Here is a 66376-nt window from a genome sequence, read left to right on the forward strand (position 1 = left end):
CGATGAAGCTAGGAGCCACCTTCATGCTTTAGTTTTAGAGCATGGCTGACAAGGTGATTTATCTTTTATATATTTTACTAGTGTGCTTGTTCAGCCAATTTCTTTTTTTATTGGAAGTTATAGTTGAGCTTGTGTGTCTTTAAAAAAATGTTTTAAATTCCTCATAGCAGGCAAGATATCTTTCAGTCTGTTTTTTAACCCTTTTAAAAATGCTTCACTAGTAAATATCAGTAATTTAAGATTTATGGGTTTTGTTCTTTCCTATATAAATGTTTCTCTAGGATTAAGCTTGAAATAAATTACTTCATGTTGTTGCCCGTTACTTGCATTCATGGGCAAATTAAAGTGTCTGGTTCCCTGTCACTGATTTTTGAAATGTCAGTAATTAAAATTGCAGAAGTGTTTGTAATGCCGAAGATTAAACAGATGTTGGTGGGCACATTAACTTTAGACAGATTTGGCAGGTAAAATTTAACATAAGAATGACTGTTTCTATATTCTTCGTTGGTAATTGTAGCTTTACTGGCCTTTCAGGTGTGCTTAAAAGCAAGATGGATTATGGAAATGTTTGCCACAATTTGTTGGCATGTATCCCTAAAACGGGAACGTGTGAGATGAGGAACTCTTCCTTTGGAGAGATGTGCTAAGCTGTTCACCTATCCTCAATGCTTCTAACCTGAGAGCTGTAACCAAGTTCATTATAGCAGCTGAAATGACTCTTTTCCTGCTATAATCCAACTACTTTGAGGTTTTTGTCTGTACTAACTCTGAAGCTCGTTCCTTATGCTGATGAATGTCTTCATATGATCCCGAAACTCCCTGCCACCCTGCATGTCTCCCCGTTTCTCTTATATTGCTACCTTGTTGAGTGATTTCTCATAATTACAGCACATTTTTGTGAAGACATATCGCATCTTCTGTCCTGCCAGACACAGTCCTCAGAGTCTCAGTAGCTGGAGGGCAGCCAGACAATATTTTACAGCTGCTTTATGAAAATCCCAGTGGCTGAGACCTCAGTGATGTTAGGACTCTCAGACATATCCGAATGTCGAGAACCCTTACAGGGCCCATCCTGAGCTTTGAAATGCTCACAAATTCCTGTGAGTAGTAGGTACGCCCTGTCTAAAGAACATGCCTGCACTGTAATGATTTAATATCTATGCTATCTCCAGTCCAGACTCCCTAGCACATAGAAGCTTAGGAGGAAAAAAATTGCTGTAAGCTATTTAAAATTCAACTAAATACAGGCCAAGTCTCATCCTGGTATAAAGGAGCTGATTAAAGGCTGCTCTCATGTATTTCTAGCTCTTTGAGATATTGTTCACGTACTGAAGTTGGCCCTTGCCACACCCTCCTGTACCAGTAGCTAGATGAAGACTAGCAAATTGTTGATCTAATACCATGACATGTCTGTCATATGATGGTCTCTCCACCCTTGGGGAATTCTTCTGGAAGAGCTGCAGCTTGTCTGAAAACTGTTTTGCACTGTTGGAACAGTTTAAGGAAGCTGCCTCCCATCAAGTTGAGCCTGTGGTGTCTAACAGAGGTTTGCACTCCTGCCTCAGAACAGCCTGAATTCACATCTGAGCTTTAACCTCACAAAGAACATTGGAGCGGGGTCCTTTTGGTTCATGTCATTTGCTTTCCCACCCAATTTAGTCTGCCAGCTTATGTGCCGATGCTCTGTGCAGGGATGTCCTCCAGTCAGCACCCAAGTCTCTGAGGGATCTCTCAGACAAAGGATATATACATGTCTCTCCCCAGAAGTTTTCTAATCTGACTGTTATTGACATGATCCATATTATTCATAATGTGTTTGATCTAGTGGAAGTGGCAGAATCCTCAGCTGGAAGTTAGGACTTCTTAGGCTTTATCTTTAGAAGGGGAGAGGTGCAACCTGCTGTATTACTCTGTGGAAGTTATTCTGCTTGGTGTACCCCTTTGCGATCCTATTGTTTGCCTGTTTGTCAACATTCTTAGTCTATAGGGCATTTGAAACAGGGTGATTTATTTTCTGTTTAGAGTAACCTGAGAGGTGAACCTGTTCTCCATCAAAGCCTGTGGAGTTTTCTGCGTTACAATGAAAACAATTGAAAAGGGCATTGTAAGATGCACTATGCTGTAAAAACTATTTGCTTGCGTGTTCTCTCAAATTTGTACATCTCATTGGTGATTTAGATGTATGTCTCTATTTTGATATCAAAGTTAACCCTGAAAAATGCCGATCTCCTCCCCCTGTGTTTCCCTTCTTCTTTGTCAATGTTCATTACGGTGTCCTAAAAATACTCACATCCTTCTGCTTTTCATATGGCTGTATGTATTTCCCTTCCTTTTCAGAAAGTTACCTGCGGGCCAAGTGGCTAGAGGAGCTTTGGTGGAACTTTTGCACCTATTGCTGAAGCTCAGTCTTGGCTGTCAGGAACTGGGGCAATGGTTCCAGCTGAATGCCTGGGGAAGTGGGGAGGCTGGTGCCCAGGAGTAATTAGCTGTGTTTGGGTATGGGGCCCCACCTCAAACTTCCTCAGCAACAGGAGGATTTTATTCTCTGGGCTCTCTGATGTGGTCCTTTTAGTGCTTTCTTACTGAATACACATTTAATTTCTCTTTGAACTGTCTAGTAAATTTAGCAATCAGAAACAGCTTTATTTCATTCCAATAACTCCAACCAAAGACAGCATCCATCTTGTCTTCCAAGTCTTTATTATCTTTACAGTAAATTCATATACCTTTTGAAAGGGAGCGTAATGCTTGTGGCTTTACTTTTGCCTGTTCATACAATTGTCTAGATTAAAAAAATAAAATAATAATAATCTCATGTTTGTGAGAACATCTGCTTTCTTAAAACATTTGAAGTTATTTTTATCAGGCCATTTATCCAGCAGGTTTGTGATCTCATCTTTTATTAAACTCTTTCTGACCTCACTTGTCAACAAAGGTCAGACATATTAGTTCCCTAGTTTCTCTTTTACCAAGTGGAACCCACTTTGGTGCTTCTCTTCTGTTCAGAGAGATACTTTTCTTTTCAACTGCGAAAGTGCTTTTTAAGGAAGGCAGGTGAAAATTGATCCATGTCTAGAGTTCACCTTTTCTTACTGTCAGCATGGTTTGATATGGATGGTCCACTGTTGCCTTTAGTTTTCTCCTTTGCCCTTCCCTTAAGTGTGTATGCAATTATATGAGTTGAAGTTCCCGCAGCATTTCAGCTTCTCTTCCTCCTGGAATATACAGTCCTATTTTAGAAACCAGTAATCTGTCCATCTCTGTTGATATTGGGATGTAGTATTCATTTAACATTTAACTATAAAGTCTGTTTTGTCACTAACACACACGTGCAGCTGCTCCTTGAGCCTCACCCGGTAGCTGAGTCCACCCATCCTGGAAATGTGTGTTAGTGTGTTACTGCTGCCGAATGGCACTTTCCTTCTTTACAGTCTGTGCCTCCCCCTATTTATCATTCATATTCTGTCTGGTTAACTCTGTACCCTTACCATCACCTTTTCTGCATTTTTCTATGTCTTATTTGCTAGTTATGCCCTGTTCTGGCTAACTTTATCGCTTTTGCTGCTGCTGCTGTAGTATTTATTGATGAATGGTTCATTTCACCCCAGGCCATGTAATCAGTACTTCTCTTCTTCCCTTGCTGAGAACTTGAGAAATGTACTTGCAGAAATATTTGAGGATAGGAAGTTTTGAGGATAGGAAGTCTCAGGCCAAATTAGAGACACAAATCCCATCATCTTTAATAAGGTGCACATCTAATGTTTATACAGCTCTTTGAAAATTTGTGTCCCTGCCTCTCATTTAGGTCACAAATTATCCCTGATCATATTATAGTTACTGTTGCATCAGTGCTGTGGTTTTTATTTCATACCACCTTTCTTTTTAACAGCTTTGATCCCACCTCTTGCAGGTAACCCGATTAAAGGTTCTATTACATGTAATTCAGTGGAACAATCCTCATAGTTCTCACTGAGGCCCTTTTTCCCCATTTAGGGATGGAGGGCCATGTGTGTTGTATGACACAACAGGTGGGGTATGGGCATGTTTGCAGTTTCTGGAAATACTGCCAAGGCAATTGTCACATGCTGATACTAAATATTGCATTTCTGTGGGTTCAGAAAATCAAAACCACCACCTTCCTCCAGCCTCTCAATATGAGTTGGATATAGAAGTCACATCAATGCTTCCTTTTTAAGGCATAGTGTAAAAATACAATGAGAGTAAAAGTAGTTCAAGTCTGCAAAGACTTCCACAATGCATTTATCTCCTCCTCTGCCTTTTTCTTGTACAAAAAGTGTAAAATTGTAATTGTTACTTGTAGAATTATTACATTTTTTTATCCTTTACCATATCTGTGTGTTCTTACAAATTTTAACCTCTTAAACGGCTTCCCAGTTTCTATGTATTTCACTATTCAACTTCATAATCAAGCAAACAAATCTCTGTGGTAGCTTGTTAAGGTATGCTTTACATTTGTAATATGATAAGAATTGTTCTGTGAATACTACAGTGAGTAAATGCTTTGTTCTTTTTATTAAAAATTTAAGTGAAAAATTCTGTTCTAACTTATAGTAGGTGGTGATTAATATGTTGAACGAGGTTACTGCTATTTTATGATATTGTTGAATGAGTGAAGGATGTGGCCAAAGTTTTAAAATATGACAGTCTGCTGTTGGGTTTTGTGCTCGTTTTGGTAGCATATTTGGGTCACATAATATAGCTAACACAAAAAACATAATTTTGTGTCTTGAATATAATGATTTGTTCAGTAACATTCAAATCTTACTTGCCTTCAAGTGTCAGTTTGGAGCTGCTATTAACTGATAACTGCTTGATAAAGGGAAGGAGGTGAGGTCTACTGGATTTACAAAACTTTTCTTCCTGCTCCTTTGCTACAGGTTTGTGTCTTAGTTTCTCAAGATGCGGTGAACAAAGTAACCCTCTTAAACGAGAGGACAGACTTTGTTTCTAAGATCAGTGCTGTTGAGCCCAAATGCCTTTCCCTGTTATTTTCCCTTCCCCTTCCAACTGCTTTTGCTGCCTCATCTGACAAGCTGCACAAACCCATACCCTGCTGCCTTTCCTATTGTGTATACTCGTGGGACGTGGAGATGGCTTTTATTCTGGGATAATCACAGCTCCTGATGGGTGAGTAAACAGGAAAGAGGAGACTAATTGTGGGAACATTGGTTTAGCTGAAGTCCAAGGATGCTGGAAGATAGGGGAGATACAGGAAGCAAGAAGAGGGAAGATAGTGGGAATGAGTGGCCCTGTGACCTCAAACTTGAGGTACTTGCCAGCAGCTTGAAGGGTCTGGTTGTTTATGGAAACCTTAAAAGTATCTGGCCAAAAAGTTCTACCCCTATATGATTCCTCAGCTTTGTGTGGCCTTCCATCCTTCTAAACTTGAGAGAGGAGGTTTCAAGTACCTCCTTGAGTTTTTCATAGTTGTGGCCTAAAGGAGAAGATGAAACTATTACTGTTGTCACTCAAAACTGTCTGGAAAAGATTTTTGTGGCATTGTTGTGCTGTTTCAATGACCATGAAACGGTGTGAGAACTTTCCTCCATTATGTATTTCCGTGCCCTGCCTTGGCTGTTGTCCATTACTTATGCTGTTCTTTTTCAATATTAGTTTAAAAATTTGACGTGCTGCCAAGGTTACTGTTTGCCCTTGCTAACTCTGAAGGCCAAGAAGGTAAAACAATTCTCATTAATTGCTTTCCCGATTTGTTTTAGCTATCTTTTATTGTATTTGCTTTTCAATAAGATTATGGTATTTACTCTTGAGAACAAAGTAAGAAATAAAACTGTTCAATAACAGATGTAACAGGGATGGAAACTACTTCAGGAAAAGAAAAATTATCCTCCATTTCACAGTAAATATCTTACCACTTTGCATGATTTCACTGTGTAATGAAGAGCTCCCTGTTCCGTGAGGAACACATTGTAGTGACCAGGTTGCCATGATCTTTTATTCTCAGATTTTTTTTCCTATTGCTTTCATCCACAAATGAGAACTCATGGAATTTGTATGAATCTAACATGCCTAGATCACTAGCTCTCATCATTGAGGCCTGTGTTTGCACTGTAACAGTAGTGTTTGCCATGCTAGCATCTCAAAGACAAAAATATAGGATTGGTTGTAATTCTTCAATGTATCAATCTGATCCCTGTTAGATTACCAACTGCAGTACAGGCCACGTGTAATATACAAGGATATAAAAACCCCTAACTCGTATGGTTATATTACTTTTAGATAGTCTAGTCTATCTTCATTTTTTTGTTGATTTCACTACAGCTTTATAATTAAACCCGTCTCGGACATCCAGGGGGTGGGGGGGGGAAGAAGTTGGATACTGTCATGTGTTAGATGTTGCTGCATTGATAGCTGTGTTACGCATTGTTTCTGCCTGTCATTATAATGTACAGTGTCTAGGGATCCTTAATGCATAGACTATTTGACCCACTTGAATGGATTTCCCTACTCAGTTGATAGCATGTATTATGCCATGGCCTATTGGTGAACTTTAATTTAAGGATTATTGGTCTGATTGACTTCAACAGTTCTTGCTGTCAAGTCAATGAAAGCTTTTGAGACTTTGCTGCTTTACTTGTATGTCGCGACCTAATTCTCCATAATACGTTAAAAAAAATGAACTGCGTGTAGATAGTACAATAGTAGTACAGTGTGTGTAAATGTGTACTGTAGACTTACAAAGTTAAATGCTCAAAAATGTGTAATGGTGCTCAAAGACTAATGCATGTAAAGTCAAGCACTCATGGTTAGGAAGCATCAGGATTAAAATTCCTACATGCAGGCAGGCATCTTCTAGAACTTTCAGAAGTGCCTAACCAGCTAAAGTGTTTAGCTTCTGTTGAAATTTATCAAAACTAGGGCTTAACTCATTATGTACTTTTGAAAATCCAGCGAGGTACTGATCTGTACTTTTGGATTTCTGGATACTTTCAAAAGTAATTATGGTAGGTGGGAAGCTTGTATTTAACTGGAAGTAAATAGGGTTTAGCCATTAGTGATTTTGTACTAGTATTAAGCGCTATATGTATATATATAAAAAATTATTCTGAAGTACTAGGATACTTGTCAGAAAAGTGGGTTTTATTTAGATATTGAAAGGATTTTCTCTAGAACCCAAATCTGAAATAAGTAATTTGGAGTGACTCAAAATATATGAAGTTTGAAGTTCTTCATAGAAGTGAGGCAGATTAAGTTCTTAAGAATGTAAAACCCAGGTGTTTTTTGCTTTTGAATGATTAATCTAAATACAGATTATTTTTTTCCAGGCTAAGCATGAATTTCTCTCCTCGTTCAGTCCCAAGCCAAGTCTCTACTCTTTGAAGATGTCATTAAAACCACCTCAGAACACCTCTGCCTCCCACAATGTTATTTTCAGAAGTTGCTTAAAAGTAAACAGTTATATAACTTGTTGTTATAAGGTGAGTAATTAAGAAATGGGAAGAGAGACTAACTAATGTGCTGTCCATGAAATTATCATTCTGATAATTATTTGGTTTGTAATTATGTCTAGTTTAATCTGGCAGTAATACTGAGAAGGTATGGCTTTTTAAACCATCATTTGTTTGGGAGAGCTCTAATTTGTTTGACATGATTAATTTCTATCTATGCTTTTCTAGGGTTTTTTTGCTGAACTTCGAATGAGCCACTGACTTGTGACACTAGATACATTAACATGGACAATAATGTACTCCATTCCGAAAGGAAGAATGAAGGACCAACTTCCAAAGTTGATGGTTGCACAATGTATCGAACTGCATTATTATTTTAGTCTCAGCAACATTTGAGCTGTTCAGAATTCTTTGGAATGTAGGTCAGTTCTGAGGTATGAAAGGGGGTAGTAACTGCTTTCCACATTTTACCATTGATAGACCTTTCAAATGAAATGTATGTGCTGACTGGTGCCTCCATGCTTCAAAGATGTCGTGGTTTAACCCCGGCTGGCAACTAAGCACCACACCGCTGCTCGCTCCCTCCCTCCCCCCAGCTGCTGAGTTGGGGAGAGAATCAGAAGAGTAAAACTGAGAAAATTCATGGGTTGAGATAAAGGCGCTTTAATAGGTAAAGCACAAGCTGCACACAGAAGCAAAGCAAAACACGGAGTTTATTCACTGCCTCCCATGGGCCGGCAGTTGTTCAGCCATCCTCAGGAAAGCCCGGCTCCATCATGTGTAATGGTTACTTGGGAAGACAAAATGCCATCACTCCAAATGTGTGTGTCCCCTGTCCCATCCCCCCCACCTTCCTCCTCCTTCCCCCAGCTCTATATGCTGTGCATTACATCATACAATGTGGAACATCCCTTGGGTCAGTTGGGGTCCGCTGTCCTGGCTTTTTCCCCTCCCATCTTCTTGTGCTCCCCTGCCTCCTTGCTGGGGGGGTGGGGTGAGGAGCAGAAGAGGCTTTGACTCTGCGCAAGCACTGCTCAGCAGGAACTGAAACAGCCCTGTGTTATCAACACTGTTGCCAGCACAAATCCAAACCATAGCCCACACTACTACTAGGGAGAAAATTAACTCTACCCCAGCCAAAACCAGCACAGAAGATTAAAGACCACAAATATGGAGAATTAGAGGCTGAGTTTGGGTCTCTTGTGCCAAAACTCCCTTTTTCTCTCACTAGTGTGCTTTGCTGCATGTATTAACTTGTGGACAATCCTATAATGAAAGATAATATTCCTTGTGTTACTATGACTTAGACTTGTGGCAGGTAATTTCTAGCCAAGGTGTTATGATGGTGACTCCTTTGTTCCAAGGAACAAACTTCTAACGAGTGGGAGGAAGAAAAACTTCAGTCTTAATGCTAAATTTTCCATCTATCAGAAGTATTTCTGCTTCTTAACTGCTGCTGGGATTAAAATTCTGACCAACTTTCACTTCAATTCATGGTATTTAGGAAAAAATACTTTCAGCAATTTAGCAAGTACAAATGTTTTCCTAGACTGCTGTACAGTCATAGGAATGCCAGGAATTTGTTGAGTTTAAATGCAATCATGTATTAAACTTGTGTCTGGTAATTTTAGGAGACTGCTTTAAAAGTTTTGCTCTCCTTGTTCTTTTATTTTTACACAAGTGATGACAACAGTGGATGCTGAGGTACTACAGCAGCAGGGGTCTAGAGGAACACACAGGAATAATCTCATTTAGATTTCAAATACTGTTCAAGTTTTTAACCTTTGTCATGTTTTCCCTTCAATTACAGGTCTAGATGCTGTCATCTATATCTTTGTAATTGTATTGTGGAGGTGATCCTAAAATGCTGTCCTTTATAGCAAAATAATGTTATAAATCACAAATTACTGAGCTTGGTATGTGCCAAAATGTGTGTATCTCTAACATTAGGGAAGCTCAGCGAGGAATTCTGTTCATGTCCTGCAGGTTTCCAAACATCAGAAATTAATTTGCTCCAGACTTCAGTAGGATAAAAGTGTTGGGAAAATGGTTCAGGTGAAAGATGGAGGGATGGTTTTTTTGGTTAGCTTAGTGCCCTGTTGAGCAGGACTTTCACCTGGCTTTGGGATCTCTTCCATTTACAGACTAGGGACTTGGACTGCCACTGTACAGGTAAGTGGCCTAAGCATCCTACCTGCTGGCTGATGGGGTCTGAGCTTGTCTTTCTGCAGTTCTGCTAGGACGTTCCACTCTGTAAATATCAACTCAGTCAGTAGTTTAGCCTTGGCTTCCCATGTCCAAGCTGACTGCACTAGCTCCCTGGTTTCTGTTGTCAGACCTGGTTTTCCATTAATGAATATTGGTTATTTGTGCAAAGGGGAACGTTCCAGTAGAAAACATGGCACAACGTCTCAACCAAAAGAATCTGAATCCAGCAAAGAAGGGACCTGAAGCTCTTGTTCCTGTTTATAACATACCTTTACTGGACTTTGTGCTGAAATTAATGTTGTCATGAAAACATCTGGGCTGGATCTGGGAATTTCCTTTCAGATTTGATAGACTACACAAAAATTCTTGATTGACTTTACTTAGAACAAAACATACTGTGAAATGACAAGTAGAAGAAAAAATGTTTCATCTTGCTTGCATTTAATGCTTTCTTTATGAGATATTGCCAACAGAACAATTCAACATGTTTGAAAACTGATAACCTGAAAAGGTTGATGGATTTGCCTGTGAAGGGGCCCTGCAATCTTCACAAGTTGCTAGTCCTGGAAACAAAGATTTTAATCCTTGTATTGCTGGATAATTTTCCCCATTTGTAAACCGGGGGAAATTATAATATTCAGATCAAATTCACAATTTAAAACTGCAAGTTATAGTGTTTCTACTTAAACACTGAACAATTTACCATAGAGAAATTTATTGTACTTAAATTAGTATAGTGATATCCATTCAACATTAAAGTAATAATATTGCTCGGTTATAGAAAGCAGATGAATACAATCAATCCACTCAGTGGGAAATGCAAATGAAAAAGGCTCTGCTAGTTTAAGTGACTTTTGGGTGTTTTCACTAGTCCTTTGAAGTGTCATCTCTCCCTCTGTATGTATGTATAAAATGGGATTTTTTTCCTGTATGCATTGGTTTTTGTAAAAGCCGTTTTCCCACTAATCTCACATTGAGTCATCTGTTTTCTAGAATTATCTGAAAGTGGATTTTTAGATAGTTGCTTTTAGCAATCATATGGCAAAAACTCTACAAATGATTGACAGAAAGTGGAAAACATTCCACTGGATTTTGTTGTATTGTTCAAAAAGCCTTACTGCAGTTTTGGCCCCTTGTGTACTGGATGTGTAGCATAGCAAGAGAAGAAAATGCTTACTAATATCTTTCTTAAATCTTTTTCACAGAATCTTGTAGACATGATGCAGGAATTAGTGATGAATGCTGTGGATAACGCAGCCATCGTTGTTTGACAATGAAGGTTTTTATATTGTACAGTTTTTAGTTCTGTTGATCCAGCTCATTGCAGCTTTCTTGCCTCACCAAACTAATATCTGGGTTCAAATGTTCACTCTGATGTCAAGGTCTGATATTTTTGCCTCTCCCTTTCTCTTAATTTTATTGATTTTTCTAAGCCAAGCATTCCATAAATTAGTTATAGTAAGAAGGCTTATTATGGAATGCGATATAATTGGCAACTGATTGTTGCTGTAGGAGATTTATGTTGGCCTTATAGTCATAGTTTCTTATAATTGGAAACATATGTGATTTTTAGTGTCTAGACTTGGGAACTTTCCCAGGAAAGAGTTCCAGGTGCTTATCTAAGCATAATAGGCCAAATGGCTACCACTTAAAGGCTGCAGACATGGGAAATATGTAAATGTTGCTGGCAAATGTAATTATTTCATAAATTTAAGTTTATAAATTGCAACATATCCATTTACATCTAATGGTTTGAACAGCTGATTTGTTTTATAGATTCATGTTTAAATTTGAAATTTGCTTTCTCTTGACTGCTCCCTAAACTGAAATAACGTAAAACACAGATATGAGAAGTTCTTGGTATGCCTGGATGTCAAAAAGCTTTTAACTATATCATGTGCCTAATTTAGCTGCATTGATGTATGAGTGCTTAACTTCAAACAGCAAATTAGTTACATTGTCATATTTAATGAATTAATTCTGTGAGATTTGGTTTGGTATAGTTAAGTTACGTGGCACCTTGAGTTTTGTCTTCATTTTCTAGTAGGCTAATTTCTGGAAAGGCCCTCAGAAAGGAAACATGTCTGGAAGTTGTACAGCCTACTAAAGCATGTGGGGATTTGATATTGTCCGATCTCAGTTTGCCTTGAACATGCTCTGCACGTCAAAACATCCCTGGAGAAGTAAAGCACAGTTGGCTATCTCAGCATGAATGCTCTGCAAATATTGTTCTGGGACCTGTACAGCCTGTGACTCACAATGAATATTTTCAGCTCTGGTTCTGACTGTACAATAGGAAATACAAAAGAAAATAAGGAATTTGCTGGGGCCTAATACAGTATGACTTGATCGTGATGGCACTCACAGAGAACACAGAAGAGCTGCACTAGGAGATGTGAAAAGTCCTCTCAATTCAGTTTTCGTGTGCCAGATGGTTGTTTCTTGTTCCTGTTGTATTTTTTTTAATCCTACCTGTTAAGATAGCAAAGAATGACATACGTTATCTGGCTCTGCAGCCAAGTGTGTGGTCCAAATTATTTTCACAGAATGCCTGACAAAGTCTGCTTGCTTGCCTGCCTGCCTCAATCATTTTTCTCAACTAATTAGAAAAGTCTGCCAAGCATTGTTGGGCTAAGGCACTAATTATTTTCAAACAAATGTTTCAATTCTGTACAAGTTAGGAAGTGTCTCTGTTTTAAATGACTACACACTAAGATGCCAGAGTAGTCAGACCAGTTTTGTTTATCAATATGTCTGGAAGTCCCAGAGGACCAAAGAGATAAAACCATTTAAAAGCAAGCGACAGTCTACAGTCTTAAGTGTTCTTTTAGGAAATAACACCGTAATACCTTTTTTGTATATGTTAGTTTTTAATGAGAAGTAGCAAGATGTCTGGAAATGTTTCTTGTGATAGTCTTTGACTGCATTGGTCCTCAGATTCTCTTGGGTTTGGCACTGAATTAAAGGAAGTTTTGTTATTAGTCATGCAAGACTGGCCTATCTAATCCTTTCTCAGGTTTTATAGCCTGCTCATCACCACCTTATTTGAGCATTAAAGAAGTTGGTCTCTGACAGCAATAACATTGGAAAGTCTTTCCTTGTAAAACTTCCAGTAGAATTTTGCAATTGGAAGAAACTTGAATTCTTTAAAGGAATTTTACAGCTTGTTTTCCAAGCAATGGCTCTGTACCTGGACCTGAACTCCACGTTTCCCTATTCAGAAGTAGTTGTAAGATTTGAGAATGGTGTCATCCTGCCTCTGATCCTGAAATGTTTAGGTCATGTTGATTTACTTCTGACAAGATTGACAGTCTGATAGTTTGGTGTGTCACTAATGAGATATGTTACTCTGATCAGCTACACTGCTGATAAGTTTTACTTCTGCCATCTTTCTTTCCCACTGTTTGCCCTCATCCCCAAAGTTCCGCTGTAAGAAGCAGATAGATCGCCGTGTTTAGGAGGGTCTTTGGCTTCTGTTGGATCTGCCCATGTATAACCAACAAAAATCAGAGTTTCCAAAGAACTGCCTTCCTCTCTTTCAGGAAAGTAGGGAGCTGCATGTTTTCAGAGAAAAATCTTTTTATTATATTTCAAAGATGGCCAGAGAAATTCAACAACTTATTTCACAGGGATAACTGGAGCAGTTTACTTAAGAACCAGCTCTAGAGTTTGCTTTGTAGGATGTGTGTTAGTTCAAAATAGTTGGATTATTATTATTGTTGTTATTATTATTATATATATTATATATTAAGGCCGAGGGAAAAATTAAAGAATTAAACCATGAGAATGGCAGCAGAACTTGGAATGCTTCATTACTTGATTAGTTTCCAGCAGCCACCTGTGCCAAGGAAGAAAATGCGCCTAAATATTATGGTATTTGTATCTCCTTGAACAGCTACTCATACTAGGATAAATGGGCAGGCACAATGTGTACTTGAGTAATGGTTTGTATGTGTTTTCTTTTCAGACTCTCCCCTTCCTTCTTTTAGGGGGAAATATGGAACCTGGTGCCCGGATACTTTGTATCATTAATTGCTTGTTGCCCTTATCTGCACCCACTGGCTTACTCCCAATCTGTCTACGCATATGTGGTGTATGCTTCCCCCCCCCCCCCCCCCCCCCCCCCCCGATTTTGACAAATTCTTTGTAAAGAGGAGGTGTACTACATGGGAAAATCTACTTAGTCTGAAAAGAGTTGGCTGTGGACAGTGCTGGCAGCTCCTGGGAAGAGCTGCATTGCAGGGGTATGGGCAGACAGACGATCTCAAGTGAAGACATTGCAAATAAAACATTCCTGGTTCTCAAGTATGATGTAAGGCAACAAAAGATGAATGAGCTGTGAATCCCAGGGTGTTCCTCGAAGTCCAGTCCGTAGTCATCTCCCACACAGCAAAGAAGGCTTTAAGATAATGGTGTTAAGTGTGTTGAAAGGCTTTTTCTATTTTGTCCCTCTTTCCCTTCTTGTGCATTCTTGCGTTATTTGCCAGATAATGATCCACACTGATTTCAAGCACTGACTGTCCTTGGTGAGGATGTGAATTTTACGTGTAATATCAATTAGCTAGTTTTAATCAGAAAATACACATTAAATGTACTAGACTTCTGGTAGACCGCCTTTGCTTTTTTTTGCATCTGAATGTCTCTGTAGGTTCAATCCTGCTCAGAGGGTTGGAGCAAGAGGGAGGACCTGGATTTGTTCTAGTTGGCGTCTGTGCTCCAGGACCAGTAAGGACCTGGTGGCAGTGAGAATACCAGGACACCTAGTCATGCAAGAATTGGCAACAAGTCATGTATCCTAGTGATGCAATAACTTTGTGCCATGAAAGGACCACTCTGTAGACGTATAAACTTCCCAGGTCCTCTTTCTTTCATCTTAAGGATGTTTTGCACACAAAAATGCTGCCAAGCCTTGTTAGTGTAGCAGGGGGTCCCATCCCATCAGTTTCATCATGTTCATTCTTCAAATAAGTTTTGTGCAACCTCTATTCATACTTAAGGAGTGATAAAGACACAAAAGGGGAGGCTAAATTTAACGTAGTACTTTTCTCATAATGGGTCATTTGTCATAAGTGGAATGCCCTGAAATCAGCCCTGAAATATGAGGTGAAGCCCCTTATATTCCTTCATAAGCAAAAGAGATTTTCTGGGACTGATTCAACTGTCATTGACACTTCAGCATGTTTAGGCTAATTCCGAATGTTAGTCCTTGCACTTATCAATAAAATGTCCTAAATTACCTCAATCTCTTTTGTGTGTGTGTGTGAACGTCTTGGATGGTCCTTGGAACATGGTAAATTCAGCTGCATTTTTTTGTGCTACATAAATCTGTTTACATTTACGCTCTTTAGTTTTATGGACAGCCACAGTTTCTTTAACTGAAAAGCTATACTTTCCATCCGAAGATGCTTCCTATTCTGTATATCTACACGTGTGAGTTTGCAGAAGTGCAATGGAAATCCAGTGGGAATAGCATTCCACTGTAGCTATATGAATGTAACATTGTTTCAAATCAAGCAAATTTTATGATATAAAACATATTGCTCTTCTTTTTCATGATTAATTGCTACAATTATACTTGATTCAGTACAGAATTAATTATACTTTATTTTTCATTTGTTTCTTTTTGAAAGAATTCCTTTAAAATTGTTTTCTGATTACTCCCCCGCCCCACCCTCAATGTTAAAATGTGTAAAGCTGAAATAATTTGGAGGTTTCCAAGTTGTCAATTTTTTCTGCAAACGAAGGTTCTTGAGTTGCTCTCTCAACAGCTTGGTAGTTTCCCCCATTTGTACTGATTATGTAACCATAAACAAAATTCAGCTATGAACCGATTTAATACAGCTCGTTGTTTATACCTGACCTTTTTTTTTTTTTGCTCTTAATGCAAACTAAAACATGTTCTGATGAAAAGTAAGGAGCTGGGGCCTTGGTTTGTTTTATTCTGAGCAGGAAAGGTATTACTGTCCACGAAACCAGTAAATTGTTCTTTCCATGATGTTTGGGAGGCTGATGAAGTATCCTCTCGAGGGTCTCACTCTTCAGTTGTTTCTCAGTGCATCGGTAAATTCTGTGTATTGCATAAGGTAATTTCCACACAAGAGAAGAGCGTTCTCTTATATAGGTTAGCTATAAACTCACCCTAAGGGGCATGAAGTGCAATGAACGGGAGATTTAGGTTGTCAGGTATATGATTGCACATAATACTAATATAATCGCACTCCTTGTGATGGAAAAAAGGGGAGAGAGAGAGGAGATTCAGCGTTCCAGAAAGAGACGCTAGCATTATACAAGCAGCAGGGATAATTCTTTCTATTCTCTGGTATATTGGTGTTGCTGCTGTTGTTTTAGGCAGAAAGCATTCACCCTAAAAGGTTGTAAAGTTTATAGCTCTTCACATTGTGTCACTGTGTTGTGCAACCCAGTAGGTCACAGCTATGAAAAGTGATTTCTTGAAAATCTTGTCAATATATTTTTGTCATTTGATGATTGATCAAACTGCAAACATAAGCTGTGTGTTTTAAGACAACACTTTTGTCTTATAAAATTGTAGTGAGGAAGCTGAATTTGCTGCTTGCTATAGGTGCTTCATTCTACTCCAGCAATGGTCCTCCCTCTTCCTTTAGTAGGAACGTCTCGGTGTCCCAACCTAAAAAGAAGAGTCAGTGTGATGCACAGGGTTTCAGCTGAAAATGGATTTGGTTTGCAATATACAGCTGAGCAGTGGAGTGAGAGAGCTTTTAAATTATGGAGTTGATTTAAAAAGTTGACACTGGCATTAAATGTTCTATATTTAGAGCTCCCGCTTCAGTGGCTAAAATGGACATTTATAGATAGAAATAGTGATCTGAATTCCCCTTGTGGGTTTGGCACATAGGTTTGAAAGTTGTTTCATTTTTGTGTGTAATTTTCTTTTGGCAAGAATGTGTGCCGCGGGCGGCGGAGAGGTCAATTTGTCTGTTTATAGGCGCTGACAAGTTTTCTGAGATTTATTTTTAATTCAGCTTGTTTAAAAGTTGCATGGCAGTGTTCTTTAAAATACACTGTTGCCAAAGATTTTCATGTAACTTTTATGTGTATGCCATCACTTCTGTGACAGAAGTTGGCTTTACTGATGCATAGTGTGTTAGTTAGACAATAGCTACTTAAAGCTGAGCTTTCAAAACTTTGATCACCACCGTATTTTATGAAGTTATGCATCCTGTGGTTTTTATGTCACAAGAACTAGCTTACACTTTTACTGATTAATTCAGATAGTAAGCACTTTTTTTGTATTTTTTTAATATTCTTGTGGTATTTAATGACAGTTTAAAAATGTTTTTCATGTATTTGAAAAAAAAAAAACCTTTTCAAGGTAGGCAAATGATTGTAAAGGTTCCTTTTTTTTTTTAATAAGATCAATTTTACCTGCTTTAAAAAGAGATTAGAAAAAATATTCATTTAAGCCCGAACTAAAGAGCCTAACCTGCTAAGGCTGTGATGTTTCCATGCTTTCAGGCCATGTGGACTATAACCGGTGGCTTTACTGCCCTGCAGGTCCTGGGGGAGGGGGAGGGAAGGAGCATATTCGGAGCCTCCCCTCACTCTGGCAGCTCATTTTGTTTGGGGGTATCAGGGCTTTCTGTTGCGTGTGGAGCGATAACTTTTTTTCAAGCATAATGTTGGTAAAGCAAATAGCTGCAGCAATATGTTACGAGGCAGATCTTTTCTTAGCTGTATTGCATTGATACTGAAATGAGAGAAAAATCTGTATCGGAGGGAGTTAATGCCTATACAGAGCAGCCCTGCTGCTTTCCCAAAGGCTGCTTGCCCTCACTTATGGCCGTTTCAAAAAAGACTGGGCTCCCAGCACTGCGACTTCATGCCAATGCCCTCCTATAATGAGATTCAGTTAGATGTTTTTCTGATGTAAAATGACTTGAGACGTGAAGCAATTAATGTTTCTGTAGATGTAATTATCCATATCAGCCTGCACTTACGTAGCTTTAGCCTCGAATGTTTACCTGTACCTTCCCTTTCTGAAGTAGCACCTCTTCATTCAGAAATAGAAGTGTCACTTGACCACGAACTGATCTAAACCAAAAACTTAGATTAAGAACAGTGCCAGTAGTAGTAAATGGTTACGCTGCAGGAATCATAGCCAGTTAAAAACTGGAATTTCTAAAAGGGGGGCTAGTCTTAATCTTAAACAGCTCTGGAAAAATTGCAGCCCTGATCTCCACAGGGAAGGAGGAGGGGGAAACACTGATTCAGAAAACATGTGCTGCACTCCACTGTATAAATCTGGATTTCAAAAATAAACTTTTCTAGCATGCTTGAAAGTTGTTGCTGACTACTGCCAACTAGAAAATTTAATAAAGAGTTTAACTTTGTGCAGCCCAAGCCAGCTCTGCAAACACATGCTTTCCCGCTGAGATCAGAATGAATATCCAGTGCAGTGTGCGAGAGCCAGACTGTATGAGCAGCCCTGTCTACATGCATCCCTCATCTGACTTCAGTTATTGTTATGATGGGCGCAGTTCCATGGCTGTAATCATTGCAAAGAGTGTGTGTCCAAAGCTCTGCTCCAAACTCTAGCACGCTGCTCACATTTTCAATTATTTTAGTAAGTCCTTTTCATCTGCAAGCTTAGTCTGCTTGGTAAATGGACACATTTACCTTCCCACTTATAAATCTTTTTATAGAAGATGTCTTGTGCTCTCCTTGAGTATCTTCTAGTGTAAGATTTTATGCTACTTGGAATTTAGCCCTAGACATTTTTGAAACAGCCTCTTAATAAAAAGAGAGCAAATTATGCAACTTTTTACACAATCTATTAATTTTCAACAGTTTTTTTGAGAAGCTTTTTCAAATCCATATTTATATAGTTAGTGCAGATGGGGAAGGGAGTTGAAAACATGTCTGTGTTTTCAGTCAAGAGTCCAGCTTTTATTTGGTGATGGGTGGTGATGGGAGAGGACTGAGTTTGCAAGAGCAGCACATCAAACTGCATGTTAGAGTTTTTCAGCCTAGACCTTTATTCATCTCCAGGAAGAGGCTCAGAGTAAAGAGGAATGACTTTGCTCGGCTTGTTTTGGGAGGAGTGAGACTTAAGTAATGCTGAGCAGCACTAACGCAGAGACTTGTCAAGCCATGTCCAAATCCATTTAGCCAGTTACACTGTGGGGGGAACTCCATAAATAAAGGAAGGAACCATTTATACCGCAGCCATGTGAGCAGCCATTTCGTAAAATCCCATCTCTGGCTCTATTCCTTCAAACAAACACCCCTTTCCAAAGTGGCAAACAGGAAGAATATGTTGTGTTTGTCAAAAGCTAAACTGGCTAAAATGTTGCTAACCTGTCAAGAGAAGTTGAAGAAAAAGAAAGTGTCTTCCCAAGGTTTTTGTATAATAGGATCAGGGAACTCAAGGAATAGAAGGAGGGGAGTTCTTTTGGCTTTGAAAAACGGAGTGGGAAAGAATCCCTTAAAATAGAGAGGCTATCAGTGATGGCATAGGACAGGAAGAAAGACTCATAAAATAGCGTGTTTTGCAACTTAGGATAGCTCTGCCAAGTCTTTGAATTGTCCAAACAAGAATGAAAGAGATTATGGTTTTGCCTCTATTATTATTATTATTTATTTACTTATCAAAGGGAAAATAGGCAAAAAGAAAAAATAAAGGACAAACCCTTCCTTGTTTCCTTTGTGGTCCCAGTGCCCTCTTGTTCAGTATGAAGGCAAGACTCCAAGAGGTGAGATCATAAACAGATAATACTTGGGAAGAATATGTGCTGACAATTATTGTGTGAAGGGGTTATTTTTCGACTGTTAAAAGAAGAGCCACTTCAGGCAATACTTTTTGTCTAGAGAAAATCTTGGCTTCTCTGCTATTGCTTGTGGGGATCATGCATCTCCTCAATGTCCAGAACAAGTTCTTCCCATTGCCTGCACCTCTGAGTACAGAGCATAGGGCTACCTGTCCAACAGATTGAGGCACTTCTGGCTTGATAGTAAAAATCACAGATTTGATTGCCTCATGAGCTCTACAACAAAGCACTGACTGTGTATTCAGAGGCGTCCTATAGCTGGCCTTTATTGTGAGTCGTAGTGTTATGTTTTTTTTCTCTGGCATTTGGTCTCTGTTTGCCATTCTGACTAAGGCAGAGAAAATCTGGAGTCACACTTTCATGTCTCTCTTCTGATCGCATTTGTTATTCTAAGATAAATGCCACCATGGCAGTGGTTTAGTTAGCAAAGCAAATAATGTCTTTTCAAATGAGTGAAAAACTTATCATCTTTTATGTCTGACAACATGGCAACATTAATAAATATATAATAGTTTTGGGTAGTGCTTTCCACCGATGTTGCTTTTCTTGCTCTTTAATATGCAATATGATGTGATGTGTTTGAACTAAATTCTAGTAAACACTTGCACCTGTCACAAGAACCATGATTTGTTGCCACAGCAATCAGGGCAGTCAAAGAAGCACTGAAGGAAGCGTGTTTGTAGAATCATTGTAGTGGGTAAGTTTGCATTGCCATTGCTCACTCTATGCATAAACTGAATAATTCAACCTCTTTTTTTATACACATTTCTAGTACAAATTTCCTTTGGCAAAAAGCAATAGTAGAATAAAAAATTAACTACATCCATTTGGGAAAGGAATATGTATAAACATCAGGGGTGTTTTTCTGAATTAAGTTTTGGGATGTATGGTAGCTCCTTGAGTAAATCAAGTGTAGTACATGATAATGGCAAGACCTACGATGTAAACAAGTAGCTAGGGAAAAGAATTAATTGTCCATTCTTCTCCAAAATACAGGGAAATTAAATATTCTCATGTAGCACTTGCCTGGAAGCATTTTGGATCATCAACAATATTTGAGTTTTGAATTACTATGATTTTAAGTTTTGTTGAACAGTTGTGCTCCAAAATAAGAGTATGGCAGTGCTGAGCTCTCTGACTCCTGCTTTGACCTGTTTAAGCTTTTTTTTTTTTTTTCCCCATCCTTTTCCTGTCATCCCCTGTTTACAGAGGAGCTATAAACAGTTTGTCTTAATTTTCCTGCGGAGTTTCACCCTTATACAAGAACTGAAACTGTAGATTCATAGATAAAATTCTGCAAGCAAATGCGTTCTCTGCTATCGTGGGATTATAGAGATGTGGGTGAAAGATTAGGCTCCCCTGAGAAGCTGAGTGCTTGTGCTTCTTGGAGACTTCAGCTGAAGTCTTACATGTACATTGCTGTTTGTGGTTTCACTCCCTTTGTTTGGTTTATTTTGGTTTACAGTCATGATGAAAAAATGAAATGAAAATAAAAATGAAAGAAGCACTAACCAGAGCCAATTGGTCTGTGCACCATTTTTGTGTGAGAGAGAGTCTTGAGGTTTGGTTTTATTGTGTCAATCTGAAGCATGAGGCTGGTTCAAGGAAATGGCTGGCAATAAATGTTCTGCTTAACAGCTAGGCAATTGCATTAAAGTAACACTAGAAGACTGAGAAACCAAGAAAAGAAATGAAATTCAAATGTAAGGACTGCACAACATTCAGAAAAAAAGGAGGAGAGGGTTTGCAGACGCTGTGGCTTTGCTGCTTATTCCTGGAGCTCCAAATGTGTGCTGCTGAAAAGAAATACTTGCCATGAAGAAGCATCTTAGACATGAACTAGACCATTCTGAAATGCCCATTTAAAAGTTTATAGGGAAAGCAGGAAACCTGATAGCTGAATTTTCAATGAATTGCCCTATTTGGCAATTATTCTTAAGAGAAACCAATACTCTGGGAATTTTGCTTGGCACAGTCCACTACAATTTTTGTATGTGCAGACTAGCTCTGCACAATCTACCTAGGAAAAAGTGGTTTTAAAACTTTAGCTATTGCTTGTAGGGTTTAAGTTATGGGGGTGGAGAGAGTCTGGTTTGGATTCTGAACTGCTGTTCTGTTTTCATATAACCCCAGGTTGTTTTGTCCTAGAAATGCAAAATCCCAGAGTCATCTCACTTAACTGAGATGTTAAATTTAGGATCATATGTGTCCTAGATTCTCAATATAATCAGTGAGATATAGGCATCTCTGAAGAGTTATTTGACCCCTGCATGAGCTGAACCTGCCCCGAAGGAAACTTTTTTTTGTCCATATAGTTGTGGAAAGTGATTAGGCTAGCAATTTGCATGCCTAATTTTCGTAGCTGTGTCTAGGGTTGTACCTGAGCGAGTATGTCTTACTTAGCTTTACTTCAGGCAAAATGCCTTGTGGTATTTTGAGATATAAAAACTTGTCTTACAATGTCTGAAAAGTATGCAGAGAACCTTCCTGAAGCTAAAATTCTGGCTTCAGCTGCTAAGCTAAGGCAGAGAGGCAGGATAAAGGAAAACAGCAACAGATACTATGCAGCATGTAAGTCTGGGAAGAAGTGCAAGAAGCTTGGATATGGGGAGAGACACCATAAATCCTCCAGTTATGCAGAGATATGGGTCAGGGAGCTTGCAGTCTAGTGTTTGAAGTCAGAAGAAATTGGGGAGAAAGAGAAAGATGTGGTGCTGGCAGATCATAGGTGAAGGGATGATAGGAAGCGTAGAGCTGTGCTGAGGACAAAACACAGAAAGAACAGACATACTGTGACAGTTGAATAGGGGGAATTGGGGCATGCTGTAAAATGCATTAAGCTATAAATGATGTTCTTGATGTTTTCCACATTTAGGCTAAAATAAATGGTGCAACCTAATTTTGAATACTTTGCACAATTCCAGCTGTCCCATCTCAAGAATATGATGGAAGGTGTAGAGGTACAAAAGAAAGCGACGTGATCAGAGAGAAATGATGGCTTCTGTGCAAGGGAGGATTTGGTCACCTGGGTCTCTCCAGTTTTGAGAGAAGGTGGCTAATTAAGAGGGAAGCGAGATATACTGGAGCTACATAGTGTTGGGAGTGATGTGAAGAAAGTGAAAAGGTAGCGATTATTTGTTATTTCTCACTTGACAAAAAAACAGTGGAATGATCAGGCAACACATAATTAAATTGTGGAAGCTATTGCTACAGGATGTTGGAGATGCCAAAATACAAATGGTTACTCAAAGTGATTAGATAAACTCATGGAAAAATAGCTCATAAGGAGCCATTAAAGATACTGATACAGGGCCAGCCTCCAGCTCAGGAAGTTTCTAAACTGCAGGTTTGCTGGGAATTGGCAAGGCATACCCTGTACTTGTCCTGTGTTCATACCCTTTCCTTACGCATCCACTTTGGCTGTTATCAGAGGCAAGACACCAGGCTAAATGCATCAGTGTAACCTGCCATGTGGCTTTTTTCTTGTTAAACCACACAATATAAAAATAAAAATGCACTAAATTTCTATGCTGTAGACCGGATGCAATTTAGCTCTGAGAATTCTGACTTCTGCATATGTTATTCTTTCACTTACGTGGTATTATTTAATCACGTGCATAAAAACCAATCTATTGGGCTAAATCTGGTGGTTACAATTATGACTGTTCCCAGTGTGTTGTCCTGCACTGTGTTCTGTATATCATGTTATATTGCTACTGGCCCTTATTATGTGTATTTTAATCTGGTCTATGCAAATCAACTTTCGGTATTTCACTGTAGCTGTTTAATAAGAATACTGACCTAGGTCAATTACCTTTAATTACCTAAAAGGCTTCTTTTTTGTATTAGTATAACCTTGGGAAATTATTAACTAATATGTAGACCCTTGTGTACAGGTCTCGTTGAAGGCTGTTCCACAAGCAACTAATAAGTGAAATATAATGGAACTGCCTGGCCTGCTATCTTGTTGGAGTTATTAGTCGCATCACTCAGAATAGTTTCTGCTCCAGTCCCCATTGCTCTGCCTTTTTTAGATTAGTGATACTTGTAGTCTCCTGGTGAAGTACTGCCGAGGGCACCAGAAGTAAGTGGCAAGCACAGTGGGATGCTGTATGCATTCTGTACATTTTTCTAGGGTTACCCCCAGAAGATTTTTAGACGTGACACTAACAGGCCAAAAAGATTTTGTTTAACATTAAGCATGCAAACTGTCTTTAGCTTGAAATTTGGGTGTTATTCCCTCTGAATGTTTTTGATTGGGGAATATCTGCCCGCCCTTATTTATGTTTAGTATATATAAGTTTGCAGTCCCACTGGTGCAAAGTAAATTAGCCCTGTCTGTAAACTTTCAAATTTTTATTTCTAACATGAATCCTTTTGGAGAATTGCTCATACAAACCTGGAGTCACACAACTTTATTTGCTGCATTAGCAGCATTTAATGGGCTGTTTTCAAGCAACTGAAATATACAGAAGTTTACATTCCTGTTGAGGGAAATGGGGATTCTAATGACTCAAAACCACAAGAAATAAAATAAAAATATTTTCTTCTCTTTCGGTGTAACAATTAGGTATCCTGAATTCTTGGACACTTTATGTCCCTGGAGTCTGGAAAGCATGAGAATCCTTGAGGAATCAAGGTAATAGTCCATCATTGTTTGTCAGGAGTAAATCCTATATACTTGAGCTGAAAATCCCATGGTAGCCTGGTGTTTGGCCCAAAAGCTATAGGATCTGTAAGTATAGTACTATTTGCAGAACAGGGTAATCCCAGAGTTTAAGGCCACAGAAACCCAAGGTTTTGCAGCACTTGGAAAGGCAGCCTGGCAGGAAATCACACTTGTCCATTGTGTCTGCTTGTTGTTCAGCAGAGATTTCTTGAAACAGATATTTCTATGACATACTCTTATTTCAACAAATTGGCACTTCCCAACAAAAACATGTCCTGTTAGAATTCCCTAACCAGATGTAATTCAGACATCAAAGAGGGTGAATATATTTCTTCATTCTTATTTCCATTTCATTCCTTTCTCCCTTTTCCTCCATTTCCTTTTCATTCTAACTTATTTCCTCTAAAAGTAGATGCTATGAAGTGATGCTACAGGAGGGGACTGGTTACGATGTCTTTTGTGTGCTGTTTCGATCTGTGTTGTTACAGAAGAAATTGCAGTGATAGAAAGTATTCAGTTTTAAAAGGTAACTCAGATGATTACAGAGACTAAAATTACTCATTATGTAGTTTCATGAGTGACTGCAGGAACTGCCTGTACTTGCATTTTCTCTCTTACTCTTTTCATTCTGGTAAGGTGGGGACAGCCACTCCAACAAGCCCACTTTGCAGGACCAAGATTCTGCTGTAAGTGTGGAGACCGGGATTTTCTGCAGTTTTTTGTTTCAGGGTGTGTCGTCCTCCCGCCATCATCTCTGGAAACATGGAAGGGGCTTGCCTGGATATAAATTAACAGCCAGATTTAGCATTTGCTTTTGCAAATCTTGGAAGGCTTCCAAGCCAAAGCAAACACTTCTTGTACAATCTTTTCTGAACATGTAGGGAAACCTCACAGAGTCTTTCAAGCTGCAAAGTGTCAGAAAAATCAGGGACATTCGTAATGATTGCATAATGCTACAAATATGGTGATATGTGGAAAGCTGAGATATGAAAAAAACCCTACGCTCCCCCCACCCCCCCCGCCCCACCCCTTTAATTTATCCTATTCAAGACATAGGTGCTGGGAAAAACATGGAAAGAGCAACTGCTGCCCAGAGAATGGAAGTGGTTTATGGCTCAGGGGTGACTATTTGCAATGCAAAATTAATTTGTTGCAACTTAGCTTGTGTAAATAGACAACATCTGAGACCTTCTAGTGTGTCATTAAAAGAGTAATATCAGTCATATCTTACAGACGGGAAAACTGAAGAACAGAAAGATTAAGTGACTTTCCTATGGTGTAAAACCAGGGCAATGACAGAGCTAAGAGAAGAAATAAAGCTTTTGGAATTCCATCTCTCTTTTTTTTTTTTTTCTTTTTTTTTTTTTTTCTTCTGTTGGACCATGTTGTCTCAATTACAGGGGTGATAACACTGAGAAAACTAAGCCTGGGGTGCTCTTTGACTCCAGCCTCATTGCATGCTATTCCTCTAAGAGGAATACTTCAAGGATTACAGCAAAAGAATTTGCCTCTAAAAGCCAATTTGATGAAATCCCAAAAGTAGCAGCAGCAAGCAACTCTTTCTCACTTTGCAGCTTGATAACAAGCCTCACCAGTTGACAGTTTATTTTCTTTCCAACAATCAAGCCTTGACTGAAAGAGCACTTGATTCTTGAGTAGGCAATAACAAGCGTAGGCATAGAGTTGTTGCCACTTGTGCTTTCATTTCAACAGAAAAGTATAAAACCAGATTTGCTGAAAATGAATTGAAACGTTTTCCTTAGCATTCTTCTCCATGTACATCTATTTTCTGTTTGGTTTTCTTAAATAGCATTCACAGAAGTTGACAAAGATTCCCACTTAGCTTTTATGTCTCTTCTGGCTTTTCACTTTAGGCTTATATAACAAAGTAAAAGACTTATCTTTCTTTCCAGCTTTTGTAATGAGGTACAAGTCTTGACTTTCTGTCTGGCTACAGAGGTGGTGAACAGAGGAGATGAATCTGAAACAAAAGTGTTAAATCTAACAGTGAAGTTCACATAACCTTACTACATGCAGTGAACTCAAATGAAGAGGGAGGTCAGTGAGCACCACATAAAACTTTGCCCTTAGAAAATCCAGTTAAATTGGGGAATGCATTGTCTTGCTTGTGTCTGTAGTATCTGGAGGGCAGAAGACACAGAAACTGTAGACTTCACTGAGGTATCTGCTTTGAAGGTAAAATAGGACTTCTGTGGAGCATTTGTCCATTCCTATTTCATGCAACCTTTACCTGTTCGCAGAGCTAAACTGGAAACAAGACCAATATATAGGTACACTTGCAAGTTTGGAGTTCTGGAAGCAGGAATTGTCACTGTTTTGTACCGAACCTAGGGCTCTGAAGTATTGGCCTTGATTTGAATCCTGAGGGGTTACTGTTTAGAAGTATTGTGCACATAAAGGAATAGGATTATGGAATTACTCCTCAATGTTCCCAGGGAGTGTCATGCCAAGAGAGATGGCTGGTGTATTTCCATTCATTAGAGTAAGATACAGTCGTTGGCAGCTACCTCACAAAGCCTCCATTCTTAAAACCACTTATGTTTCATAGGTTAGGGTTTTTTCAAAATATTTTGAGGAAATGTCATTCTGGATTAGTTTAAATCACCATGGTTCCATTAATTTCTTAATAAGCTCATCTGCATCAGATGTTGCTACGATCCTAGATCCCATACTGTTTGAATAGAGTACCTGTAAATCCCATCCTTGAATAGAATAAAGCTCAGGGTTGGGTTTTTTTTTTCCTTGCTTTTATTCTGTATAACAGGTGTTAATATAAGAAAGTGATCTGCCATCCCCACAAATTCTTTGAACTCTGCTTCTAAAACTCTTCTTTGAATCGTATTTTCTAGCATCTCTTGGGGGTTTGTGCAAAAAAAAAAAAATCATTCTCTTCAGCATTATGCAGACATTGACTGGGAAATCTCTTTATCAGTGGTTTGAATCAAAAGTATTTTTTTTTTCCTAGAATCCATTTTAGTCTCTCATACTGCTGGTTCTCAGTGTGAAAGAATCTATTTAACTGTCTGCTTCTTGGATGGCTTTTAATGTTGTTTTTAGATTTATACAAGGAGTATTTTGCCAATGAGCCTCTTCATCTTCACCACTAGAATGATTTTTAATGGACATCCACTAGTTTCATACTAAGTAGTTTCTTTCAGCTTTATTCTCCCTATGGGAGGAATGCACTGAATGGCTGGAAATGTCAGCAGCTGCATTAGCTGAAGAGTTTAGCTGCTGCCACCTCCTAGATAAATCTTGCCCTTTTTCATTTCTGTGTTTCTGACTGCTTCCCTCAAAGTGAGAGAGCCAAAGAAACTTCCCGTCTGGCATAATACAGTTTAGGAACTAAATTAGCAGCTATTATAGATAGGCATTTTTCTATTGATTTCAGGGTGAAATCCGTTAAAACTGGCAGAAAAGTTGGCTCCATTTCCACAAAGTCAACAAAATCAAACAGAAATATGAAGCTGAGAAAAGGAAGGAATGTGTGCAGCTGCATGGAGACCAGTCCAGCTCAGCCACTGGTAAGTCTAACGAGGACCTGAGCTGCCCACCAGGGAAGGCACGTATGGTGTGGGCACTGCCACTCCTTTTGGCTATTAATTGACACACTGATGAGATTTAACATGAAATTAAATTAGCCAGGATACTCATCCTTTCCTGCAGAGCATGTGGTCATGGGCCTAGTTGGAGATTGGGAACGAATTATGTGGACCTTTGGTATTATTCAGCCAGGCCGTTCCTGTCTTGCCCTCCTAAGTTGATAATGTTTGGCATTGTTGCTGCTGACTTAGTCATGTGTTTTGTCTGAAAATGCATAAAGCCAAGTCTTCTCCCAGGCACAGGCACTGCCGATAGTGATTCTTATACTTTGTTCATACGCATGTCTCCCATATGCATTGAGGTGATTAAAAATAACAGCTGGTTGGTTGGAGAAATTCTCTATGTAGTAAAACACACCTGCTGGTATATTTTGCTAGTTAGTTGACCTCATGGGAGAAGTCCATGACCTTAAAAATGCTTGCATTTTTCATGTTATGTGATCAATAAATTCAGAATTTTGGTTGTATCATTGGTCATGTTATACAGAAGTATCACAGGTTGTTCCTTACAATATAGGTCTGGATTGATCCTTTGTCCAAGTTCCTCAAAGAAAGGAAAGATTGTACATTAGAGTGATAGAATTACATTAAACGTATATAGCTGCTTGATTAGAATGGAGCTCTTGTGTTCAAAGTTGTTGATATTTAATACTGGAGTCAGCATATCCTACAGCTGTGCAGTTATTTTCAGTGCCAGAAAGCAGGTTTTTAGGAAAGAGATTGCATGTCTTGAGTCCTCAGCATGGATTAGCCCCCAGAAATGTTATTTAGCATAATGAGTTACCAAATTTTATTGTTACTTTCAGAATGGGTGTTTTTACAGCTTCCTGGTAAACCTGTAATTTGAAATTTTATTTTTTGAACTGCTAAAACACAGTGACCACCTAATTGCCAGGGTGCATATGTTGTTAATGAGAATACTGGAAGGCTTTCCAAAAAGACATTGTAACTGGTTCTGAGTTAGTCGAGGATTCAGTCTCACAAGTTCGTTCCAGTTAGAAGGAGAATTCAATGTTGGAGACAAATGTCTTTCATGTAATCCTGTTTATTTAAAAAGATGTGCCAAGTACCTTTTCCTTGAGCATAGGAGGATCAAACAACAGGAGATTGTTTTCAGCTGGTACTCAGACTCAAAAGCTCTGTCTAGGATTTTTTCAGTGCCGCATCCCACATTTGCCCAGCCTGCATCTGGATTTTCTTTCCAAAATTCTGCCTGTCTGTGGCGTTTCTGTTGTCCTTTTTCTCATGCCCACACAGCAGTCAAACAAAAAAGATTTTGCATAATTTAAATTCCTGACTGTTCTTTTATTCTCCTCTTTTGGCCTGTGACAAGCTGTATATTAGGATCAAGGCTCTTTTTTCCCCTTTTTTTTTTTAATATATATATATATATAAAAGAGTTTAACTAGTGTTCTAAGGGAAGGATATTGGTTACAATAGCATCTCCAGTAATCCCTTTTCTTTCACAGTGATAAAGCTGTTTGATAATATGTGGACAAGACCTAGGAAAACAGATCTTTTGTGCAGAAAAGTTCCAGAAGTGTGAGACACTCCTAATGCCTGTGGGTTTTGTGAGTGCAAGGAAGACTGCAATGGGAATACTTTGGTAAGTTTTGAGTGTAACATCTGTATTCATCATTGTCTGAGAGGGAGTGGGCGTTTCTTAGCTTCGAGAAAACATTCTCCACTATTCATCCCATCAAAGCGTGAAATCATAAACTGAAAGCAGGAGGCAATGACTTCAGGTGAAGGTTCAGAAATACCTATAGCCAAGGAAATGCCTCCGACAGAAGTGTTTCCCTCCTTCAGCCTTGCTCATGGGAGCAGTAATTGATCGCTGACCGGTACCAGCGAGTGTGTCTGGGCTGCGAGGAGAGATGGGGAGCTGAGGCTCACCCACCTCCTCCTGCATCAGGGAGCTGCCAGGAGGTGGGACATTACTCCCGGGAAGGGATGGCTTGGCCACAAATGGGGTGTAAATCCAGGTCATTTTTTAGTGTCGTTCTTCTCTTCAGATATAGCTTCTACATACTGTCTAGGCCTATTCACCTTTTGCTCGTAATATTAAATAGTATTCCTCCAGTCTGTACTACCTTTGAACACGTCTTGTCAATCCGCTGCTTGGAGGGTAGTGCAGCGTTGTTAATGAGAGCAAGGTGTGCGCAGCATAAATCCAACCTAAGGCCAGATTATCTGCCAAGTCACTGGAGAGGACTGGTTATGTATGATGATGAATATGATTAGGAATGCTCATTTCAGAGATTAATTTCTTAAACGTACTGTTTTTGGCGCTCAGATTACAAAATAAACGAGCCAGAATTTTTAAAAGGGACATGCTTATAATAATACTAGATGGTATTTAGAAATGATCTAGTTTTGCTTGTGTTTCATTATTTACAAATCCCAAGCATATTTTAACATAATGTGTCCAAGCAGCAGAGAGCTTTTTTATCATGCTCCTTTTCCAGCCCATCTTCCCTTTTTATCTAAACGTCCCCAGAGCCTTTCACCTCCCTCTGGGAAGCTGTCAGGCAGGTGGTTATGGAAATGCAGCAGCCAGGACAAGTTTTTCAGTGGCGCTCATGACTCTGAAGACAGGATCCCATCTTGCTTAGAGCAACCCTTGGGCAAACTAAAAGGCCACCCATTTGCAGCACCAGAACTGAAGTTTCAAATTGCTTTTCCTTGGCACTCTCAAGCAGAAACAGACAAATGTGGCATAGGGCTGAGTTTGCTGCTTCTGTACGTACTCTACGGATAACTTACTTTTGGGGTATCAGATTTGCAATAACCTAAAGCCATTAGGAATGGTTCATGAACATTCAGGCATGCATACATAATTCATGTTAACTGAATACATTTATGTGCATGCTCGTAAAACGGAAACAGGTTGCAACTTATTAGTGGAATAAATGGAATTGCTTCTTTATAGCATGTGTTTTATGCTCCTCTCTAATTTAAAGCTAGATCATTAAAATATAAAATTGGCTGATAACTACAATAAATATTCCTAGAATGCTTCTACGTTCCAGATTGTACATAATCTTCCTTTGTTTCTCTTTAAAAACATTTATTCCCTTTCAGGTTGCTCAAATCTGTGCGCTTGTGGGTAACTAACTTCTAAATGAAGGCTTGAGGCAAAACGTCAAGTTTTACCTGAGCTAAATTATTTTTAGAGGCGATTTGGTGAAAGAATTGAATCCACTTCAAAATGGTTGTTGCACTTCGCTAAATTCCTCCTATGTCATTAGACAGCTTTACCAATGTTATGTTACAGGAGTCTAGAGGGGGGAAAAAAAAAAACCCAACAAAAAAACCACACACATAATTTTCTGATGCTGTGTTGAGTAAGAAAAAAGAAGTGGAAACAGGTGTTTTTCTGCATAAAAATACCAATATGTTACATCTGAAATCCAGAAATAAAATAACTCCCAAATATACTTTTTGGTCTACATGAAGTGATGGACCAGATAATGTGCATCACGTCATTGGACTCATGCAGCTGCTCGGTTCTGGGAAACGCAATACAAGCCTCAGCACTATTAAGAAACATGCAAAGGCTTTCTTAATATTGTTTTCTTTTCCACAGAGTTTAAAAATAAAAAAATACTTACATTTTTGAGCTTCACTGCAGTCAAAACTAATTTTCGCTATACTCAAGAATTGATGTAGATCTCAGGGCTTGAATTTTTAGCAACTTAATAAGAGGGCAGGCAAATGTAAATCTTATTACAGTCAGTGCAGGAAAAAGGTGTGCTGTGAAACTGAACACAAAGGCCTTAGAATCTAAGAGTCTTGTATGTCCACAATTTAGAATTGATCAGGTTTTGATTTTTTTATTAATTAACAAAATAAGCCACAATAGCCATTTTAGATTTAATTTTGATTAGATGGATTCAATCATAATTATTTATATATTTATAATTTTTTAAATTACATACTCACTTATTTATTCTTTATATCAGTTTAGTACTGGGTTGTGGGGTTTTTTTTGTGATTAAAGACCTCAGAAAGGAACTTGGGTTTTGCACAGAGAGTTAATTAACGTTAGAGCAACTGGAATGACTTCTCTTGATGCTATGACGTATTCTTTTATTGCTTTGCCTCAAAGTGAAACAACTATAAATCTTAAATTTGTAAGCATTGATATGGGATGTACTACTTTCTGTTTATTCTGATGTTCAAGTAATCATATTTACAGCATTTGATGCATCATGTTTCTTATATGTCTGTCTTCCCTATTTTATGAGTTGAAATACCAATGGAAAACAAGCAGAAGAAAAAATTCTGTGGATTTTTTAAGACCTATGCAGATGAAGCTTTCCATTTTCCTTATGTCAAATTACGTCTTCAGTCTTTCCATCTTTCCTGTTTCTCCTTAGAATGAAAATTTCAACTAACAGTTTCGCCCTTACTCAGTCCAGGTTTATCAAAGCTGACATCCAGAGCTCCCTCCTGCATAGCCCTCCTGTTTAAAAATGCTCTAAGACATCCTGTCATGGTGATTTTTTTTGTGGGGGTTGAGGTTTTTTGGGTTTTTTGTCCAACAGAAATCTATATGTTTAGAAATGTTTTCTCATGTTGTATTGATGAAGGCAGCTAAGACAGCTGCCTGGGTGATACCTGGGTATGGTGGGCAGAAGACAGGAACACTTTCAGAATTGAGGTTTGAAGGCTGGCTCTGGCATACAGTATAGCTAGTAATCATTGTAATAATCACCCATTTTTTCTTTGTCAGATTGGTTAATAATAACCCAGGATTACACGGCCATGAGTCTAATGTCTGGGTCAGACTACCCAAAATGGTTAGAACTTGAATCCTTTTGATGTATGTCATGAAAGTATGGCCTGTAGCTGTCAAACTGCATATGTGCTGTGACTGTAGTCTGTTTAAGTTCAGAATTTAGCATCATGTATTCCAATTCAATTTATTTTTATACCTAATCTTTCACACGGAGGGTCTGAAAATACTCAACAGTAAGAGGCAGAATAGTGAGATAATGCTTTACAGAACTGTTTAAAGTGACTTGCATATAGATAGCAAGCAAGTCAGAGATTGGACTTTGGTGAGCAAAGACAGCTGTAAATTAAAAGCATTATCCAGAACAATTCTGATAGACGGGACTTGAAGGGTGTATAGAAAAGGTTTGTGTTAATGTTAACTTCCAGTAAGAGTCAACAGTAGAAGAATAAATCTCCCTATAAATATGGTGATGAAACTGTGCTAAATAATATTTTTCACTACAGGAATTTGTATTATTGGGATTGAACAGCATGCCTCTAAATTTGTTACTTATGGGAGAAATAATGTAAGGATGGAAGGGTGAAAGTCTTACAATAGTATCTGCTTGATGACTAACAGAGCTCCTACTGAGGGGCTTTGAAGGGATTGCATGATTAAACTGTGTGAAGGAAGCAAAAAATCAAGGCAGGCAGCTTTAAGGGTCATTTTAGATAAAATTAATTCTGGTCTGAGCAAGAGTCATAGTGACAATATGGAAATAGCAGTAAGCCTTCTGGCAGGGAAGCAGGCGGGGATAAAGTAAAGGAGTCTGGTACGGATGACTAGGTATCTTGGACTGGGTGTTTACTCGCAGATTGTTTCACATGTCTTTCATCCAGGATCTGGGACCTTTCCCACTTCTCCCAACCTGCAGCGTTCAGCACTGCTAAAGGAGAGTTCCCCATCATGGGATGTTATCCTGGTTTAGCTTTGTTAAAATGTGTTTTTTCCTGGTAAAGTCTGAGTCTTGTCATCTTTAGTGAAGTAGTAAAACTGAGGTCTTATTTGAAGAGAGTAGTGGCAGAATCAGGGAGAATATTCTACCTTTGAATTGCTCTATAGCAAAAGACAATACACTGTAGCTTCACTTCCCCCACAGTCCTGAGCTACCTGAGCTGCATGTACACAACTTATAATGTATGCCAAATGTGAACTGAGGACAGTAAATATATTTAAATTAATTGCATAAAATTGATGGGCCAGGATGAAAAAAGCATAGAAGTTCACCAAAAAATGTAGTTGAAAGCACAGAACCTCAAGCAGTGGAGAATAGACAAGATATAAAGCCTAAAAGTACAAAAAAGCTTCAAATAGTCTGCTCTTTGAGGAGAGCATCAAAGTCTGATTGTTGGAAAGGTTTGGGAAGGACAGACTAAATGATCAGCGCTGCCACGAATATGGCTTAGGAGAAGCCCAGTATCAAAGAATAATAATAATTTTTTTAAAAAAATTAGAAAAATTGAAGTGGCTCAAAGCTGCGGGGGAAAGATTTGGGAAGACATTATCACCTCCATTGAATGTTCAGAGAAATAGTCACTGAGAAGTGGGATGGTGATTATCTAGCCAAGAAGAGCATGTTGTGAGGAGAAAGAACAAGGAAATGGGGAAAGAAATTAGGGGAGAAATGGGATGAGCAGGATGGAGAGGAGATCTGCAATAGCAGATGGGATGGAAAAGAAATATGTTCAAAATTAATTTAATTGTATCTCCACTTCAAGTTTTTTGGGCACAGTTGTGCTCAGTCTGCAAGCAAAAACTAAAGTCTTCCCTCTGCAATCAATAGTGTTTTCAGAAGCAGACCGAAACTTCTGACAAAATACAATCCATTTATTGTGAGCAATTCTAACAGTTCAATACTTTAAAAACAGTGATAATAATGTGTTGTGTCTTCAAAAGGTGATGGTGAATTTTAGGATTCTGCCGCCTTTTTTCTTTTATTATTTGCAGTGCGCATCACCTTAAATTGGTTTGGATGAGAGAAGTGCAAATACAGCATAGCTACCTTAATGGACTCTGTATTTTTGCTATTATGGAAAAGTGGATTGTCTCATTTTTATTTTCTCTATCAACTGTAAATATGAAGATCCATGATAGCAATAATACTGTTTGATATGGATCTGATGCAAAGCTGCAAACCAAAATTTGACAAGGATCTCGCACTGATCTTGTCAAACTTGTGTGACATCAGGCATGCTCCTGGTGGTGCTCTGGTGGTGGCTCTTTTGGCTGCTGTCTTCTATTGGCTACATGTAGGTTGCAGTTTGAGGTGTTTCTGCTGCTTGTGCTCCATAAGACTGTGTCAATAACTGATTTTAGATAAAAATATGATGTCAAATGACCTATCATGTGGTTCATGGTCAGAAGTGTTTGGGGGGGAAAAAAAAACATGGCAAAAACATGAAGTTATCATGGTAGGAAAACACATTATAAGGAAGGTATCAAGAAAGAGTAAATGGATCTCGTTGTTGAGGAGAAGTCCTGCTCCAAAAATTGCCACCTGGTTGGTTAGTTGGTCTTTGCTGGGCTTCACTCAGCTTCTGAAAAACTTAGTTTTAGAAGGTAACTTCGCTCTGATTTGCTGAGACATAAATATCTGTGTAGCTTTCTGCAAATTTTTGATATACACCTTAACATGCAGTGTAGTATGCTATAAAATTGAATTACCACAGAAGTTGTTTTATTCCCAAAGTACCTTTTATATAAATTAGCTGGCTGGAAATCTTAGACAATAGTGGGGGGCTTTTTCCCAGTGTTGAATTTGTCATAGGACTACAATGTAACCAGTTATTACATATTGCTAATATATTATCTACTAATAAAAAAGTCAAACTGTTTAACATAATTATGCTAAGAAACCACAATGACCCTTAACATAAGTCCTGACACAAATTATTATTGTTTACACAGACCTCCCAGCAGTCTCCTAAATGCAGTTTGCCACTCAAAGTTTGAGCGCTGCGTTGCTTGAGACAGACTATTCTTTTACATACAGTACGTAAAGTACATTACATACTGTAATGCAGATTAGCAGCATAACTGCATAAATAAATCCTGCTTTCTGCTTCTTTTCATGATACCACATGGTATAAAAGCAGAAAATATGTTTGATATAGTATCCTCTCAGATCACCTGAGAAATCTTGCAACTTCCCTCTATCCTTTTTATCAATAACTTTCCCATAGCTGATGTAAAATTGTAGCATGCTGAGAGATGTTTTGGATCTAAAAGATCTCATCACCTCAAAATGACACTAAAGAGTTGAGCTTAGCTGAACACATACATTTTCTGCTCTATGGGGTACTTAATAAAATATGAACTTAGCACACAGTCTAATATTGATTTCTCTGGGAAAGACTGGGTTGATAATAGATAATGATGTTGCATGTGGACAGCGAATAACTTCAAAGACCTCCTCAGCTTTTCTATATTCACACTATACTTTCAGCAAGTTCTGCAAATATATCTGAACATTTCCCACCTAACCAAAATGACTGCACTTGATACTTGTCAGGCAGTTTGTCAGCTTTCTCATGGTGTGTCAGTGAAATGCTTTAGGTCAGTTTTTGCAATTTAGGGGCTTGGTTAGAGAAAGTGGTGATATACCCTCTGATATTCAGACAATGAAGCCCTCTAATATACCTTAAAATAACAAAGTCTCGGCTTTGTTATCCCAGAAAGAGTCAAAGAATGCTTGGGCCATCCTCTGGGGAAAGCAAAATGTTGACTTTCTGTTCCCTTGCTTTGCTAGCCCAGAATCGGAGCTATACCTCTACAAAAACATTAACATTGTCAGGAAAGTGTCAGGGAACCCCCAAACTTTGGTTAATGTTAGGGTTGGGAAAGAGAGGTCACAAGAGCTATGTTAACTACTAGAGTGTGGTGGGTCAGTCCTTCAGTGGCCCTTGATACTGAACTTATTTTAAGTTTTTTTGTGTATTAAACCACAGAACTGGTCAAAGGACCAACTATAAACAAGTTTGCTTTTCTTAATGCTATTTCACCCTGGTTAATATTATCTCTTTATTGAGTTTTTAAGTATGCTATATGGCATAAAGGTGTACCTAACTGAGAAAAGTCTAGTTTCTCTTATTTTTGGAGCCTCATAGTTTTGCAGTAAGCCTCAGCCAGTATTAGGGTGAAGTGGTCATAAAAAAGGAATGGTTTACCAGTGGGTAATGAAAGCCTAGCAGTAGTAACAGGGTGGAAACATAAGCAAGAGGCTGGAGATCTGCTCTGTGGCGTGTGGGATATAGAGGGCTGTAGTTAAGACTGGAATGAACATTGGTGTCAAGGGTAGCAATAGAATTTTGTAAATGCTGGGCTGAATATCTTCCCTCTATAAAACCTGAGCATCCTTATGAGGAAGCTACTACAGCTCAGTCTGGAGCTATGGGCCTGATTCAGAAATATTTGAAAGAGAGTATTTGTCTTGTGCTGTATAATAGTTAGACTAGATGATAGGAATTGTCCCTTCTGGCTTCAAAAACCATGACTATTAATTTCTCAAAGGATCTGCTTCATAAGCTGAAGAACTCTGGTAATTTTTTTTTTTCTTTGTCTTTTTAGATAGCCACGTTCAGAGTCTTCTGACATCAAATTCTTAAAAAACCTGAAAAATATTTGCAAAATGCTAAATCAAAACACCTAAAAATCAAACAAAACAAACTAGGCCTTTTTTTCTTGGTTGGGAAGCCACTGTGGAAAAAATAAGTAATAAAATAAAATAAAAGTAACACACCCCCTACATTTCCAGAAAACCATTCTACCGGAACCACAGTTTTTGTTGCTAATGTTCCTCATCTGACTTCTTTTTGTCAGTAGTAACCTCATCTGACGACTACTTTTTTTCACTGGAGTTATATTGACTGTATATTTATCGCAGATCTGCAATGCACAAAGTAATTTGGGTTTCCTTGCCCAAACACAGATGTAGTAGAGTCTCCGTATAATACTTCTGTAGCAGAGCTTTGCTGAACCTCACCTACAAGAAGCAGGAGGCATTTGCTTGCTTGTAAATTAGCTAGCATAAAGAGAACTTGATTATTTTCCCTCCAAATCAAATTAAGCATACATACTACAGCTCTATTTACTAACTTCTCCTTAAAGACTCAAGGCTTAAATGACTGGTACTTGTTTGTTGTTTTATACATGAAGACTGTGATTTTCTGGATATGATAATATAGATCATATTTAGATAATACTGTAATGAATATGCTAAAAAGCTGCCATATTGAAACTGGTTTAAATGTTGGCAGAAGCCTATAGCTGGTGACTTGGTCTGCAGTGTGTAACTTCTCAAATGTGTACAACCACCTTGTGTATCAGGATAAATAATCACACGCATGTGTAACTGCATGCTTCTACCTTACATGTGGTGACAGAAGCTTGAATGTTTTTGTATTTCTTTCTGAAAAGTGAGTTATTACGACACCTTTAAAATAATCTGGACTGTCTTTTCAGAGGTTGGAGTGGTGGGGGTTTTTTTAAACTATATCGATTTTATTTTCCTTTCATAATTAAAAACTCAATATGAGTCACGCCATAGGGGATAAGGTAAAGAATCCACTCAGGGATGTACTCACTCATAAGGAATAGTTGTGACAAAAGGTTTCTTTTCACTAAAGGTTTAATCTAGTAAATCTTCAAGCTTTGGAAGTGGTTAGGTACCCTAGGGGGCAGGTGTCTCCTGCTCAGGAAGCTCAGCCTTTTTGTTATTTGCAGCACTGGGCTGCACAAACCACACCACTCCTTGCCCTACTGAAGAATCAAGAGGAAACCGAACGGGCTGTGGCTACCAAAGGGAAGCTGGAACAGGATGCTATGATTGCCACTAATATTCTGGAAAAGATACCTTGGGGTCTTTGACCTTGTGTGATTAAAGGTCTCTCTTTAGTATATACTTCATCATATAACATCTCTGGTGCCTAATAACGTGCTCATGCTTTGGTTCAGTACCAACTCCAAGGGAAGAGTGCCACCTACTGAACTACCAATTTTGTTTCCTGCAACATCTGTATTTGCCAGATTTTCACCTAAAATAGTGACTAAATCCTGTCTCGCTTATTGTAAGAAATGTACGAGGATCAAGCCCTCTACATGACACGGACATATATAATGTTGCAAATCTGGGTGAGATTACTGCAGAGTGGCACTGGCTAACAGATTTTTAATTTTTTTTCCCATTGTGGCATTGTATTTTAACATGCTAATTATGAGAGACTGCAATAAAAGTGAAGTTAACAACAGCCCACATAGCATTACTATTATCTGACCCTGAATTGAACTCCTTGCTGCTATAACTGCTAAAATATACTGCTAATGGTTTCTTTGGATATACACTAATAATTGATGTTATATTTTAGTCTTAGTCTCATAAAAATTAGAAATGTCTTTAAATAGAATTAAACCAATAACACTTCATGTTTCCCACTAGATGCTCAAGTGCATTTCATCAAAGTCTCTCATGCAAAAAATTTCAATTATCCTTCCATAAATATGGATGAAATAAAGTATATATTTATCCCATAAACTCTTCTATTCATTCCAGCATGACTGAAATTGCAGATCTCTCTGTTTTTCCTTCTAAAATCTTTCTTTTGGCAAAGTGCAGGGGGAAAAAAGTCCATCTTTGGACATGTGCATGTTCATTTCCAAAGGAAAATGGGACAGCTTCAATTCTGTACAAAAACTGAATCTCACAGAATTAGTATATTGGATGCCTTTCAGATAGAACTTCAAACTTTTGTTCAAAGTTGGTAATTTGGCTTCTCATGGATGGTTTGGATTAGAGGATGACTGTAGTAACTTCATGGAACTAACCCAAGTATCTCCAGAATATAAGGCTTTATGTTTTATATGGCTCTGCTAGAAAAAAAAGATATGCTGAGATAAAGATTAAAATATGAGTAATTAGGGTCTTTCTGATCAGAAAAAAATATTTTGTGAATTCTTCAAAAGTATTTGCTTAGACTTGCATCACAGTCCTTCTGTAACCTTGTATAAGCAAACTTCTGCATCTGACAACTTGAGGTCTTTCCTTTAGGCAGCTGCTGGACTATTTGTAAAATTAAGTTTGTTCATAGTTCCTGTCACACTTCAGCAAAATCTTCTGCAGACACTCCCTCAAAACTGGCTGAAAATAAGATAACTGGCATGAAAGGGGATGGGGGAAGAACATGTAGAGAAAACAGCTGCAGAAGCAGCAAAGCTATGTTTTGCTATTTTATTTTATTTTTTACATTGGCAGAATTTAACTGTCACTGTGCGATGTAGGCAGTGCTGCTCTGTGCATCCAGCCCGACAGAAAATTATCTCCAAGCAAAATCAGCAAGATCTTGTGTCGCAGTTTGGCTACGTCTATGGTCTAGCAATACTGGGAACTCTTGCCCAGAAAATTTGCAGTGCTTCAGTAGTTATATGTTCCTTTTTATTGTGCAGTGACTTTTTTAAGAGCCATCACAGTTTGCAATTGGTGTACTTGAAGTAGAATTGAAAGTTATTTTGGATGGCAGGTGGTTCTAGATATTCCATACATTGGACAATGCAGGTCATGACCCAGCCATAACAGTATCTACCCATGTTTCTTCACCTTATTTTTGCAGTCATTTAAAGGGATTATCTCATGGATCCACTCTGTCTCTCCCAGGCACTCAGAGCTGCTGCTGTAGTTCTGTAGTTTGAGGAGAACGCACAGGAGATCCTGGTGAAATTAGGCAAAATGTCCACCCTGAGCGTGGGGGTCCTGGGTAAATAGGGACTTAGGTTCTAGTCTTGTCCTGGTTTCAGCTTAACTACATCAGTACTGCTTAAGGTGTCCTGAATGGGTTATTTTGCTTTGGGAAAATATCAGCTGACATAACCATTTTTATTTTGTGACAAAGCAGATTCGGTAGAAACAACCTGTTATAATGTGCTTTTTATGCCTTTTTCCTTGTCCGTCTACATAGCTTCCATTCTTGGGTTCCCTTCAAGTGAGTTCTTCCCCTCATGAAAGCTGAAAGGTTTCAAAGAATGCTCACATAGCTGGTTCTGATAAGGTGGTTACTTTTTCCAGCAGGCATTGGTGTGAAATGCACCAAATCTTATCTATCTTCCATAGTGATCAAGGGCTCAATTCTAGAAAACATCAAGGCATCCAAATACTTGAGACTGCAGTGAGATTACTCATGGGTTTAACTAGCTTAGTACCTGGCTGATTCATGCTTTAATAGGAGGCTTTTTGTACTGCAGAGGAAATTAATAAGGGGCTTGACTCTATCGCTTGTTAGGTGAAGTTCACTGCTAACACTCTTATCCCCAAACAGCCTGTATTTAGGGGATGATTCTATTTATAGAAGAAACTCGATGATGATGAGGGAAGCTTTTATGCACACTTTTTTTTATTTATTTCCTTTAATTGCTTATTTGGAGATTTATCTTTTCTGATTATCATAAATATGTAGGTTGCTATAAGTGCTTTTATATGTCATGCGTCTTACACTATGCAAGAACAAACTGATGCTTTATTCTTTTTGCAGCAAATTGTTGCTGAGTATAGATGGTGCAGAGCATAGTTTCATGTGTTTTCTTTGTTTCTTTGCAGAAAAATGAAGTGACAGGTGCTTAGCCTCATTTTTCATGCTAGCTTTGCCATGCCATTTTCACCAATAATGAAGGCAGCTGCCAGAGCTTGAGGAAATCAGGCGAAAAATTCAGCTGGCAGGTAGACCCAGTCACTTTAAGAAATGTAATCTTATGTTAGCAGATGGTAATTAAAAGGCAGAAGAAATAAAATTTTGTCTCAGTTTTCTGCACTGTTACATCAATTAAATCTGCAACAGAAATGCAAGCAGAAAATGTAATTTTTTTTCATGTGGCTACACAGTATGATTGTATGCAAATCTAATGATTTGTTTTGCAAAGACAATTTTGCAATTTTTTAAACCTAAGTAGAATAACTGATCGTTTCCAGAGAGGATGTGTATGCAGTAAATCTTCAGTCTTCAATATGCCTAATGCAATGAAAAGCATCTCCTCCTTGTTTTCTATTCATTCTTAAACCTCAAATTGGGTTCTGCTGTCTGTGCGCTTCCAGCTTTCAGTAACACCAATTTTAATCCTAACAGTTCAGTAAATCTTAGTGTGGAAAAACTAATCTAGCTTAGGCCTCAGCAGGGGTGCGTCTTGTTCGAAAAGAATATCCAGAAAGTGCAAAACTGAACCTGGTAAGAGTTGTTATGATCTTACAGGAAAATGATGTTTCAACTCTGACAAGATTCCTAAGGATTTTCTGTTGTTCCTCCTACTTGCAGAGGTCTAGCTTTGAGGACGGAGCCTTATCATTCCTCATATGTTACTACTTATGGCTGCTAGGATTGTGAACAACATGTGCAAATCAGCTGAAGTGTGAAATAATTACATAATTAAAGCTCTCATTATGGTAGTGGCAAAACTGAAATGCTGGTGTAGCGATGTCACTGTTTCTGCAGCTAGCTTTAGTTTTGCAGGGCTTTATCATTTGTGCATAAATATTCACCCAATTTTAGAAAAAAATCACCCAATTTTGAATGTTATAGTAGATTCAAATGGGAATGGTATTTTGCTAAACACAGTTAGCAATTTTTAAAAGATGTGGGGTTACATAGTTTAAAAATGATTGACTGACTAGATGTTTATTTTGTATTTCTGTAAATCCAGGCTTGTCTGTGATGCTGAAACCACATATCCCTTGTTACTTCTCTTGCACAAAGTCTCCATTAAAGACAATGAGAAATAACTAAGATATGTTCCTTAAAACTGCCGTTCCAAGTTCTTCTGTCCTGTTGACTGATTGCAGATGACTCTAAGCATAATGGAAATTTTATCACTGTAGTTCCCATTCTAGCAAGACTGGCATAGCAACCAACATTTTTAAAAAATAGTTTTTCTTAAGTGTTCAGTTGAGCTGGAATGCAAACACACTCTTTAAAGCTACAGTCATCAAAAGCATCACTTCAGATAGACTAGTTAACTCTAGTTGAGTCTGGTGACATTCCTGCTCATGCAAAAAAAAAGAAAATGATAGAAAAAGATGTGGGGTTTTTATTTAAATTCTTATGAGTAACAATGAATATTAGTTTTGAACCAGAATTCGTATTTATTTCGCATTTGCCCATAAAATATCTCCAAACTTCCGCATTTAAGAAAATATGTAGTATTTTCACTGAGGGACTTCACTTAGGTAACTCTACCTGAGAGAAGCACCTGGAGGAGCGTCTAATTTTTTGAGTGACAACCATACCTCTCTTGCCAGGCACAAATTTTCATGAGTGGGATCACTACTCATAAAAGTAAAGGTGCACCAGACCCGTCATTAATGTAGCGTAGTACAGAGAAACCTGCAGGAACAGGATGGTGGAGACAGCAAGTGTGGGGTCACAGTTTCTGATCTAGATTAGACTGGTGGTGACTGGAAACACTTTTATCTCCTCACGTGGTCTCTGAGGTTGGGTTTTGCTCTGTTTTTATTCCTGGTCACAGAATTTGCCTTATGGTCACTGGTGATGAGCACGGATGTCCACAGGTGTAGCCTGGAGGCAGTGGCAGAATCGGAGCAGAGACTGGAGTTCCCGGTTCTCCCCAGGGAACTGCACAGGCAGGGTGAGCAAGAAGTGAGCTGCAGCTGCTCTGGGGCCCAGCTGCAGGCTTTTATAGCCATGCCAGGTAGCAAATTGCTCGGCATGTCGCTGAAGGGGTTGCAGTTATGGGGAAGCAGAGCAGCCGAGTCTGACTACCAGCAAAGCCTTTGTTCGTGGTGTCTGGGCAGCAGCGGCTAGCTGAGCCTGTGGCTGGGGATGTCCTCTACAACTCTCAACATGTTCTCTTTGCTCTTGCCACCATCCTGACCCACGATGCTCTTGGTACTCTGTTCCCTGAGCTCTGGTTCCCCCAGGACTACTACCATTGCCTTGTGGCACAGGACTCTGAAACGTGCATTTGTACCCTTAGACACTACAGATACGTTTTCCCTAGAGACCTAAGCCAGGACTGATTCTTGGACTTGGCTGAAAAGTTAAAGGTGTTTAACCCCTCTTCCCAAATATCAGGTTTGAACTTCCCAGGTATTGCCATGTTTGCTTCACCACGTTATTGAGTCTTAAACATTTTTGAGTATCAGAGATTACGAGGGAACAAATAAATAAAGGAATTATCAAGGTAAAATAACAAGTGTGAGAAACTTTCTCTGCCTGCTGTTCATTAAATGGGGCTGCACTTGATGATGTTGCTCAGTATTTCTCCTTTTTTCAGCAGCCTTATATTTGTGCATTGACATAGCGTGAGATACTCCACCACTGTTAAGCCTTTTGCTTTCTCTAGAGACCGACATTTAACCTCAGAGTTGTTCAGCCACAGGTTTTAGATCTGGAAGCTGTGTTTGTACTTGGGTTTGCCACACACAGCAAGTCTGTAGCAGGTTGTGAATTCCTGGGGTAGCTGGGGATGTTCGTTATTGTCTGAGAAGGAAATGCTGCTGCTTTTGAAATTTTATCTGTGTCCTCTGAGAAAGGATCTTTTTATATACCCAAAGGGATAAAACCTTTCAGCTAAGGTCTTCCAAAAAATGAATGCTGTACTCCTCCTGCTGGGACCTTGTATTAAAGAAGGGAACAGATGTTTCGTTTGGTTTCTTTTATCACGCAGAAATCAATGAAGTAGTAATATAAAGTCAAGATTTTGAAAATGTGCAAAGCAAACTCATGCACTTACACTGGGCATTCTTTAAAATGCTTGAAGGCCGTTAGCGATTTTTTGGCCTTAGTCTTGATGTGCCCTATTTGGGGCACTTTGAGAGGGACTCAATAGTCTTAAAATGCTGAACAGCCTTTCTTGACAAACTGGGGGTTCTGGGTGTGTCACATCCTTCACAGAAATCACTGGTAATAATCAAGAAATAAATACTGGCTCCAGTATTTATGCCCTGTCCTTTATGAATTCTCTAAGCAGTTTCCTCCTCTGCTTTCAGAACTGACAGAACTGTTGGGAGTGGTTTGGAAAATGGCAGGGTTGTTTGGGCTAGGAAATGCTGCGGTCTGAAAATAAAATCAGGGGGCTTAAGTACGCTCTTAGAGGGAGGTGAAGTAGGAAAATAGGAAAATAAGAAAACAGTTTGGATTCAGTTTGACGTTTTCTTTTATAATACTTGCCCTCCATCAGCTCGTGCAGCAATAGTAATTTCTCAGCACAATGTCAGGTACATAAAGAAATGTGACAGCCTTGCCTCCTAACTCAGGCTGTCTGCTAGAAATTATCATTAATTTTCATTATTATTATTACAACTAACCAAGTCCAAGTCTGATCCCACTCCAGTGGCACTGAAATGGCAAAAATCCCAGTCACATCAACAATATAGGCTTAGGTCTGAAGTTCCATTATTTTAAGAAATCCAGTGGTGATTAGTGACTGTAGTTCTCTTATTGTACCTGAGATTTATGTTCTGGTTTTTAATGGAGTGTGTTAAATGAGGACCTGTAAAATAGTCGCTACTATGAGAAAAATAATTTAATGTGATTTTAGAGTTTTGATATGTTACCAGATGTAGCCACTCAATCAGTAAAACAGCTTTTCTTGGACAGCTTTCCGCTCCAGTGGATAAACTTCCATAATTATCCTGCCACCACAATTAAAAAAATATCTACACTTCCTCCTTCTAGTTTGTTCAAGCTGATGAAATACCGATAAGACGGAGTTTTAGCGCCTGTGACATGTTGTTATCACTTGGCAACGTTCAAATGCAGAATATTTCAAAATCAAATCTGTAAGTCTGCACATTACTTTGAGGAAATGTGTCAACAAAATGCTGTCAGCTCCTTGCCTCTTGACAAGCTGTACAGATTTCAGACTGCTCTGAACCAGAGCTTGTCCATCAAATCAGCAGATATCCTTTTTGGCACTATCGGTAATGCAGTTAGGTTGGTTTGTGGCTCTGAAAAAGGCAGGAAAGAGATTCTGATTGTAACTGAGGCCTAAGAGCTGGTCTTAATTGAGTAGACATGAGCAACCAAAGCTTCTTTCTGATGTATCTGGCAATGAGAAGCAGAAAGCCCTGAAGACTTTCACGCTTTGCTCATTTGATTTCAGACAGGGATGGGGTGCCCTGAATGATAAGAATGGCTAATTGGAAGTTGTTTCCCTCTGCCCTAGAAAAGGAAACAAATGTTTAGAGCGTTTGTTCCAGCTGTGAAGCATCACATGTCTTTATGATTCTTACTGCTGTCATTGTTGTGTGTAATTTTTCTACCGTTTCCAGAGGGACAGCAGTGAAATAGCACCCATTTCCCAGTCTGAGAAAATCCTCTGCTTGCAAGGTACTTCTGCTTGCCATTATCTCCACTTCTTCTGGGTTGGCTTGGCTGGAGAGGTTCAGCTGCTTCTAGTCGTCATTGAAAGAGACTATAAGGCACAGATTCAGCACATTTAATGTTTTACGTGCCAGCTTAATAGATTGTTAAGACTGAAGGATCATATCATGAGTTGAGAGACCGTAGAGTGCCTTTCTCAGTTAACTGCAGATTTACACGTGCCTTGTGTGCATCCTGGTGCTGCTCTTACCCAGTGCCTTTCTGGGCCCATGACCTGCTTTTATTCCCCAAGGTCACTGTGTGTATGCATCTCAAATAACACAAAACTAAAGGCTGATTGTAACCTACCAACTAAAGGTTTGTAGAAAAGTAAGTTGATCTTTTCCAGCATACGGAATCTTAAGATTTGCAAAATTTGAAGTGGTTGAAATGCCTTTGAACAATTACACTTTCAAGTATACTTACTTAAAATGTATGGGCTTTGACTCTTTTGTTGGTAAATTAAATCTTATTTCTTTACATTCTGTGATACCTTGCAGTTTTATTTTTTCTGGAATGAAAGCTCTTTTCATCTGTTCTTCAGTTAGTAAAAGGTAGAAGTCTCTCCCTGAGAGAGAGATTAGCTTTTCTCACTGGAATTTCATCCTGCAGGATGACAGCCTTCTCTGGCACACAGTAAGCTCACCACCATCCACAGTATACATGAAATCATAATCAAAGACAGATGCTTTTGCCTGTTATAAATAATCAGTGCTGCTTGCATAGACCAGGAAAAATCCTTGTTTAGACTGGTCTTACTTTCTTACTTGGACCTCTGTATTTCCCTTGGCCTTCCCTTTTTTTCATCTTTTCTCTGTCTCTAATTCTAGATATTTGCCTAAGGAAATAAAAGGAATGGGGAAAGTAGATCTTGGCACTCTCTGAATTCTCAGTGGATTACCCTATGGAGTGAAATTAAATACACATGACATATAAAAGGGAATAGCCTTTTAATTTATAGCAAAAAATCCCAGTTCACAAGAAATTTGTTCTTTCCTGTTTGTTCATGTGCATGATGAGAACATGTCATATGCTTCTGTGAGGCTGATATAAAAGCTCTTTGTTTAATAGCTTCTTGTAGAGGCATGGTCCTCCCAGCTACAAATTGTCCTCAAGTAGCAGTGAGATTTCTGAGATGTCAGGACTCAGAAAAGAGCCTTTTTGGGGACAGTATTTTCAGCTATCTTTGTGGAAATATTCTGCTCTAGAGGTAGACACCATTAGGGGCTTTTAGCTCTGAGCACTGCACAAAACTCTTCTTTGCTGAGTTTTAATAAGGTTTTCAGCTGCAGTCACCACCCTACCAAAATGCTGCTTATTTAAATTTTCTGCACTGTTCCTGACTAAACAGTATGTGTGAATGTTTTGCTGTGGTGTTTTGTATTCTAGTGTCCAAATTCTTGTCCTTTTTTCTTTTTTTTCAGGAATGTACAGTGCAACGAGGCATGGATTGCAAAAAGAGCATTGCATGACTAACAGGTTGCCGCTACACAGCCAACATCAAGTTCTAATCCTTTAAAAATTCAAACACTGCTGGGTTCGAGCTCTTGCCATGTCCTGTGTTCTTACAGGACTTGGGCAAAGGCATGCCATTAAGAAATGACAGCACTATTTTGCTTTGCAAGAAGGGTCAAACTATGCGCTTGAGGTATCAATTTTACTCCGTTAGATTATTTTGCCGCAGAAGTATGTTTGCAAAGCATGCTGTGGTTTGATCCCAATAAGACTGAATTTGGTAGCACAGCAAATCGTGATCATTCTTACACCATTTATCAGTGAGGCCTTCTAATGCGAAAAATAATTTTAAAAACATCTGTCTAAGAAGGGCTGTTGTGATGTAACAGCAGGATTTTGTTTTTAAAATCCCAGTGGTTTACCGTAGGAAAAAACCACCAACACCAATGGTTTGGTAAGATTCTGGGCTGGTTCCCTTCTAAGAGAAGCAACGTTTTCTCCCAAGAGGTCAGATTTGCTCATGATAAAGTGGGGGTTGAGAAGTGCTTTTTTTTTCTCTCCTCTTTTTTTTCTTTTTCTTTTTTTTTTTCTTTCTTTTAAAACATATGGGCTAATTCCAGTATTAACAGCAAAAACTCTTATTTTACCATGGTAAAAAAGAAATTGCTATGGTTGCTTGCTCATGAGTATTTATAGTTTTCTGCTTTACTGAATATTTTCCTCCTCTGCACAAGACCATAAATATGTTGTAGGGCAAAGGAAGGCATGATCAGCTTGCCTTTGACACATAGGCTCTCAAGCTTGTTGACATTAGTCACATTAATTAATCTTTTTATAGACTATAGGTTTTCTTAACAGAAGCATAAACCAATTCAAGCAATTAATCCACTCATCTGAAAAAAACACCCACTCCTGGCATTAAGATGACTTATTGATACCTGTTGCCAAAAAAAACATGTCAGATAGGTCAGATGTAGTTAAACTGGCTTTTAGATTTCTGTGCGTGGCAATCAGGCTTTCCTTATCATAATTTTGCCCAGTTTTCCAGTTCTCTGGGAATAATTAAAAAATACAATAATACAGATCTAATGAACTCAAATCCCTCAGCTTCAGCTGCTTTGCTAATATTTTTTCCCCCTTCTGCAGTAAGAAGGATCTGACTGCATTCAGCCACTTATATTTTCCTCTGATTTAATATACTATCTGTGAGGGGCATGTGCAAGGAAAAGCTGAAATCAGTCTATATTTGTAGACTGGCTCTATCTTTTGCAACATGTTCAACTTCGACACCGTTCTCTGATGATACAGTTCTGGGGAAAGAAAATCCTATGGAGCAAGCTACATGCTCGGACTGCCGCTGAAACTCCTGCTCTATCTGGAATGCCACAGAGTCTTTCTGAAACCTTTGTCTTAGAATGTGGCATGTTTCCTGATAGTTGATACTCTGTGTTTTGGATAAAGTCATGGCAGAAATATCACAGTGAAAAATTTCCCAGTGGATATTTACACCCATTTAATCATCCATTGGAGAAGTAAGGCACGTATCGCTGGTGATATGAATGCTGTGTGTTGACTTTCCAGCTCTACTGGCTGTAGCTTAATCATATGTCTAGGTTAATAGAACCAAAACATAAATTGTGCTCCATTGTCTGAAAGAGGCTTCCTTTTTCCCCCACTCCTTCCCTTTTTCTTCCTTTCCGCCCTGTTGTTTGATTTCTCTGTCTGATAAAATGAGAAACTAGAATGGAAGCGAGTTAAATCACTTTATTAGGGAACGCTGCATTGTACTGTCTTTGGATCACAGTTGCAAATAGAAACATCCTGTCCAGAGGCGTGAATTTCACTAAAATTTTGCATAAAATCCATTCAGTTAAACCAATGTAGCATGTTTAAATCTTTGTTCTTGTAGATGCAGTAAACCCAGCTGATAAATATTTTAGGGCAACTCATGCAGATACTAGATTAAGGTAAACTGCTGAAGGAAGTTTTATTACAGTTTATGCTTTTGTGATCGACCAGCACAAGCTACATCACTGTAAGCCGTCTGTAAACAGTCTGCATATCCAATCTTTTTTGAGGCTCTCTTCCATCAAAACCAGGCAATATAAGAGTGTCCTTTGCAGTGCACTCTGTGCCACTGAAGCAGTCCATTAGACTGATTTTGTGAGCACACAGAAGGTATAAGCACTTACTTTCTACTTAGTACTTGTGTATTTGACCTGATGCACTGTTTGCAATCCTTTCAATTAATGCCACTTGAAGTCTAATTCCTCCTTCCCCTCACCCAATGGAGGATAACTGTAAATCAAAACCCATGCAACTGTGTTTCATCTTAATACATATTACACCATTGAGAAGCCTGGCTTAATGTTGCTAATCGGTAGCCAGCTCGTCTGCACAGAAAAAGTGAGTACAAGAAAAAAATCCACTCTTTGTACACAGGAGTGCAACATTGAGGATTTCAGTAGGGATACTGTAAATAAAAAGCTCATTACAAAAATAACCATTCATGAGGTGTCTAAGGGTATTCCATTCTCAAGCATGAGTTAAGTTAGCCTCTAGTGCTTTGTTGAAGCTAGGATGTCTAGGACTATGTAAGCCCGCTTTGGTTTCTGTGATGTGCACAAGTCCACGCTACAAAGCCAATTTGAAGAGAGTGGTATGGAGGACATGCCAGAGTCAATAGATCAGAGCAAGGTGGGTGGCTGGCAGTGCAGATATCTTCAGCTGGTTTCTGAGATGTGTTCATGTGTATGCATGTGGATGTGTGTATCTAGGCTTCAGAGGCAGGTGTGGCTCAATGGCAATGGCCAAGAGCAGAGACAGAGACAATACTAGACCGATGAGGAACAAAGATAGAAGGCAGCATGGGATGGATCTGATGCAAATAGTCTCAGAGCTGGGTCTGGACCAGCCTTCTTTTGTTGTTTACTGAGGGAATGAGCTCTCTCCAGCACATTTTATATGAAGTCCCTTCTGAACACGAGGAAGAACTTTACCTTGAGGGTGACAGAGCACTGGAACAGGCTGCCCAAGGATGTTTTGCAGTCTCCTTCTCTGGAGACATTCAAAACCCACCTGGACACAACTCTGTGCAACCTGGTCTAGGTGAACCTGCTCTAGCAGGGGGTTGAACTAGACAATCTCCAGAGGTCCCTTCCAACCCTGACCATCCTGTGATTCCGTGATGATATCTCTGTCTTTTCAAAAAGTCAGCCTCTGTCATCTGCTTTAGGTATTAAAATGGCCTTTCTTAGTCGTTCCTCATCTTGGCAGTTTTCAGTAGGGCTGCCAGGAAAGCTAAACCCCTCTTCCTCAGCCTTCGAAAGCACAATCAGGGAGCTAAGAGATTGGGGATTAGTCTTGCTAATAAATGTGTACAAGAGAATGCCTTTGGGGATTTCTGTTTTTCTAACTATTTGCTTTAAAGGATTATGAGTTTCTACCCTCCCCTAGTGAGACAGTTGGAGTTTGCCTCATCCTCCAGTGCATTGTGGAGGGGAAGAGAAATTATCCAATCAGTCCGCTTTTGGGCTTTCTGAAGAGCTTTTTTCCCCACGCTATTTTGGCAGTCACAATCTTTTGCTTTCCAAGGGCACTACTGAGACACCCACCATCCCCTGAGGAACTGTAGTCAGTACCATCTGGTACCTCCAGGGGATACGGCAGGGACAGTAGCTCTGTCAAATTAATGTGGGTTAAGGTGTCACCATCCCTTGGGCTAGCTGGCTGGCTTGCCTTGCAGAAAAGGGTGAAGTTCTCTTCAGTAACCAAAAACCCCTGTGTGACAGCGAGCTTGCGTTTGCACGTATTCAGAGGCCATATTTCAAGTTGCTTTAGGCTCTGTGAGAACGTGCCTGAATGTATCTTTGTTGGATCTCAGCTAGTATACGCTAGAAAGGGAACGGACACTTGAGCAGGTCTGGAATTTCCAGCTGGGGAGGAAGAAGCTGCCCACCAGCCCATCACGCAGTACGTCAACCTCTGTCAAAACCAGGCGAATGGGTTGGGGCTGATCAATGGCTTCATGCTGGCTGCAGTCACTGATTACTCTGAGACTATCCATAAATTATGGTTTTAACAGTAACCTTTTTCAAGAACTTGAAACAATTAGGTGCATAGATTAAAATAACGCGCTGCCACGGTAGTTTTAGGTTGCATGTCTTGAGTATGTGATATTTAGTCTTTGCTGCTGGAAGCCTCCATCTGTGCAAACATTATAACTGATACTGTTCTGAAAGAAATTTGATGAGTGGCAGAAGAGAAATAAGTTAATAAATGATTTGGTTGCACATATGGACATGTAATCTGTAGCCAGATGCATTCAGACATGATTTGATTGTGGGGTTTTTTATATAAGCAGCATGGTAGGTCTTTAGATACCCAGTTACAGGCCTCGGCAATAAAGCTAATATTGCCAAGACCCCACTTTGAAAACCTGCTGTTGGTTTTAGGGTTTTTGTGTGTACAGCATCTCTTTCCTCCTCTTGTGTCTCCATTTTTTGGCTTGTCAGTCCAGCAGCAACCATTTCAGCAGAGGCCCTTTGGATTACTTTGATAAAAACATTCAAAGAGATCAAAGAGAAAGTAAGACTCAGCTGGTGGCCTTTCCTTTTACAGCAGCGGCTTTCAGGGCATGCCTCTGCTGCAGATGTGTGCTGGCAGGGCTGTGTCAAGCCCAGTTTGAGAACGAGTTTGATCCCAGTCCGGCAGATCTGCATATGGAGAAACCCTTGGAGCAGACGCAGTTTTTCTGGCTACGCTGCGTGCACTTGCTTGGTGGGAGTGAGCAATAAATGGGCCTGAGTATCCGTAGTGGTGCAAGCACAGTTTTGTCAGTTTAAAAGGCGTTTGCCCCTAGGAGACCTTGAGCCACCTGCCCGCAGCAGTGCTAGCACGACCCCAGCCCCTGCTCGGAGGTTCTCGCTGCTGTGGCTGTGCTGCGCGGGAGGCGCAGCAGCTGGGGCAAAGGCTGGCGTAGTTCTGTTGGCAAAGACCCTGAAAGAAACGTGGTAAAATAACCCTGGTGTTAAACGATCTTCAGGTTTGGCAACTGCTTTAGCCTGTACTGGCACAGAACCTCTTGCTGAGGCAGGCTTGTTTTTCAGCTGGAATGGGTTTATCCTCTATAGTTTAATTCTATCTCACTTGATGAAAAAACTTTATAGAAAAATATTTTTTTTCTATAATATTTTATATATTTTCTAATATATAAATATTTTATATATTTTATAATATATAAATATTTTATATATTTTATAATATATAAATATATAATAAATAAAATTTTTCTTTTATAGAAAATCAAGACCTTGGTTTCTCCCCTGTAGTTGGGTTTTCAGTCAGTAGAAAGCCTGCTGTGAAGATCAAGAGGAGATGGACCTCTAAATATCACTGGCCTCAGAGGCCTTCCCATTTTTGGTGGAAACGCAGTGCTTCAGTGTTTGCCAGAACAGTTCATAATTCCACTATCCTAAGGAACGTTTCTTCTTAGTAATGACTTGAGCACGTCATTTAGGCACTTAAGAAATGGAAGATTCATTTCTTTTTCAGGATGTTGTGTTTGTAGTGCCAAGGAGATGCATCTGGGGGAAAGCAGTCTCCAGCCTAGACCCTCCAACACTGGAAGGGGGAATAGGGCTGAGTTGGTACCCGGCAGCGGTGCTGACCCAGGTGCACATCTTCTGCTGGAGCCGACATCCAGAACTGCACCTTTGGAACAGAAAAAGAAATGGCTCTGATTTTGGCAGTGAGAGCTGCTATAGGCTTGCATATTTTAAATGAAATTTAGGGTGTGACATTGTTCTCCTCTGCCACAGTCTAGACTAAATTAGTTTTCTTTTAAATTAATTTCTTACTGTGCTACTTTTTTTCTTGTATGGGTACTAAGGATGGTCCAGAATGTTGATTAGATGCTGACTTTAATAGATATTGCTGAACTCCACTATTGTGAGGAGAAAAAAAAATAAAAAATGTAAATGCTCTTTAAGCACAGGGTTTGTTTATTTGGGATTTTTAACAAGAGAAGGTACTTCTACTGAAAAACAAGCATTTACAAATGCTATTATTTAATGCCTGCATCTATTTGAATGAATCTAGAATTTACCCCTTTCCTGGACATATTTTTGCTTTTATTTTACCTAAGGTTTTAAGGTTTACAATGTTGCTAGGTTTACTGGGCTTACAGGAAAGGATTTTTTTAAAGTACTGATTTGAAGTTGTGTTGGGTTTTTTTCCCTCATGTTATAGTTTTAGTTATTTTTAAAGAAGTATCATCTTCCAGCCTGCTTTTGCAACTACCTACTCACTTGGGAGACTGATCCAAAGCTCTCTGAAATCAATGGAAAACCTCCAGCAGGTTTCATGAGCTTTGGCTAAGGCCTTTTTTGAGAGCATGAGAATGAAGGCTTTTTTGGTTTTCACTGTTGATTTCTTAAATCTGAATAAGTAGAAAATTGAGTTTATTACTCAGAAGTGGATCTACAATAACAAAGGACCTGCAGTTCTCCACTGCAAAGGATATAGTTTGGCAAGATGTACAGCAGGTAACTCTTACAATGTGAAAAATGTAGACAACCGGAATTAACTGCGACCAAATGTACCCTGGAACGAAGGCTGCAATTTATAATACAGTCAAGAATGCATTGCAGACTCCTCAATCGATAAGCTAATGAGAAAAAGGTCTGCAATTAATTACAAATCAACTGGGTCAATATCCTGTAAATGAAAGATGTGAAATTGCTAACATTTGGATGAAACTTCTTTGCCAAGTATATTTATAAACCTCATATAAAATATGATATTTATAAAAAGAATAGAAGCTCCTTCACTCTTCAAAGGCAGCACTGTGAATGCTTGATTTCCTTTTGCTCTAAAAGTTCAGCTGAAGTGACTTTATTTCAATAAGCTTTCTTCTGTGTATAAAAGAACAGAAGTAATCTTTTACCTTTAATTTGAGACCTGACAATAAAGTATAAAAGCTATAAACAAGATCCCAGGGTGATGCTACCCATGACTTTATGATGAAAACATCTAAAACGATGAAACTTTGTGGCCAAATGATTCTCCTAGTGGATGGCAGGACCCGAAACGTTCTCATCTGTGATCTTGGTAAGCTAATATGTTGTCACGTTTATAGAAATAGTCCCAAAAAGGGCAGCCAGGGAGTGAGGAGATGGGCTAATACCGGCGCTTGAAGGCAGCTCATCATCTGCACGGGTCTCCAACTTGAAACAGCTCTATGCCTTTATAACTTGCAAATCTGGGAGTGCTGCTTACCTGGAATCCTTTTCATCTGGCAGTGCTGATTTCTTTCATATATGTTTTATAACACTTCTGCTTTTTATTAAAAAGGCAGAGGACAGTCATTTCCAAGGAGGAAATAATACTATTAAACATGTGAATCTCTACTTCCTCTGCAAGATGTTTGTTTTATTACCTTGCTGCTTACTTTTTACTGTCCTTTTTGTGAAGGCAACGGGAATCAGAGGATTACACTGTAATTATATGCAATATTAATGAGACTTTAACTGAGCAATAACTATTCTTGAACTGTAACATATCCGTTGATATTGGAGAATTTTTCTTCATGCAGGTGGACAAAACGCCATTTAAGACATTGACAGTAAAGGAAAAGGTTAGGGCTTTATTACTTAGTTTCCCTCCTGTCTCTTCACTGTAGAGGCTGCAGGACTTAATTTTTACATCATAGGATTTCACAGAGGTGTTACTAGGCTTCCCAGGTTGTCTGTCATTCCTAGGGTTGCTTGCTCATGTTAAAAATCTACCAATCCTGTTTGTTGTTGCAGAAAAGAGAAGATTTTTTTCAATATACAAACAGGATATCAAACTCTGCCCACACAATGTTTCTGGTTTCACCATGGAAGCCCAAACCACAGTGGCCATGGGAGTTCCTGAGACATGATGTGTGAACAGGGTCCCTTTGTTTTCTCCATCTTTCAGGGTAGACTGAGGCTGCACTTTCCAAGTCAGTGAAAGAAAGTATGAAAATGTGGGAAGAGTGATAAAGGATCTGGAAGAGCGTGTTGGAAGTCAGTGAGTGCTGACACACTGAACGAGGGTCTCTTCTCCACAAGGGCCAAATGTCTGGAATGACCCTTAGCAGCTAGTACAGGAATAAGGATATTTACTAACTTTTTTTAGACTTTACAAATTCAGTAGTATGTTGATGCTCAATTTTTCTTTGCCACTGCTTTATTAATTGTTATTTTTTAAGAAAGCCCTCAGAGCTTCTTTTCATTTAATGATAAAACACTAATAAATCAAAGTCTTTTCATTGCTAGTATTCATCATGTAGGCTATTGACTGCAGGCTCAAAACATCAGAATGTTTAATACAAAAATATACTAAGCTTTGAGGTTTTTCTTATATATTGGGAAGGATACAGAGTAAAAAAAAATATAGGTAAGGTACGTAGTATTGCATGATCTTAGAGGAAAAATATGTCTGACAAATTACATCTTAAGAAATGACAGTGGTGACATTTGGCTACTATTATCGTAGCTTCAATTGCAGCTCTTAGAGCTTCTTCTGTGTGCCTTCCATGCAACTATTACCACACCTGAAGTCAAGAATTTTGTGCTGATGTTTGAGGAACATTGAGTTGTTGCTTTTCCACCTCGTGAATCTTGAGGTTTAGATGATCTGTATTTTTTTAACCTCCTTCCTAGATTGTAACAGTTAAGACGTAGTGTCCCCATCTACCCAAGCCTTCAAACCCACATGAGTAGTCCCGTGAGGGCAGCAGTGAAGGAAGCCTTCCTGGAGTCTTGGCTGCTGTGTGGGTTTCATGAGACTTCCATGAAACATCTTCAGTCTGGTCTGTGGTTTTCTTTTAAAGAAGCACATTGCTGAGCTAGGCTAGCTCTGTCAAGGCTAGAAGTATTAAATCACCACCAACATTGCAAGTTTTTAGGTGAGAGAAGCATGGTCTGTCTCCACATGAATGATGTGCTTGGCTCATAGAATGTTTGTTAATTGGAACAAGAGTGGGATCTGTTTCCATTTCTCTTTGTTCTTTCTTGTGCCGCATCTTTTCTTAGCCTGTTCCAACAAAATCTTGGGGGTTTATAATGTATAGTAAAATGTAGATATGTTAGTGTATTGTAATATGTCCATTATTTAAGGCTAGGAAGTAAGAAAACCATAATGGCTGTTCATAATCCCATCAAAGAAAACACTTTTTGGATTTGAAAACATGTCATGAAGGTTGTGTGTTATTACAGCAACTAGAATTTCCTCCATCATTTAACTCTTTCAGTATATTTTGTGTACAGCTGAGAAGTTATCCTGACACTTATTTTTCAGCTCCAGACTTTTAGTACTTCTGTCTTGATCATTTCATCTTTCTAGAGACTCAGTTTTGATTTGAGTTGCTATTTCTCATTTGCAGTGACAGTGAGACATATTAGTCAGCCTCACCTGGAAGAGGAATTAATTACATAATTTCCAAGTATAGGCTGGTTTTTTTAAAAAAAAACCACAAAATTAAACAAAATGAATGAATTCTATTTTAAGATAAGATAATATTAATATAACACTGACAAATATATTATTGTTTTAGTCAAAATGCTTGGTGTCACTGGCGGCAGCTGGGGTTTAACCCCCACCAGCAACCAAGCCCCACGCAGCTGCTTGCTCACTCCCCCCACAGTGGGATGAGAGAGAGAATTGGAAGAGTAAAAGTGAGAAGACTCGTGGGCTGCAATAAAGACAGTTTAATAGGTAAAGTAAAAGCTGTGCACAGAAGCAAAGCAAACCAAGGAATTCATTTGCTGCTGCCCATGGGCAGGCAGGCGTTCAACCATCTCCAGGAAAACCTGGCTTCATCACACATAACAGTTACTTGGGAAGACAAACACTATGATGCCAAATGTCCCCCCTTCCTCCTTCTTCCCCGAGCTTATGTACTCAGCGTGATGTTCAATGGTATGGAATGTCCCTTTGGCTAGTTCAGGCCAGCTGTCCTGGCTGTGTCCCCTCCCCGATTCCCATGCCCCTCCAGCCCGCTTGTTGGCAGGGCCAGAGAAACTGGAGTCCTTGTCTTGGTACAAACATCACCCAGCAACAACCAAAACCATCAGTGTTATCAGTGTTCTTGCACCAACTCCAAAACACAGAACTGCACCAGCTACTAAGAAGAAAATTAACTCTCTCTCAGCTGAAAGCAGGACAGTAGTGATTCAGATACCTGCAAATTACCAGGGAAAATGCCTACATTTCATATTCATAGAGTTAGCACTGCAGAGCTAGTAGTGCTCCTATTTCAAACACATTCCACCTGCTCAGGACGTTGCAGATAAATTAGAAATGTCTATAAAATCTGTCCAGCAACAAATTCTGTTACAGTAACATTAGCTGATTTCCATTCAATCTGGAAAAGCATAATCTTTTTCTTTGTCTGCATTTTCTTCATTAGATAGTCAAATGAAATCTAAACATATGAAATCTGCATTACTATGGGTATATTTTTCCATTAAGCTACAGAAACTAATTGGCAGAGAAATTAGATTTCACATACAGTCTTTTGAAAAATCCAAAACATAAAACGAACACAGCAAAATAAACACAATCAAACAAAACCTGCTAGCAGTTTTACATAAAGATATCTGCAGTTTTAGTCAACTAAAGAATGCTGCCTCCACAGCTCCGTTGTAGGCCGCACTTCATGTCATTTGACTTCAGTTAATCATTTGGTTTCCTAAGTGCAAATGCATTATGACAATAATCAGGTTTTAATTTAAGTGCATTCCTTAGTGTATCAAGTCCAGCAGTCTTCCTTTCTTCCTTCCAATGTGGCCTTTTGGGGGAAAGTGAGTGTAATGCCATAGAATTTTTTTCTTTGTCTTTGTTTGTTCAATTTTTCTGTTAGGGACAGACTCTGAACCTTTTGTCAACCATTAGTATAATAACTCTATTGGCATTAATTGGTCTCACAGGGTCTGTAAGGAGGAGGAGAATGGGGTCTCAGTATCACCTTTGTAAAGAATTTGTAAGTGATGCAGCACAGATGAGTTGAGAGAGCTGGGAGAGGGAGACACCCTGAAAAACATGAAGCTTGTGGTAACTCCTTGTCTGATGTTATGTACTGCTCTTTCAAGACTTAGCAGTGGTCAGTTGTTGTTTTTTTTTTTAAAAAAAAAGGAAAGAAAATACTTATTGCAGTTTTAAAGGCTTCTTGCAATTTTTTGTTTTGAAAATTCTGAGACATACTGTAGTATGGCCATTTAATAGCTGAACAGATGACAAAATATAAAAATTATCGAAGCAACCTCTTTGGTGAGGTTATCTCTCACCATACAGGCATGTTCTATCTAAATCTCAAAGATAATGCAACATTTTCTTCTCCAAAAAGATGAGAAAAAAGCACCTATACATGGCCCTTGTCTGTTAGATATGTTGTCTGTTACATATTCTTCATTTCCAGCAAGGGAAGTGACTTTTGTGTTGGCAGTTGACATTAAGCAACAAGTAGTGCTCTGGACAGCAATGAGCCTCTCTCTCCAAGAAACATCTGCTGCATGGGGAAGGCATGCAACGCAGAGTGTGTCCTAAGCGTATTGCTTATATCTGCTGGGTTTAGTTAAAATAAATAGCAAGATAAGATTTCGTGCTTTGATTTCCAAGTCTGCTGTTACTTTGATCCATCACCTTGGTCAATTCAGATTGGTTTACCTAGCTGTAAAATGTGTTCCATAATATTTACTTGATTTACTGTGATTAAATCTTCTGTTATTAGTTTAGGTCCCCTTTGTTCTAGTTATTGTATACATTTATAAGAAATCAAAGTCTGCTTCAGGGAAGGCATTACCTTCATAAATAATGTAGGCAGAGGCAGCAAGAAATTCTAGGGTGAATTAGGGGAAGCTGGGCAGCTGGAACACAGATAAATAACATGCCTGTTTTCGCAAAGAAAGTTGGGATGTGTTGGATATTGAACCAGTATCTAGTAATTCATGAATGTGTTATCTGCTCTTTCTTCTAAAGGGGCTAACAAATTTTTTGACAAATTGTTAAAAGGTTTTCTGAAATCCATGAAGGCTTCCAGAAATAATTATATAAACCATACATGTGTTTTATTTGAACTGTACAAAGTAACCCATATAAAAACAATATCTGGTAGGACTCGGGGTTTTAAAACCTGTATTTTATCAAATTGACAAATGGAGAACTTTGTATTTTTTTAAATTAAAACAAGAGCCAATTTATCACTGATTTTAATATAAACTAACTTTTGCACTTTCCTCCTTGCATGGCCTCACATAATTTCTGGAATGGTTTTTAGGAGTGATGCAGATTTATTTAAATATTGTATCTGGAGTCAAATACTCCTTCTGATTTAGCTTTTAAGTTAAAAATACAATATTCGTGAGTCATACTCAGGCAGGCCTATCACAAAGCTCAGAAACTGTTGTTCAGTTCCTACAAAACAGCATTGTAGCAGTGTTATACATGGGTTGCTTGAGACTACCTACAATTTTTTTTATACAAGTACAAATACAAAGTTTGCTGCACAGAGCACTCCTGGATTTTCAAAGTGTCCTGACACAGCGTCGCTTTGGTATAACCTGCTGTCAACAGTAAATACAAATAAAGCACGTCCCCAGCCTGTTTTGTGAAATTATGGCACCATGTTTTGAAATTATGCCCGTTTAAGAGACAAGCAAACGTGCTGCACGCTCTGGCTTGCTACTGTAAATGTAAAACATTAAAATGATGATTAATGAGAAATTGATGGAACTTAATCCTGCCCTGGAAATTCAAAAACCGAACAGGGAAAGGAGGCAGAAATATCTGTCATGGTTGGTTTTGAGGCCCGATTTGTTTTCTTGAAACTTGATTCTCCTCTGCCTGGAATCTGCTAGAAGTTAAGGAAGATCGATAGAGTTTGATTGCGTGCCCTAGGAAGGAAGGGATTGCTCTGGGTGGTGTTAACAAGTGGTAACTTGGATTTGGCACTGGTTTTCCTCCCCTCTCTTTTCCTATCTGCCAAATTCACTTTACTTTGGCACTGTTTTGTCTGTGACAAAAATTTAACTTCCTTCTGGGGTTTGTTAGTTATTTTCTTTCATTATCCTCATCATCTAATCTGGGTGCCTGCCACAGCTTACACATCCTTCTCCAAATACAGGAGAAAATGCTTAGCCAGCGTTAAGAGCTAAGCATCAGCTGGTGGGTTAAAAGTGAGTAGACTAAAGGGTTGATCAGCACCAGCTTTTTTTCCAGTTTTTTAAGATGGTTAAGTGGCAGCTTGCAGAGCCTTCACATCACAGGGAGACATGAAAGAAAAGAAGGAAGAGGACCTTGTTGGGAGTGTCACTTCACTGTCTGAAAAACTGCACTTACTCTTACTCTTTCCTTTTATCAATTTCATTCTTCTTCCAGATGTTTCTGTTGCTGCCTTGGACCTTCCTCAGCTGTAAAATAGCAATAGCATGTTCACCTAGCTGCTGCTCAAGTGAGTGATTCATATTTTCAAATTCCATTCAACACATAAAGTATAAGGTATTATTACTTATCTGTTATCATCCTAGCAAGATTCCACTGTAGACGTTCATTTTAATTGCTCAGTATGTTATTCCTCAGAAATCCTCTCTCCCCTGTAGTTTGGAAATGCAGATGGATCCAAATGACACGCAAGCAAAATCTGACTTGGGATATACTGAAATGGATAGAAGATATACCGATACATCCTCCTTTAATGTTGTATTTGTATGACAGGTGAAGTCAAGAGAAGAGAACAGTTATGTCACTTATGCAGAAGACCCTTCAAAAAAAGGTCTTCGCTGACACCGCTAGAAATGCCTGTTCTGATCACTTTTAGGTAACTTAATACTTCTTTAGCTGGTACTTTTTCTTTTGTGATTGTGTAATAGTTGAGTAACAAAATTGAAAAGAAATAAGTTACGTGTTTGGGGTGAATTTCATGTCATGAAGTGTATGTATCATTTCCTTAAAAGTTAACATGGCAAGAGATTGAAAATGGGTTTTAATTAATAGATACAAATTACCGTAATCACATCAAGATACAAATTACTGTAATCGTGTCCGCTTAAATCTTTCAGTGATTATAATGCCATCATTTCAGTGTCATGTTTCTAACAAGATATTAATTTCTTGTTGCAAATAGTTTGTGAATTGGTATAATCGTGTATCTTAAAGCCCATTGCTCGTGGGGGAGGCAAATACCACTTTCAGTGGCAAGAAAGATTCATGAAGGCAAGAGAAGTTACCGCAGGTGGATGTGCACATGAGATAACTGTGAGTCCATAGTGACCTCCCTCCCAGAGCAGCTGCCATCGCTACTCCTCTTCTGAAAACAGTTGTAGTGATTGCACAGGGAAGCGAGACTCTGAGGAGGCACCCGGTGCTAACGCTGACTTCTCCCAGCTTAAATGAAAAGCGGTGGGGAGAAATGAAAATTTTCAGAAGAGGAGACCTGATGTGCATAATGCATAGAAAGCCATGGGACAGGGTTTTTACAAGGGCTTTAAATCACCATTTTTTCCGCTGCTGTATGAGAGTCCTGGAATTTACCACTGCACATGTGCAATGCAGAGATTCTCCTTAGAGAAACATGTGAACACGTCACCGTGGATATTTAGAGTGACTTGAGAAAATAGTTGTGGTAGTGAAAAGGGCTCCTATTTTCTACAAATTTAAGGGCAAACTGCTATACTATTTAGCTCCTGCTTTTGTCAAAATTACTTTCACCAAAAATTAATGTGGACTTTTGTAAGCCAAAACAAGGGAGCAGAGTCTGTTTGGTAACATTTTCCTGAGTGCCGCTTTTCCCAACGCAGGTAATGGAGAAGCGATTGTTTTGCACTGAAAGGTTCTGTGCTATAGTCCAAGGAGGATGTTCACAAGTTGCAGAAGTTTACTGGATACTTTTTTCCTCTCTCTTTTGGGGAGTTTATTAAAAAAAAAAGTGTTTAAAAATAGAAAAAAGTTCTTTCTAAGTCGAAGCTGATTTCTAAACTTCTGATGAGCTTTTAGGCAACTCGTTGTTTGATAGCATTTCTGACCATCCATAATTTAAATAATTGTACTTTTGAGAAATATATTATCCAGTGAGATCTTTTCCTTATTTTCTCTTAATGAGTGGCCCTGTTCATTGAGAAGAAATGTGTAAATAATATTATTACCAGGGAGGAGAGTTAGTAGCCTTTAATGGTTTAAATTCTGTTGAAGAATCACGGCCATGAAGAACTCACACGAATAGTCCCGGTGTACACAACAGGACTCTTCATGCGGTAAAATTATTCACGCGAGTGTTTGAGAGCTAAATGTCAGTGTTCCTCTCCCACATTCCTCCTGTTCCTCCATGAAAGCAAGCCAGCACATGAACATTAGAAGGCATTTTTAGTCTAATATGTCCCAAATAAGAATTTAATCTAGATTAAACAACTACTTTGCATATCTGCTGTAACTGTTAATTATTGGAAATGCTTTCAATTTCTCTATTCCTTTTCTAGCTTTTAGTTCTTGATTTAAATCATATGTAATGTTTCTACTTGGTGTGTTCATTTGATATTTAATGTTTAGAATATCTGTTTATTACAACTGAACAATCTCTACAGCTAGCTGCATTTTATAGAAAGTGAATTTATTACTCTAAAAAGGTTCTGGAATGAGTGATTTATCGAAGACGCAAAAAGAGCTCAAACTTCTGACCTGCCAACAAGGCACTGCATGTTTGATTAATTGTAAATGCGTATTCAAAGCATATATAATAAGCTGTAGTATACTTACCGAAGACATACTGTCTGTAAAAAGCTGTCATTTTTGTCTGACATGAGGTTACTTTAAAAGTCGCAATTTGCCCTGCAGGAACTGAAGTTATCCAATTACACTTCTTATTTATTACACTTAGTGCATTCTTGGTACAGCTGTTTCATGGATACATATTTTAATTAATTGATAAAAGAACTGTTTTTTCTGAACCAGTTACTAAACCTGATCACAATAGACCTGTGGGTATTTGGAAGTAGGTATGCAGAAATTTCCGTAATATTTTTTTTGAGGGGGTTTGGTATTTTTGGTCTACTGTATTATCCTGGGTGCTAATGGTGGGATAAAAACATAACTGCCTTTAATTTAGGCTGATTGTGAGACAACTCTCTATGTGACCTACAGCTGCTGAGAAAGCAAACTGATTCACCCTATAATTAGGTCTCTGCAGCACCTTCCTCCTACAGAAATGGGCAGATGGATGCCTGGTTGTTTTTCTGTGGTCACCAATGCAACCCAGGGACCCATGTGAGTGACAGGTACTTACTTTCATATGGAATTTTTAATCATGGCTTAACACTTGTCAGCTTCAAAGTATACACTGTTGGGAAATTAGTGGCACATCACGTGATACAGCAGTTGTAAGTCTGCAAGGAAAACAGATTGTTTGATTATTATTTTTTTCCGTGGCTAAGGTTAGCTGTCTGGACAGCTGGGAGTCACGCCTTCAAGATATGCTGCTTTATCTGATTGGTCTCAGTCTTGATCTGGCACATCAAAGGAAACGTGAGGAAGTTTCAAGCAGAGATCATTTTGCAAGTCCAAAGACGAGGGTGAGGTCAAGTTCGCTTGCATTTTCACAGTATCTCATTACAAACATAAAACAAAGCGCCACGCAGGCAGGGTAAGGTTTAGTGTGGCAGTGGTTTTCACCTTCAGGAGATTTACATTGCTGGGGTATTTTTCATGTTCTGTTTACCAGCATCAAAGAAAACCACAGTAAAGAAAGCGCACTTACATTTTTTTTAAAGGTGACCCTTCTAGGGAACAAGCATATGGTGACTTTAAGTTTTGATGTTTAACTTGCACAGGCGTTGCCAACATCTCATGGGGCCGCAGGGTAATGTCAGCATTTAGTTATGGAGTAAATTGTCATTATTCGTGTTACATCAATTTAGCTCATAATGTTCTTGTAACTGCTTTTCTCCTGTAGGAAACTACCACATCTTCCATGCATTCAGAACTGTGGAGATTACTGCAGGAGTCTATGGGGTGGGAAAATACAGCATTATTATTGTTGTTGTTAATAATAATAATAATATAATATAGTGTCCTTTATGGTTATTGTGAGCTGTGTGTGAAACTCCAGAATTTTAGCCTGGAGGATGAATGGAGCTGTCTCTGCCCTGTGAGGCTCACCAAACAATGGATGAGCATCGCCTTACAAAGCTAACCCTGCCTGCTCCCTTCTCTCTGGACAAACTCTGTTCCAGTCTCAGGGCTGGCTCCTCAGTTTATTAAAATATTGTCTTAATTCCACTAAAGTCTTGTTGATATTTTCTAATTACTAATTTCTCGGAAAATGTTTAGCTCTTCAATGTGTGCGTTGTTATGCTGCAATATCAGTTTTTCTTACAGGGGAATCGTTAGTTAGCTGTACCCTTCAGTAAAACCACAATTTAAAATTTTGTTAGCTGTTGTAATGTGCATCAAATTCTGCAGTTGAGGAAGCATTTTGAGCAAGACACTGTGTACTCTTCAGTAGCGTGAAATGCTATTTCGTGTGTGCTGAGCTTGGGGAACAGACCTGCACACTTGTGATCGTCACAGTGTAAATGTTATATTTCTCAACATCTACCAAGAGAAGCAGAAGTTGGGAGAGTTTTCCTCTCCAAAAATACAAATGCAGAAGAGGTAAGAACACATGCTGTCACTGGGTACGTCTGAGCGATTCCCACGGGGTTGCTGGGTATCAGCGTTTCGGCACTTTGTTCAGCTCTGTACGCAGGAGGCCATGGGCGGGCAGTCATAGTCAATGCTTGATGTGATACACACTCAGGGAAAGCACTTTGTTTCCTTAAGCATTTTCACATTTGGGGCTTTTTATGTACAGCTCCATTAAAAGCGGGAATATAGAAGATGCAGATACATGCTAAAGAATCTTTCTTGAGGTCTTCAGATGTCTTCATCTGTGATTTTAAAAAGTAAGATCATCCTCCAATCTAAAAATCCTTGCGGTGAAATAAGTCAGCCTTCTTTCATTAAGATTTTTTTTTAGAAATGCCATGAAAACATAAGATTATAAATTGGCTGTAGAATATCTTAATAGCTGTCATGCAAATTATTCTACTACTCTAATCACATAAATAAGCACAATCAACACATTATGTAAATGGCCACAATAATGGGCACCTTTCTGAATCTTTTGGGGATCTCTTTTCAGAGAGGTAATTACTGGTGCAAACTATGTCATAGTAAAATTAAAGTGAAGTGGATGATGTGTTGCTAGACAAAACTTGAAAAGATAGGGCACTGAAACTAGAAACTAGCTATGGTTTTACTTTATTGTAAATTTGTACAGTCTCAAAGGTTTTAGTCCGTTTTGGATTTAGAAGTAGGTGGGTGGTGATGGTTCTTTTGTCTTAAGAAAAGCACCTTTTACAATCAAAAGACCACAGTCCTGGGATGCTCTGGTCACTTGAATGGTTATTAGGGACTGCTGTGCACAAGCTGGAACAAAACTCAGTGCAAATCCCTGCTGGGCTCCGAGAGGAGGATGATACAAAAAGGAGCGTGACATGTTCTCATGTCTCCTTTGCCTGTCTTAATAAAAGCTGGAGGATTTCATAGGGAATAATATTATGTGCGTGCTCAGCTATCCTACCACAATCAACGTAGAAGTACCCTCACATTAGGTTCAAAAGGCTCAGTGTTGGGTGTTAGGACAATTCCTGCATAATTTTTGTTGTTTTCTTTAGAAGTCCCTTCGTTTACAAATTCTGAGTGTCTCAAAGTATTTCTCTGCTTTTTGTGCTTTTCATAATTTTTTCGTAATACCATGAAACCATGTTTAACTTCATGTAGCACTTTCTTCCAGGGAGAGCTGATTTCTGTACAAATTTATCCCGATCAATCTGGGTCCAATCTGTTACTGGCTTTATCAGATAGAAATGGATGATATCAGTGAAACTGGCATATTGCTCCTAACCCTTCCTGATAGTACATTCAATACTTGGAAATACCAAAGGTCTAAATTTAAAGGAGGATCTGTAAAATCACTGTCCCCTTTCCAAGAAA

The 66376-nt window shown here is 38.9% G+C and overlaps 1 long non-coding RNA gene across 1 annotated transcript; it reads left to right on the plus strand.

The window, feature by feature from the left end:
• The first annotated feature begins 20815 nt into the window (after nt 1-20815).
• On the plus strand, nt 20816-58475 carry LOC308067089. The gene is made up of 2 exons (XR_013929444.1): nt 20816-27655; nt 29203-58475. It is a non-coding gene; the product is annotated as an uncharacterized lncRNA (long non-coding RNA).
• The last annotated feature ends 7901 nt before the right edge of the window (nt 58476-66376 follow it).

This window comes from Falco punctatus (genome assembly GCF_963210335.1).
Source record: "Falco punctatus genome assembly, chromosome: 7".
Taxonomy (NCBI): Eukaryota; Metazoa; Chordata; class Aves; order Falconiformes; family Falconidae; genus Falco; species Falco punctatus.